General features: G+C 41.8%; 1 protein-coding gene across 3 annotated transcripts; it reads right to left on the bottom strand.

Moving 5' to 3' along the window:
* Nucleotides 1-3,255: 3,255 nt before the first annotated feature.
* On the bottom strand, nt 3,256-43,782 carry rnf165.S (ring finger protein 165 S homeolog). Of its 3 annotated transcripts, XM_018244613.2 has the most exons (9): nt 43,446-43,584; nt 25,998-26,172; nt 13,174-13,483; nt 12,349-12,468; nt 10,323-10,452; nt 9,789-9,893; nt 8,269-8,364; nt 7,330-7,436; nt 3,256-6,235 (listed from the first exon to the last, which is right to left on the bottom strand). In XM_018244613.2, exons 2-9 carry the CDS (start codon nt 25,999-26,001, stop codon nt 6,118-6,120), a joined length of 990 nt encoding a protein of 329 aa, XP_018100102.1. In that variant the 5' UTR covers nt 26,002-26,172; nt 43,446-43,584; the 3' UTR covers nt 3,256-6,117. The 3 variants fall into 3 exon arrangements, with proteins under 3 accessions (XP_018100102.1, XP_018100100.1, XP_018100101.1); XM_018244611.2 differs by lacking the exon at nt 25,998-26,172 and having other exon boundaries at nt 43,446-43,782; XM_018244612.2 differs by lacking the exons at nt 12,349-12,468; nt 25,998-26,172 and having other exon boundaries at nt 43,446-43,782.
* Between the last annotated feature and the right edge of the window lie 12,361 nt (nt 43,783-56,143).

Below are 56,143 nucleotides of genomic sequence, written 5' to 3' on the forward strand. Positions count from 1 at the left end.
CCAAAGGCACAGCACTAAAGTGCCCAAAACAACCCATCATATGAGGCCATTTACAACAAGAAAGCACAGAACAGCCATGGGCACTTTAAGTGCACCATTTTAAGTAGCCCATAAAAACAGGGTTAAAGGGGTTGTTCACCTTTGAGTCAGCTTTTAGTATGATGTAGAGAGGGATATTCTGAGACAATTTGCAATTGGTTTTCATTTTATTTGTTTATTTGTGGTTTTTTACTTATTTAGCTTTTTATTCAGCAGCTCTCAAGTTTGCAATGTCAGCCATCTGGTTGCTAGGATCCAAATTACCCTAGCAACCATGCACTGATTTTTTTTTTTTTTTTTAAAAAAAAGAGACTGGAATATGTATAGGAAAGGGCCCAAATAGATACACGAGTAATAAAAAGTAGCAATAACAAAGTATTTTTAAATAGGTCCCCATTTGAAAGCCGAGGAAAAATTAATAATTAAATAACCATAAAAAAAACCAATTGAGACCAATTGAAAAGTTGCTTGGTTTCTATAACATACTAAAAGTTTACTTGAAGGCGAAGCTGCCCTTTAAATCTTTCGAAAGAGCTCCGCCTACCAATGCCCCTCCCTGACTATATATTTTGTGTCTTTGCCAAAGGTTTCATAGGTAATACTTATTAATTCCATTTCCACATATGGAACCAAGTCTTTATAAATGCTTTAAATATGCCCCTCCCCTTTCCAAAAAATTTTTTTGTTTCCGGTGCTTCTCGTTTAATAGGCGTTGCACCAAATGAAAGGGTCACCTCGCTTTAAATATGAGTGCAAATAATATTTATATGTGCTAAACACATCCACTATTGCAGTTTTCCACTAGGTCACAGCATACAGAATCAAGAAGGTTTTGCATTTGTATGGAATGTATCCAAGATAACAGCACCACATTAATACACTTCCCAACCACACACCCTGATTCGATTATTATTATTATTATTTTTATTCATAGACAAGATAATAAGACTTTTTTTTTTTTTTGTTTCCCCCGACACATGCAGAGCATTCCATTCCGAGAGACAATGCAAAAATGAGGTAATAGGAGTTATTCCAAAGAAAAAAAAAAAAAAATTAGTATCGCTTCTAAATAAATAAATTATAATTAAAAAGGCCAAAAACAACTATTAAAAAAATAATTCAATTAAATATTCACCGAAAAAGATCCTACAAGTTAGTCATAAATTATGATTGTTAAATATACATATAGATAAGGCATTTCAACTCACGAACAAAAGAAAGAAACCCTGTAAACTTTGGGTGAGGATTTTAAGAAAGGACCCTGGAGCTAAAGGGGGTTCCCAGGTAAGGGGTCCCCAGCTTTCCTGCATTCACAGGGTCCCCTCAATCCTGGTCCCACCTTCACACACAAGATATTTAACACGCCATCGATACAAACGTTGTGATGTTGCACCATCATCACTGAAGGGTTTTTGTACACACAAAGCGAGAGTTTTTGTTTTTGGGTGGGGGTTTGTTTTTTTTTTGCATTTTAAATTTTTTTTTTTAAAAAAACATGGTGTTTCCCCCACCCCTTCACCATTGTAAGAAAAGAAATGTGCTTGTTCGTTAGGCAATAATTTAATTAATACTTTGCATTCCAACACTCTTAAAGGATTCCTTGCCGACTTGCACAAACGATGTGGCGCAAAGCTTTAAGGGTATAACGTAGAGAGAATAAATATGGCAGAGCCCGGGGCGAGATTTTTGAGAGGGGCTTTGCACTGGTTCTGTTGGCTGATGCTAGAAGATGCAGGTCGCCGATGGTCAACAACAAGCGTAGCAGGGGATAGGCCGATAAACCTGGCTGAAGGGTAGAGCTCCCCTTAAAATTCACTTTTAGAGGCACAATTAATAGAATTCAAATATTTTAACTTTTTTAGCAGTTCAGGGAAAAAAACTGGAAAGCAGCTTTTTGTTCTCAGCTGCCAGCATGTTAACAAAAACGTCAAATCAGAAAAACTTGGTTCTAAAAAGTTAATTTAAGATTAAACAAAAAAGGGAACTGCTATGGGCACCGTTTTAAAGTGGACCTGTCAGCCAGACACATAAATATATATAATAAAAGTCCTTTTCAAATTAAACATGAAATCCAATTTCTATTTTTTTTTAAAGCATTCATAGCTGTTGTAAGCTCTTTTAGAAATCTCAGCTGTCAATCAAATATTGTCTGCCCCTCCTCTATGCCTTAGGCAATTACTTTCACTTTCCATTCAGCACTTCCTACATGTCACTGCTCTCCCCACATTCCCCCGATCTCTTCACCATTTAATTGTGTAGCCAGGACATGGGGATGGACATCAGGTCCCCCATTCTGGTGCACAAACAAGATTCAAGATTGTCTTAATAACAGTGTCCACAAAATGGCTCCTGCCTGCTTGTTATAATTATTAATTCCCAGACTGATTGAAACAAGATTCAAGTAATTTATATTGTGTAATTAAAGTTCATTTTGCTTGACTAATGTGATAGAATAGGATTCTGAATAATATTTTTGGGCGACAGGTCCCCTTTAAGTAGCTCGAAAACACTAAAGCACCCGAAACAGCATAAAAGAAAGTTAAATTGTTAATTTACGTATTAGAGGCAGATTTAAAAAAATTGAAAGTTTTCAGATTGCAAAAATGCAAATACAGAATTTATCTCGATATCAGCAATTGTTTTTTTTTTTTTAAAATTGACTCAAACTTCATCATACTAAATCCGTATTCTACTGTTTATCTTCAATGAGTCAAGATATTTTTTTGGAAAAGTATAATTTAAAAAATAGCTTGAATTTTAAAAATGCACCTCCCAGTTTTTTTCCATTTGGTAAGTTTCAAAAATTTGAGTTCAGAAAACTCAAATATGACTAATTGAACTGAGTGAAGAAAATGCAATCTCAAATTTTAATAAACCAGCCTCTCAGTATAATTTAGCCAGTGATATGCTAAGAAAAAGTCTTTACTTTCTATTTTTTTTAGGGTGTTTAGTAGTGATGGGCGAATTTGTCATGTTTCGCTGAAAAATTAGAGAATTTCCTGTGAAACAATTTTTATACACGCGACTATTTTGTCTAAATGCATTAAAGTCAATGGGCGTCCAAATTATTTTGATGTGCGAAATTTTTATGCGCACGACTATTCTGACAGTTTCGCAAATTTGTTCGCCGTCTGCAAAACACAGAATTTGTGCCTGGCGAATTTATTTGCCCATCACTAAGGTTTAGTTCACTTTTGTCTGTAGCTCTTTTGTTTATTGTATGTAAAGTGGTTGCTAGGGTGCCATTTAACCTAGCAACCAGGCAGTGGTTTGGATAACAGACTGAATGAAATGAATAGGGCCTCAAGAGAAAGGTATATAATAATAATTAGTTATTTGATTACAGGGGTTAGTGAACCCCCATTAGACATAGCATTTGAAACTGGAAGTTGGTAAGAGGTAGAATTAAAAGGCAAATAATTCAAAATATATACAAAAATAAAAAATAAATACCAATGTAAAAGTTGCTAAGAATAGGCCATTCCATAACATACTAAAAGTTGACGTAAAGGTGAACTAACCCTTTAATCCATCCAAAATGGCTACCTAGATTTTTCTCAACCTGTTAAGGAACATTTCCAAGTTTTACTAGTCTTCATTTGACTCTTGGGGATCAACCAAAATCACCAAATTGACTTCATTGTACTTAAGCTGGCATTTATTTAAAGGGACACTACCACTTGTCTATTTTTTTTAAGTTAATATAGTATATATTAAAACCTTTACTACAACTCATAAATACTATTTCATTTATTCTTTTTAGAATTCATTTTATTGATTTACAGATATTTCCAACCCATATATTAGAAATATTTAATTTTTTATATATACTTTGCCACTAGGTGGCACATGCAATGAAAAGGAACAACAAAGGAACACATGCTTGGCAATGCCCACCTAGCCCTGTCACTCAAAATTAAGAGCTTTTTAAATATATATAATTTTTTATATTGTTTATTTTGACTTGTGAGATGCAACTTTACGCATTTAAATATATAATAAATAGTGTCCCTTTAAATCCGTGCCGTTCAGGGAGGTGCCATACCTGCAGCACGTGGGTGTTAACTATGTAATTGGTTGAAAATAGGTGGAACCTATTAGAAAGGGGTGGGGTTGAAGACTTCCTGGGATTATTTGGAAACACCCCTTTGATGCTCTGTGGGCTGGAAATTCTGCTCAGGGCCTAAGGGCTCATAATTTCAGATTTTCAAGGGGAAATTCACCTTTCAATTAATTTATAGTTATGATGTCAACATAAAGCAATTTTACAATACACAAATACATTTTTTTATTGTTCTTCAGCTTTCCAGTTTGGAATTTGGTTCCTGTGGCTGTTGGCCCTATTAACTGGGTATTTTTTGGAATGTCAGAGTGAAGGATAAATGGCAAAGGCCTGAATAGAAATTCAGAAATCCAGAAAAGAAATAATTAAAAATATAAAAAAAAAAAAATGAAGGCCAATTGCAAAAATGTTGAGGCCACCTATGAAATGTTCATTTAAAGAAAGTTTAGCCTTTTGTTGGTTAAGCAGAGCGCACAAGTGCATGTGGGAACTGGGTCCCAGGATAAATGGCGATAGATTAATGGCGTAGCTGAGGACTGTCGATAAATGGAGGGAGAAAATCAATATAAGAAATCAATTAGATAAAAAGTAATGGGAAATATTAATGAAATTACTTTGGTTCCCGTCACCCGTGCAGAGACTTTTAATTTTTGAATATAAGCACCATTTGGGACACCCCCCAAACCACACCCCTTCTAAAAGAGCCGCCCCTTGACTGCCACGATGTGCAAAGAATCACGTGACTAACCTTTTGCCCCTTCCCATTTTTTTGGCACATTGTGGTATAAAGCTCAATGTCTGTAACTGAACCCTAATGCGGTAATACTGGTGGGTCCAGTTCTAGAGGCAAGACCGAGAGCTCTGTTGTGCTATCAGATTACTGGGGCTGCACCGGATCCGGGATTCCGAACCCTTGAAGTCATGTGACTTTAGAGTTATGGACAAATAAGTCAAATATGAATATGAAAATTAGGGTTTGGGTTCTCTTGTTGAATCCAAAATGATGGACTTGGTGCAGCCCTAGAAATGACCTGTTGCTTTGCTGCCCTAGGGCAAGATGGCGGCACTCTGGTTCTGGATTGTGTGGGAATACCAAGAGGAATAGTTATGGCAGTAGTGAGACCCTCCCTTTTTAGGGAAGCTTGCGTTGACCAAGGACGATAGGTTCCTGCATGTGTTTGCGTCCACAGGGGGGCGCTCTCGTGAGATACAGCGGCCTGAGTCTTTGGAGGACAAATATGGCAGAATGTTTTGTGCTTATTTTAGTGAAATCCAACATCAGCGGACAGAACCCAGCGGCTCTATCATTATAGACTGAAAGGTTTGTTCGAGGCCCCCCACCTTAGTAATGCCCCCCACTGTAAACATAAACCAAAGCGAATAAATAAACATGGCCCCCAGCGAGGCTCCCAATCCGTTTTTTTTTTTGAACTGTAAACAGGATTGGTGCCTCCTTGTACGGTGGAAGATGGGGAGTTTCGATGTTTTTGCTCATTCAGGCACCGAAATCATAATTCAACATAACAAAAAATAACAGATCCAGAGGAAAATGATTATTTGGTGCAAAATGAGGACAAGAGCAAGAAGATGTCCACCACCACCAGCACCACCACAGGGCGACTAGTGCACCAAACACTGAACATTAGGCTTAAGAACATGCTCCAGTTGCCATCCACAGAAATAGCTAAGGACCCCTAGGGGGGCGCTAATGATTTGAGAGGTATATACACGCAATCCCTTCAAGGCTACCAACATTGGATTCCTTCACCATTACGACTACTTGTCCTCTTCACCACTCGGACCCTTTGGCTTGAGGAAGACCAGCTTCCAAACTCATCAACTGGGCTTTATGGCTGTTAAGATCCTCTAGAAATGACTACGGGCCCACAAGCTCATCCTCAGGATACGGTGCTCGCAGGCAATTCTCTATATCAAATGGCTCAGAAGGCAAATGTTTGCTGCAGGCGATGGCCACATGACCTGATAAGTAAAAAACATGGAGGAAAGAGGTGGTCTCAGCTGTCGGCGCCGAGTTGTGTCTCAATGTCCACTCTACAGATCGGGCACTTCTTGCTCGTCGCTAGCCATTGGTCTACGCACACTTGGTGGAACAGATGCATACAGGGTAACCTCCTGCGGGAAACAACAGCAATTAACATGGCGCCATTCCTACTCAACTCTCTCAAGCTCTACCCATAGTCCATTGGGACAGAGAGAAGACTTCATCTAACAAATCTGTTTAATCCAAAGTGATAATAACAATGAATTTATCTGCCCCCTGTGCCAAATGAATAACTAGAATAGTCAGGCAGAAGAGGGATCAATTTCCCATGATTATGTTCTAACAAACCCGCCATCGATCCTGCTCATTGTCTGGGAGGGCTTCCAATGTTTGGCTTTTGTGCTTCTAGATTGGAACCTGCCATTAAACGAGTGTGTTTTAGGGATGAACAGCAATGACCCTCCCACTGCTGTTTTGTGCTTAATGAATATATTCATTCAGGGGAACACGCTGCCTATTTCAGGGTCATTTCCACTCATCAAGTGTCGGGGTCTGTGGTTGAATTAATTCCTGTATTAGTCTAATGAACAGAGCTTTGCTTTCTCTAGCTTCTATGAAGGTGTCACAGTTTTGCAGTTTAGGCTCACAAAAGCTGTCATTGTCTTTGGTTGGCTGGTCACACTCTTCCTTATTTCCTTTTATATTCCCCTTGAATTTATAATGCCTTAACACTGAGTTTTCCATACTGTGGGTCTGGCCCTCTGGGGGCCCTAGAGTTGTCTGTGTATATCTGTAACCTTGTTATGAGCTAAGGGGGCCCAGTCTGAAGGTCAGTTAGGGGGGAGATTTGGGGTGAGTGCGTATTTGTACCCTGGGTACCCCTGGAACTATAGCAGGGTGACTGTTACCCCAATGTTTCTATATATCTGTAACCTTGTTATGAGCTAAGGGGGCCCAGCCTGAAGGTCAGTTAGGGGGAGATTTGGGGTGAGTGCTTATTTGTGCCCTGGGTACCCCTGGAACTATAGCAGGGTGACACCCCAATGTTTCTATATATCTGTAACCTTGTTATGAGCTAAGACTAAGGTCTCACACCTTTGGGTATAAATAGAAATATACAGAGAAAGAGAAGCACAGTACGAGAGTACCTCAGACTACACCCATACAAAGCAGTATACATGGAGTTTACAGAAGAAGGGCATTAGCACCAAAGGATTGAAATTACCTGACATCCTCCCCATCCTCCAGCATGGACAGACATATTGTGCATTTCTCATCTGTATCCGACTCTTCCTCGTCTTCTTTTGCATCTTTCCCATCATGTGGGATCCTCTGTGTTACCAATAATAGAAAATACCAGGTTTAATATGGCATTGAATGCAACAATCATGCAATGGTACTGAGCACCTCCAGCCAGCTGCAGGGCAAGATCCACTCAGAAAAACTTACAACTCCATTACCAACATGGTTACACAACTAAATGTTACTATGTCCTAGCAACCAGATGTTGCCTTTTATTAGCCGAAAGGGTCAAGATACAGTTGCATTTTTCCTACTCTTCTGAGGACAAGTGATTCCCTATATGTCTCTGTATAGGCTAATTAGGAGGCTGTCCCTGCTGAATTGTGCTTAGTACAGGGGAATACCTATGCTGCCATAGTTTTATGGGATCTCTCTGTACAGACTATGAGCAAACTTAGGGGCTGTTCCTGCTGAATTGTGCTTAGTACAGGGAATACCTATGCTGCCATAGTTTTATGGGATCTCTCTGTACAGACTATGAGCAAACTTAGGGACTGTTCCTGCTGAATTGTGCTTAGTACAGGGAATACCTATGCTGCCATAGTTTTATGGGATGTCTCTGTACAGACTATGAGCAAACTTAGGGGACTGTTCCTGCTGAATTGTGCTTAGTACAGGGAATACCTATGCTGCCATAGTTTTATGGGATCTCTCTGTACAGACTATGAGCAAACTTAGGGACTGTTCCTGCTGAATTGTACTTAGTACAGGGGAATACCTATGCTGCCATAGTTTTATGGGATCTCTCTGTACAAACTATGAGCAAACTTAGGGGCTGTTCCTTTGTATATAGTATTACTCAATCAGTAGGTGTGATGGAGAGAGGGCTCAATCATTTGTCTCTCTGGGTTAAGCTACTTACCTTCTTGTATTTGTGTGGAAAGGTACACCTCTCAATGATGTTCTGCACTGCTCCTCGACTCACGCTCCCCAGTCTGTCCTCCAACTGCAGCAGCTCCTTCAGTTACAAAGTGAGGTGATCATTAATTTCCCACCCAGGAACAGAGACTTATAAATAAAATAATTTTTATCAGAGACAGTAATGTAGTCCATCAGCCCATGGTGGAATGAAGAAAGTGTTTGCCTGGAAAACCCATAGAAATGGCTTGCCTACCCATTATTTATATGCTACATGTACTGCTACACATATATCTCATACACAGATAATGTCAGCCAAGTCAGCAGCTTACTGAGCCACGTATAGGTCCAAAACAACCAATATCTGGACGGGACTCTGCTGGTTGGAATATCCCTTGGAGCACTGAGGCTTATCCTCAAGACGAGAAAAGGATTGGGTGGTTTCTAATAAGAAATATGATTGGGTGATGAAATAGAGTGAGGTGCTTCTGCAGATTAAATTCTTCATGACCCACTTGAGGCTTCATATTGCAGGAGACCAACCCAAGGGAGCAGTTCAGAGGGACAAACACCCAGATCTGGATTTGGTGGGGATTCTGGCAGAAAACCCAAGGCAACCAGGGATTCAGTATTGACTCATGGTCATTAGGTTAGAGGCTCAAACCATTGTGAAGTTGTGGATCTTATTGTTCCCATAGAAGTTCCTTGGTCATCATCTTCTCTTCTCCTCCTACACTGATCTTTATCTCCATTCCAGACATACCCCCTCTGATTATTATGGCATATATATATATATATATATATATATATATATATATATATATATATATATATATATATATATATATATATATATATATATATGAATATTCTTTAGAAAAGGTATCAAATGCAGCAGGCAATTACACATGCCTATAATGTCCCCTACGCCAACAACTTTGTTCTTTTTTAATAATCATTGCAATACCATATCCAACCAGCTGATGGCAATGTATAGCTGTTCTTCTCTACACTGAATGGGGGCCAGAGTTAGAGGAAGAGACCCCTTGCTTTATTTTTATGCACCATAGAGTCCCCCTATGTCTGGGCAGACAAGGCAATATCTGGGCCCCTGCGGTGCTTATAAAGGGCCCACTATGTTGCTCACAGGTTGGGTGAGGGTTGCCCTGACTGTTTAGTTATCTGGCAGATTCATTCTGAGGCTACATTATATATATATATATATATATATATATATATATATATATATATATATATATATATATATATATCACTCATAAGTCTCCTAGTGATCTTTAAGTCTGTCATTTAAATCACTGCCTGTTGCTAGGGTCAGAGGGGCCATAGCAAGCAGCACACATTTTGAATTTCAAGTCGCCTCCATAACCAGCCTTTGAAAGTTTAGCATCCGGGGTCAGATTTGTGTTTGGGGGGGGGGCTATGATTTAATTCAGTTCCCGCCCCAAAAACAATGAAAGCCCAACATTTTCCTATTTATGAGCTTTGTAAATGAATGTTACTCACTTCATAGCTTTCCCTCACTGCAGACGTGTGCCGCGTCGGGCTGAGACCTTGGAGCGCCAGCAGGTGGAGCTGTGGGTAGGGGTAATTTCTGATCTCATGGACCACCTTTGAAAAAAACAAAGAAGAGAACCAGTAAATTGAAGGGTAAGTTTGTTTAATTTGTTTTTTTGTTATAGATAGAACTGGTCTAAGCAACTTTTCAGCTGGTCTTCATTTTTTCTTTTCTGCTGTAGAGAGCACCTGTCCTCACTGGCAACTCCCTAAAATTCTTTATTTATTTCCAGGTGTTTATATAGTGCCAAGACATTTCTGCAGCTCCTTATAGAGATTATACATCATTCCCATCAGTCCCTGTACCAGAGGAGCTTGCTATCTAATATTCCTATCACATTCACACACAATTGGGTCAGTTTTATCAGGAGCCAATTAACTTGGCCATATGTTTTTGGAAAATGGGGAAAGTGGAGTAGCCGGAGGTCTAGAGCTGTATGCTGTTATGGAATCATTCTGTAAAACCTGGTTTAAAGAGCTTACCATCTGAGTTGAGGAAGTGCCCCTAGGAAAGTGGTGCAATCGTGGAGTCGTCAGGTAATGCTGATAATTTTGTGGGACCGGCCTAACCTGGAACTGTGTGTGAGTCAAACCGGCATCAACACTGAGGTCCCTGCAGGCCAAGAAAGGAACCAGAGAAGAACAATGATGTGAGGAAGAACATCAGCACATATTCTGTTGTGTACAAGGCATTTCACCAGAAATATCTACACTTTTTCCCTATCGTTGGTTTCAGCTCCGTTTCCACCTTCCTAATTTGTCTTTCTCCTCACCTCTCCCCTTATGTCTTTCTGCCTGAGGGCCTCCTGATTGGCTCTCAAAACAGGTCAAGTAGACCTTGTAGTGTCCTGCAATACCAGTCTGACCCTGAATGTTGAGGCCTTACCTGTGCCATTAAAGTGATAACCCCATTGTACCCGACTAGTTATGGGCAAACATTGACCAAGGCATGCAGAAGGGGCTCTTAGCGTTCAGTTCATGAGAATTATGAATTTGCTGCTAATTATAATAAAGACTTTGAGGGAGTTGTCCAGAATTCCAGGGATGGATGGATTCCAAAGCCACTGGGATATATATATATGTACAGTATCTCCCATGCTTGGAATAGACCCAACCAACAGGGCATTTAGATCCAATGTGCCTGGCTGTACTGTCCAATCAGTGAGGTGACTAAGGTCCAATGAATCAGCAGGGGGTCCATGTCTTCAAAATCCCCCCAGTCTCCAATCTTAATCCACCACTGATGTTAACTGAGCTTTCCTTCTGCACATTATTCAGGACAGAGTTGTGTGTATAGTGTGAGGCTGGAATGCACATTGCTATGGATCATTTCCATTGATATAAATATACAAACAGGAGAAAGTATGTGGAATTGTTCCAGTGTCTGCAAATTGGATCATTGTTCTTCCATGGGGATGGGGGGGTGAATTATATGTTCTTTTATGCATTGCAATACTTTGGGAGGATCTCCGGAAGCCAACTGTCAGACAGAGAGACATGGGCTGCAAACATGGGAACCCTATTCCCAGTTTTATTTTGACAGTATTTCTGGGGACTGATAGAATCTGGATTAGATTTACTCCTTCCATGGCCTGTGTGTAGTTACAGAGCCTCATATCCTAATACTAGTGTTTGTACTGATAATGGCTATAAAAAGTACAAAAAATATGGGCAATTTGTGCCTGTTTTTGGCACATTGCACCCTGCCAGCCATTCAGAAATGTCCCTCTACATTTGGTGCTACTTATCAGTACAAGAACAATATGGCAGCTGCAACGTGGAAAAGGTTTTAAGGAAAAACTGCACCATCCCAGGGTTCTTTACTGATGATCCTCGAACTGCACATTGGATCCAATCATATTCCTTGTGCCAAGAAGGTGAAGGGAATAGTTGGGTAATTGGATCTAACCTGGTGGCCTTTAAGAAAGTTAAAACAATGGAAGTAGCAATTTGTTGGGCATCCCTCAATGAGTCCAATTGATGGCACAGCCTGGATTGCATCTTCCTTTAAAACTTTCATTTAACAAAAATAGTAAGAACTGACCCCATATAACCATGTAACTTAATAGAAACTTTGACTGTTACAACTAATAGTTCACAGGATATTTTTGTTAAATGAATATTGAATCCTGGAACTCTTTTGCCCTTTGTGGTCTGGCAAATTAGACTCTTCCCTCATTAAGAAAATTTTTTTACTTTTGTATTTTCCTTTAAAACTTAACCTCCCAAGCCAGAAAGTTAGCGATGTGATGCCCCCCACACTATCCTTTATCTCCTTTATGAAGCACAGTAAGTAGAAGAGAAGGTTAAGCCAACTTGTCCTCCTAGCTGCCCCAGAATTCTCAACAGAAATAAAGACGTTATGAAAAGTGGAAGAAGATAGGAGCAGATCTATGTGTGATTTGGTTAGTTTGAGATGTATTTGTGATTTACCAAAATGGTTCTGGGAACACAACTTTCTGAATGGTGAAGTTATGAGCATGAAGCCAAACGTGAGCCGCACACTTACCAGTCTGTGCCTTCAGCCAAGTATCTAGGCCCCAATGGTTGAGAAATTTGTAGTTGGTGGCTGAAGTCAAAGCCTGGGCGTAACCGGTGAGGATGGACAGACATGCGCTCTTGGGTACGCCTGCGGAAGAACACAAACTCACTGGTTAGGCGCACATGTCCTTTTCTCATACTGGTGTTGTATCGCTCATTACTAGTCTCACTGGTGCATCAGTAACTTGGATAAGGGAATAGTTGTGTAGGGTTGGCCATGACTATGATGTAGCCTGTTTGTAAGCACAGCAGTTGGGTTTCTCTTAGCATCTAAAATGATCTCTTCCATAGTCAATACGTGTCCCCATTCCAAATAGTTTGCAGAGGCAGGCTGATTAGTTTGGGGTTGGTCAGCTGTAGGCAAGTGGGCCTTTAAGAGGTTTGGATGGACTCCAGACTTTCCAAGATATGCTTAGACTTCTTGTCATGTTCTCTATAATGAATGCCCAGTGATGAGCCAACACTAGTATCAGAGCAATGGTGGGAAGCCTATGATGGGTCTAAGGACATGGGAGTTGGCTATCATAAGACGTTATCTCTTGCTTGTATGGCAACTGGCAAGTAACCAGCTGAGGTTGGCTTGAGAGGTAATGATTACACCATTGGGGAGGGGCATAAGTACCCAGCAAATCAGCAGTAGAAATAATTCCTGAGTGGATGGATTAATATGAACCAAGAGGTTGGTTGGTTAAATGGGTTAAAGGAGATTCGCCATATAATTGATTTAGTAGCAGTTATCTAACAATTTCATGTGAGCAATCCTTGTAGCAAGTGATTGGTGGGTGAGACCTACCTTGGGTGAGGGACGAATCTGCGGTGCTGGGCCTCTAGAAGCTGCTGCTGGAGGAGGTATTGCTGGTGCAGGGCCTGAGGTAGGAAGGAGGGTCCCGCCACCTCCTGGAATTGCAGGCCTGGAAGGGGTGGCAGGGGCTGGTGCAGTGGCCCATTATGCTGGTGGGCCGTGGCCATGTGCGTGGTCATTCCTTGTTGGGGCTGGACAGGGTGGTGATGCAGAGAGAAGTCTGGGAGCTGAGGCTGGGGGCCCAGGTGGAAGTGGCGACAGGAGGAAGCATGAGTATGCTGGGAGCGCTGAAATGGGGCACCTGCAACAACAACATATCATGGAATACACTGTTTATATTCTAGAATCAACGGACTGTACAATCCCATTCTACGGCCTCATCATTGCAGTACAATTAATTCTCTCATTTAAATCACACAAAATAAAGTAATTTAAAATCTAAAGATTTTTCAATTGGGTCACTTGGTTCTTGGATGATTGTCAGCTTACTCAAGGCCCAGTCCGACTGACGATATTGTAGGGACATGTGCATTATATGGGGTAACGATAGAGGTCATAAGGGTTCCGGGGAGAGGAGATCTCGTAAGAATGCTGGAATTCCTCCCAAACCCCCCATTTAACTGCACCCACAAACTCCAGCCACCCTGGGTGAAGTCAGGCCTTGTGACAACCAATAGAAAACCAGGAAACTGTGCTTTTATAAATAAGACAGCACCTCTAGGCCCAACATGCTCAGAGTCTGTACAGAGACATACATTTGACTAGGTGCACCCTCGGTATCCCTGTGACACATTCCACCCCCCCCCCCAGTATATTGAAGGGGGTGAGTGGGAAATGTCAAACACAGAGAGTAGTAGGGAATAGTAGGCCCTGCTCCTGTCCTGCAGCACGGCAGTTGGTGTATAAGGAATGTCTTAGCAACTGCCTGTTGGCCTGATCTCCACATACAGGCCCTGCTCTGACTCCCTGACAGGGGCTCGTTTTATCATGATTCTTAATATCCCCTAATTATTTGGTTTTTTAACTTAAAGGGGTGGTTCATCTTTATGTTAACTTTTATTATGTTGCAGAGTGGCCCATTCTAAGCAACTTTCCAAGTGGTCATTAATATTTATTTTTTATAGCTTTTAAATTATTTGCCTTCTTCTTCTGATTCTTTCCAGTTTTTAAATGGGGGTCATTGACCCATCTAAAAAACAAGATCATATTAAAAACATTTCCATAATCCCTTGCCCTACCTGGTGCCCCCATTCAAGCCTTTCCTCATCAGGGTGCAGCCATCATTCTTGACTAAGGGGGGGTTGCAAAGATCTGATTGGCTATAAACATTTGTGCTTCAGCCTGTTACTATAGGCACCATCTCTCCCTACTATACCTGCTATCCCACAGTCACACTCCCTTCCCAGAGACTATTATCCACTGTTACTATAGACCCTCTCCCTACTATACCTGCTATCCCACAGTCACACTCCCTTCCCAGAGACTATTATCCACTGTTACTATAGGCACCATCTCTCCCTACTATACCTGCTATCCCACAGTCACACTCCCTTCCAGAGACTATTATCCACTGTTACTATAGGCACCATCTCTCCCTTACTATACCTGCTATCCCACAGTCACACTCCCTTCCCAGAGACTATTATCCACTGTTACTATAGACACCATCTCTCCCTACTATACCTGCTATCCACAGTCACACTCCCTTCCCAGAGACTATTATCCCACTGTTACTATAGACACCATCTCTCCCTACTATACCTGCTATCCCCAGTCACACTCCCTTCCCAGAGACTATTATCCACTGTTACTATAGGCACCATCTCTCCCTACTATACCTGCTATCCCACAGTCACTGTTACTATAGGCACCATCTCTCCCTACTATACCTGCTATCCCACAGTCACACTCCCTTCCAGAGACATTATCCACTGTTACTATAGGCACCATCTCTCCCTACTATACCTGCTATCCCACAGTCACACTCCCTTCCCAGAGAACTATTATCCCCACTGTTACTATAGGCCACCCATCTCTCCCTACTATAACTGCTATTCCCACAGTCACACTCCCTTCCCAGAGACTATTATCCACTGTTACTATAGGCACCATCTCTCCACTACATACCTGCTATCCCACAGTCACACTCCCTTCCCAGAGACTATTATCCACTGTTACTATAGGCACCATCTCTCCCTACTATACCTGCTATCCCACAGTCACACTCCCTTCCCAGAGACTATTATCCACTGTTACTATAGGCACCATCTCTCCCTACTATACCTGCTATCCCACAGTCACACTCCCTTCCCAGAGACTATTATCCACTGTTACTATAGGCACCATCTCTCCCTACTATACCTGCATATTATTCCAATATGATACATTTCTCATATACATTAGTTCTGAGGTGAACTGGTTGTTAAGTAGAAATGTCACCTCCCCACTGTTCGAGAACCTTAATTAAATCTGCCTGACATGTGCTTAGCGCTGCTGGGTAATGTATGTTGATGGAGTGAATAAATTGCCGGCAGTAGAATAAAGACCCATAAAGAAGCTGCTGTAGCGGAGAGAAGAACGATTGACTGGTTTAGGACAATTGCTTCATCAACTCTGTTCATATGGGATTTAGCGGCAGGAGAAACGAATGAAACCATATGTTCTGCAGCTCAAGACAAGTATTTAATATTCATTGTGTTTCTGAAAACAATTGCCCCAGGCAGGAAAAGTCATTCTGTTACTTAATTGTGAGTGCGGCCTGTCCCATTGGTAATACTGGCAGCAATATCAGAAGAGCTGAAGCAACTGTACGAGCTACTGACTGCCAGTAACAGCTGCCAGCAAGATTTGATATACATGGTTTATTTTGAATTAGAGGCCAATACACCCCTCAGCTGCATTTTAGGGGATACAAATTGAGCTGAGCTCCCTGGGTGTAGACAGAAAGAGTGTTGAATGAATATATAGAAGGTAAAGCAGAGGACTATGGCAGCAGGAACTCTTGTGGCCCTTCAACTGCCAAAGGCTGGGGCCACACTGCAAACTGGCTATAGGTCAACAATTTAGACTGCACAGACTAGAGATGGGTTGGAAGAGGGGCTGCTAGTCTGTGGCCTATAGGGTTAAACCTTCTCTTGATAAGAACAAAGACAATGCTGGTGGTTCACAGGTAGTCCTAGGTGAGGTCCACCTCATCATCTGCATGTCAGTTAATACTACTAGTATCTGCTCTTTTGGCAACCTCTGGTCATGATTTGGCCACCCACACTCTGGGCCAAATCAGGCAAATCCAATTGTTAGCCTGGGAGCCAATGATCATATCAAACATGTGGTCCAACAGGATGAGGAACTCATCAACAAACTAATGCAGTCCTTGTTGGACAATCAAATCTATCCTATTGATTTCAGTCTGGCAGGTCTGTCAGTGAGCCCATTGCTGGGGGCCAACATGCTCTGGTAGGACCAAGCCAGTAGCTCTTCTTGGCCCTTGTATGGCCACCTTAAGGACACTTTGGACCATACCCCAGATTCCTGAAGAACATGGGCAGTTATAGTACAGCTGGTCATCCAAGTAAAGATTTTGATCTTTCCAACAATGAACAATGCCTTTTATTGCATTTCCATGAGAGATTGATAACGTTGGCCAACACAATGGCATTCTTTGGCCTTTTAAGGGGTTGCTCGCCTTTGAGATAAGTTTAAGTATGATGTAGAGAGGGATATTCTGGCATAAAAAGTAGAAATAACAATACATGTGTAGCCTTACAGAGCATGGAAAGAGTCAGGAGAAGAAGGCAAATACTTCAAAAATTTTAAAGAAATAAATAATGAAAACCAATTAAAAAGTTGGTCTGAATTAGCCATTCTATAACATACTAAAAGTTAACTTAAAGGTGAACCACCCCTTTAATGCCAATGCAGTTTAGTAAGAATCTTTAAAGGCCAAGTACAAGAGTGTTGTTGTCATTGTGAGGCTGCCTTCTTGATATTGATGTAAATGGTATCAGATCCACTTGGATAAAAAATGGGGGGTTATCCAGTTATTAAGAGAATGGTCCTACAGGCATTTCACGCCCCATTGCAATGGAAAATAAATAGGGATGCACCATATCCATTATTTTGGATTCGGACGAACCCCCAAATCCTTTGTGAAAGTTTCGGGCGAATACCGAATCAAATCCAAATTTGCATATCTTTTTACTTCCTTGTTTTGTGCCAAAAAGTCACGTGATTTCCCTCCCCGTCTCTAATTTGCATATGCAAATAAGGATTCAGATTCGGTTCGGCCGGGCAGAAGTATTCGCCCGAATCCTGCTGAAGAAGGCCGAATTTTGAACCGATACCTGGATTCGTTGCATCCATAAAAATAATTTTTATTAACAGGATTTAGCATTTCTTTCTATATGTTAAAGACTTAATAACATCCTGTATGATAAAAATAGAAAGAAGAGTGCCATGGGCACATTAGTTTGTACTGTACTGACTAAGGTGAACGACATGGCAGCTCCTACATTCAGTGAGTGAGTGTCTTTTGGACGGAAATTCACTAAAGGGCGAATTTTCGCCTGGGAAGGCTTTGCCACACTTCACGCCACTTCATCTGACGTTAAAGTAGAACTAAACCCTAAAAATTAATGTGGCTAAAAATGGCATATTTTATATAGTGAACTCATTGCACGAGGCTAAAGTTTGAGCTTGTCAATAGCAGCAATGATCCAGGACTTCAAACTTGTCACAGGGGGTCACCATCTTGGAAAGTGTCTGTGACACTCACATGCTCAGTGGGCTCTGATTGGCTGTTGAGAAGCTAAGCTTAGGGCTCGTCACTAATTATCCAGCAGAAAATGAGCTTCCCTGGCTGTAATATAAGCTGATGCTACAGGTTTGCTGATTATTCAATTCTGATGCTAATTGCACTGGTTTCTGTGCTGCCATGTAGTAATTATGTGTATTAATTACTAATCAGCCTTATATTGTGACATTTCTATTCTATGTGTACTGTATATTGTGAGTGGGTCCCTAAGCTCAGTAAGTGACAGCAGCACAGAGCATGTGCAGTGAATCAGCAGAAAAGAAGATGGGGAGCTACTGGGGCATCTTTGGAGACACAGATCTATACTGCTAAAGGGCTGTGGTTGCCTTGGGCTGGTACAGAAGCACAAAACCTCATGTACAACATTTCTAGCTACTTCTTTAGTTAGGATTTAGTTCTCATTTAATTTGCAGCACTTTCGCTAATTCATCAAAATGCGAAGTTACGCCTTAGCAGCGCGAGCGTTTCATAGTGAGCTTTCACTACCGTTCATTTCTGCCTAGTGAAACGTTATTAGTACTCTTACACTTAGGTCAATTTGAACAGGGCGGGTACATATAGGTCATATAAACGTCTTTATTAGAGATGTTGGTGCAAATACTTGAAGTGGCCACTTATTATTACAATTGTCTAAGGAAGCAAAATAAAGACAAAAGAGATCCTCTAATGTCCTAGACATGAGCCCACCCTAAAACAAACGGGACATGGCCCTCAAATGGTTAAAAAAATTACAGGTATAACCTGACGAAGCAGACTCGGGCGACATGGGTTACGTAATGGAAAATTCGTGGATTTGCTAAATAACGATCATTCGCCTCAGAGAAAATTTACTTGGCAAAATGGGGCGAAACTTTGTTATCAATGTACTCGTTCACTAGCGAATTGTCCTCTACGTCTGCTAGTAAATTGGCGATGTCCCTGCAGATTGGATTTTTGGTGGATTTACGCTAGCGACGGCCACTTTGCCCTTTAGTGAATCTGCCCCATAGACTTGAAAGGGAAAGACACAGCTGAGTGTTCTGAATTGCGAATTGTTTCATCATTACCTGTTTCACTGCAGCCTCACGTTTATTCATGTGGAAAATAAGGAGACGCAGGTAACAACAATAAAGCGTTTTTGTTCATCGGATTCGCTGGCGTCTGTGTTTTTTTTTTTGCATATCTGGGGGATAATGATTCTGATTTACAATGCAATTGGACGCTTCCCTTATTTACAGCTGTGTGGCTTCCATAATAGGAATCATTCTTTGGATTTCAATGGGGTTTAAACGGCAATTTGTCTCCCCGCAGCTGTTGCTCCAGCTCTCGTCTCGAGGGTTAACTCCAAGTCACTGATTAATAAAAAGCCCCTCCACCTGGACTGTCACATTAAAGGGGATGTTACACTGTTTTTTGGAAAATATCTTTGAAAGAACTTTGCCTCTGCAAATTAAAGGAGTCCATTCACCTTAAACTTTAATTTTAATGTTATAGAATGGCCAATTCTCAGCATCTTTTCAGCTGGTCTTCATTCTTTATTTTTTTTTTTGTTATAGTTTTTGAATTATTTGCCTTCTTCTCACTCTTCCCATCATTCAAATGGGGGTCGCTGACCCCATTTAAAAAACAAATGCTCTGTAAGGCTACAAATGTTTTGTTATTGATACCTTTTATTACTCCTCGTTCTGTTCAGGTCTTATCTTATTTTGATTCCAGTCTCTTATGTACATGCCAGATGGCTGAAACTGCAAACTGGAGAGCGGCTGAATAAAAAGCTAAATAACAAAAAAAAACACAATATTGAAAAATGGAAAACAATTGCAAGTTGTCTCCATTATTCTAAAAGGTAACTTTTATTATGTTAGAAAATGGTTAATTCTAAGAACTTTTTCAATTGGTCTTAGTTTTTTTTCTAGTTGTTGAAGTATTTGCCTTTTTCCTTCCAGCTCCTAAATGGGGGTCACTGACCCCATCTAAAAAACAAATGCTCTGTAAGGCTACGTGAGGCTCCTCCTGAGGCAACTGAAGGCGACTTCAGAAAACGAAGCGCTCCGAGTGCCATCCCATCAGCGATTTAGATTCTAGCCAGCGGGAAGACAATTTGGGCTGGAAGATTAGTAGCCTGAAGAAGAGGCGATTTGTCACCGGATGACTAAATCCCCCCTGAATCTCCACGTGTGTCTCTGCCCTAAGCCTAGTTTATTTCTGTGAGTGCTGCGAGCAGTGAAGACAGCACTCAGATCAGCCATAAATCCTCTACAGTCATGCAGCAACTGACTCAGTAACGTAATTAGAAGGGGACGGGCCCTGGCATGGGATGTGCAGCCGGGCCCCCGCCCCCTCTGTACACCCAGAATCAGCCCGGATCTCCGCCAGAGTCAGTGGCACGAGCTGCTGGGGGGCCCTGAGGGGGTGTGGGCCCTGGCCCAATAGCACCCCCTGCTCCCCCGGTAGTTACGCCACTGAACTGACTGTTTAAGAAGAAATCGGGTAAGGAAATGTGGAGCGCGCACGTAGGATAAAGCAGAGGGCATGTCGCCATATCGCCCTATTTCTGAGACACAGCACAACCGGAAGAAGATATTCATTAAGGTATTTTTTAATTAAGCATTAAAATAGTGAACATTGTGTTGGAAGGAGGATGTACTAGAGGGGCTATAATGTTTTTTTTAACTTAAAAAATTTTAGTGTTACTGGTCCCTTAAATAAAAATTCTGTACTTTTCAAGTTTATGTTCACTATCCCTCTCTCAGCATCTGTTTCTCTTCATTCTCTCTTCATGCAGGAGTTGGATGTCAGATATTCATTAACAGTTAGATCTAACATATCTTATAGGGGGGCTCCTTTCCTAGCAGATGTATTAGAGCTCACTCTATTAAACTCACCAGACATCATGTCTCTCTACATGCAGAATTTGTGCAAAAGGCAGTTATTTTGTTAGATTGTTTTTCTACTGGAATCAGTTATTTTCACTATAGTTCCCCTTTAAGACAAATGCATTACTGCTGGTGTATATCCAGATTCTCTGCCATAAAGAAAGGCAGGACTGCTGTGATGCTCTGTGCTGAGTAAGTACAACCCCTGGATCCACCAGAACTAATGCCTAATTATCTCTCTGTATGTCTGACCTTTGGCCTTGTGGTTTATGACAGTCAGGAGGGAGTCCAAGGAACACGTCTGCCCATCAACTACACAGGAATAATTACATTTCATCCAATGCCCACGTCAAGCAGTACACGACTCTGGTTTAATATTGAGACTCTGTGGTCAGATTCCCATCATGAAACACGATTTGTCTCCTTGTTTCTGTCCTTCAGTATCACCTCGTGTCTTTCCAGCCGACAGCAAGAGCCGGCCGCCCCACCGTGCCCAAGTGCTGTTATTTCTAAACAATTTGCAACAATCTCAATCTTACATTAACTGCCTGTCTGTGCTCTGAATACCTGCAATTCCCTGCCGCTGAAATCAAAGATAAATAAGGCCCTGGTGCCCTAAATGCCACTCTAGAAATTCTGTTTCCTACAATGATGCCACGGCTTTGCTGGAAATTTACTTCTTATAACCTTTGTCACTTCTGTAACTATAATATCACTAATACTGAATGACGTTATAGTAATATCACTACCACTGTATGATGTAATAGTAATAATATCACTATCACTGTATGATGTTATAGTAATACTAACCAGTACCACGTCAAAATTATTCAGACGGCCACTGACTTTAATGCAGTTGGACGAATGTGTTGCGCGTATAAAAATTGTCGCTTGTGTCAAAATTGTTGCGCGGCAAAATAATTTTGACGCCCATTGACTTCAATGTGTTGTGCAAATTTTCGGCACATTTGACCCATCGCTACTTCTATATATACTGCCAGCCCTCTCCCTCTCTAGACAATGCAGCCCTCACTCCAAACGGATTTTTCAACCTGCCCAATATATATCTGTCTGACAGTTGGGCAGATATCTATCCATTGGATAGGGCCCATACACAGGCAGATAAGATGCCAATTCAGTCTGAAGAGGCCAAGTCGGAGGCTAAAATCTACAGCTTGCTTTAGAATTGAGGCAAATCAGGGTTTAAATGGGCTGGTGAAATACTGGCCAGATGACAACCCTGTTTCTAGTTATGCCCTTTCATCTGGGCCACTGATAGGAATGCAACTGCCAGCCGTCAGGCTCAGTACCACTCAACCTTAGGGACCAGCTGCCAGTTAGTCATTTCCCTGGTGTAACAAACTGATTCCACTTTGACTTTGGAAGTTTGAGTGGAGGCCACTGTGCCGGCCCTTCGGTCTGGGTGATTATTATAGTTATGCTATTCCGTGTGTGTCAGTGATGTGAAGGTGCCGGCAGGGAGACACAATGATTAATAGTGGAAACACAGAGTGTGTTGGAGTCGGTTAAATAGTGACATGCTGCCCAGCGGCTCTGGGTGGAGGAGAAAGAAGCCAAGTAACCGACGGTGCTTTTGAGGACATTCCCGACAGAATTAATTCAGTGCAGCCGCTCGGCTGAATGTTAATGGGTTGGCACAGACAGGCCTGGAGAGCCCCTTCACTCTCACCACTCAATCCCTTCCATTAATGGACCTGTGCAGTCAGTCTCAGCCTGATTGTCTCATCTACATGTAAGTGGGGAGTCATTCTGTAAAGGTGGCAGCAAGAGCCCCACTTCTCTGATATAGTAAAGTACTTTGTGCCCTCGCCCCTCTCATCTCCCTCATTTAATGCTCCTTCTACAGAGAGAGATTATCCTCCTGTGCCAGCTCCTTCCCTATTTATATTGCCATTTATATCCGCCATATGCTCAATACTGACTGTGCTAAAGGGCAACTTTCTTATCTGTATCAATTCAAATGAATGAATTTTGTTACAACAGCGCCACCTGCTGGTCATTTTCCCACCAGTCTGACCACCAAGTAGTCAAGGAAGTTGTCAGGAGAAAGAAAGCGGCTGCTCTGATGTTCTTCTGCTTAGGAAAGATGTGAGAAAGGTTTCTAAGTTTATTACTAAGCAGAAGAACATCAGAGCAGCCTCTTTCTTTCTCCTGACAACTTCCTTGACTACTTGGTGGTCAGACTGGTGGGAAACTGACCAGCAGGTGGTGCTGTTGTAACAAAATTCATTCATATTAACAGTACATGTATCCCTTAATAATAAACATAAAATAAATAATGAATGTAAATGACAAAAGTGCTTAGAATAGCCCCCTCATCAATTTTACATTCACTTATTTTAAAGGTTTACTTATCATTTAAAGGGGATACAAAACCAAAAACATTAATTGATGGAAACATTAATTTAATATTCACTTATTTTAAAGTTTTACTTATCCTTTAAAGGGGATACAAAACCAAAAAAATCAATTGATGGAAACATAACCTGTAGCTTCTCTGAGCACTTCTGCAACTGACATTCAATTTTTGCATTTTTACCACCAGGGACCACATGATGGGGGGCATGAGACAAGTTGTGGGTCATAAAAAGGGTGGGGCTTTAGGTGTGGGTAGAAAATTGCATAATGAAGTGTAGACAGGGTGGATCAGGGCTTCTCCATTCTACTTTGCTTACTGCAACCGTATAATAAGATAACAGTGGTTTTAGGCTGCTAATAACAGGCTTTGGGCTCAGTTAGGGTACAGTGACTAAACAGACATATAAAATGCACAGGCATGTGGGTCACAGGCATTCCAACCTTCAAAGTAAGTATAAAATTGCATATATCCAGAGAAACCATTAAAAATATAAAATTTAACTGAAAAAGTGCACACTGAATACATTTATGTTCGTTAATTATTGGGGTTTAGCTCCCCTTTAAGGTGCCCTTATCCTGACTAACCCTCTCTAGTATCAAACTGATTCTCCCATTCCCTTCTATGAACACATTTTATTGCTCCATTAGTTTGGGCCGACCAGGCTGAATATATTTAGGAGACAGAATGTTTGTGAGTTTTCTACCATTTCCCTATCAATCTTCCCAGTTTCCCTTGTCCAGTTACTAGTGGGGGAGACTGGGGCTTGTTCAGACTCTGGGATGAGCTCTCAGGCCTCTGCTAAATGGAATAATTACACTACAAACAAGCAACAGATAAGGAACTGTTTGCACTGAGCTTACAGACTGCAGAACAAGCAGGAGGGAAATTAAAGGGTAAATATTGGGGGCACAAATGAATATCATTAGCCTGGGTTTGTGTTATCAGGGTTCTACATGGGATTTTCTGTGATCACTAAGGAAACTTTGTATAAATAATTCATTTTGCTTTCAAACAGCACCAAAATAAATAATTTAAAGGATATGTTCCGACTATCGCTTTCTGTGCTGTATTCAATATACAGAGCATTCTGTCCCAGTGGCTGCACAGGTCCTATCTGATCCCAACTGTAAGCAGCAGTCCTGTCCTGCTTTATGGCAGCTGAGATTCTAGCTATCTGTATAACAGAACATTCTGTCCCAGTGGCTGCACAGATCCTATCTGATCCCCATTGTAAGCAGCAGTCCTGTCCTGCTTTATGGCAGCTGAGATTCTAGCTATCTGTATAACAGAACATTCTGTCCCAGTGGCTGCACAGATCCTATCTGATCCCCATTGTAAGCAGCAGATCTGCCCTGCTTTATGGCAGCTGAGATTCTAGCTATCTGTATAACAGAACATTCTGTCCCAGTGGCTGCACAGATCCTATCTGATCCCCATTGTAAGCAGCAGTCCTGTCCTGCTTTATGGCAGCTGAGATTCTAGCTATCTGTATAACAGAACATTCTGTCCCAGTGGCTGCACAGATCCTATCTGATCCCCATTGTAAGCAGCAGTCCTGTCCTGCTTTATGGCAGCTGAGATTCTAGCTATCTGTATAACAGAACATTCTGTCCCAGTGGCTGCACAGATCCTATCTGATCCCCATTGCAAGCAGCAGTCCTGTCCTGCTTTATGGCAGCTGAGATTCTAGCTATCTGTATAACAGAGCATTCTGTCCCAGTGGCTGCACAGATCCTATGTGATCCCCACTGTAAGCAGCAATCCTGTCCTGCTTTATGGCAGCTGAGATTCTAGCTATCTGTATACAGATAGAGAAGTCTGTCACAATATTGATTAAAAGAGGCAAATAGGACAAGTGAACGCCCCTAACATTGTGGGCAGTAATGAATAATATATGGTGCTGGTTTGACTTTGGATGGGCATGTCCTATTGGTCCAGACCAGAAGCACAGAGAAGAGCCAGTGACAGCCCTCCAGTCACACAAACAAAGACAGGCTTCCGTTGCCATATCAGGTCGTGCTAGCTGCTGATTGGTTCCTATCCTAAAGTGCTGTGTGCCGAGTGCCACCGGTTCCCCTAAACAGCCTGGGAAAGGAGGCAGCAGCAAGTGGAACATGATACAATATGTTAACAATATGTTTAAAGTATTTTGACATTTGCAGCCCGTCTGAGAGTATATACATATGGCAGCTCCCATCCACATTTTTACCTACAAATATGTTCTAGGCACACTATAAGCTATACCCTCATACTGTACTGCCTAAGTTAACTAATATGGCAGCTTCCAGCCTTCTCTCTGATTTCCCAGTATTCTAGTTTTCTTAACCCCCTGGAGCTGATGATGCTCATTCCTCAGTTACTCACAGCTGCCCCACAATTGTACCCACAGGGACCCAGGGTTTAGCTTTCCCTTACACCAATTTATGACTGTTTAGCCACTGGCTGGGAGTTGCCCATGTGTTTCCAATTTCTTATGGAATTGTAGAATTCCTATGGCAGAGAATTCCGTACAGGAATGAGTGTGAGCTCTTCAGTGAAAGACAAGCTGAATTATATCTCAGAAGCACGTGGGTGGCCATACTGATAGCAAGCGGTCGTTTCACTACTACAGGGGTGACTCTATATATATATATATTTTATAGTGGCCCCCTGGGGAAGACTGAGTCTTGTGATATAATGTATATATGACATCACTGAGCCCCACCAATTCTAACCTCTGACGTCACATCACTTGCCACTTTAATATTAATGTATTTATTAAACTTACCCATTGATTGAACAGACAGAACTAACAATCTTTCTGGGGTGCTGAGGCTGAATCCCGAAGTCCTGTCCCAAACATTGGATGCGGCAGGGGGTACTGGGAGTTGTAAAGCTTGGACAGCAAGAACGCTGAAGGTTTCACGTGGCGCCTTGTTCGTCTTTGGATCCCTTTCATATGACTTTAGGTGTAGAAAAGCAAACTAGTTTGTATCCTACTGTAGGTTGTAACATGGTAATATAGTAACTATGGTGAAAAAGGACTTAAAGAATTCGTTAGGGTAAGGGCACACGGGCAGATTCGGGGGAGATCAGTCGCCCTGGAGGCAAATCACCTCTTCTTCGGGGCGTCAATCTCCCCAAACTGCCTTCCCCAGCCTTCCCGCCGGCCGTAATGAAAAATCGCCAGCGGGATGGCACTCATGGTGCTTCGTTTTCCGAAGTCGCCCAAAGTTTCCTCGTGAGGCAACTTCAGAAAATGGAGCGCTGCTGGCATGGAGTCTGGCATTGGGTATAGCACCATCCAGTGTCAGACTGGGGGGTTCAGGGCCCACTGGTGCTACCACCTCAAGGGTCTGCACACCCCACCCCTGGGACCCCTGCTCCAACCACAACACCCTCCGCCCTAATGGCTAATTCTAAGCAACTTTTAATTGGTCTTCATTACAGGCAGTCAAGCAAACCACAGTATGTTACTGTAACAGCCCCCGTTTGTAAATGTGAGTTGTATGTAAGTCGGGTGTATGAAACTCAAGGACTCCCTGTGTTTATTTTTTATAGTTTTTAAATTATTTGCCTTCTGCTGCTGACCATTTCCAGTTTTCAAATGGGGGTCACTGAGCCCATCTAAAAACAAATGGTCTGTAAGGCTACACATCTATTAGTTCAATTCAAAGGAATTGTTCAGTGTGAAAATAAAAACTAGGTCAATAGATGGACTGTGCAAAATAAAAAATGTTTCTAATATAGTTAGTTAGCCAAAAATGTAATGTATAAAGGCTGGAGTGACTGGATGTGTAACATAATAGCCAGAACACTACTTCCTGCTTTTCAGCTCTCTTGGTTTCTACTGATTGGTTACCAGGCAGTAACCAATCAGAGACTTGAAGGGGGGCCACATGGGTCATAACTGTTGCATTTGAATCTGAGCTGAATGCTGAGGATCAATTACAAACTCACTGAACAGTTATGTCCCATGTGGCCCCCCTTATAGTCACTGACTAACTCAGAGTTAGAGAGCTGAAAAGCAGGAAGTAGTGTTCTGGCTATTATGTTACACATCAACTCACTCCAGCCTTTATACATTACATTTGTGCCTAACTAACTATATTAGATACATTTTTTATTTTGCACAGCCTATTTACCCAGTTTTTATTTTCACACTGAACTGTTCCTTTAAGGCCTCCCCTATTTGTATTCCAGTCTCTCGTTCAAATCAATGCGTGGTAGCAACCAAATGGCTGACATAGCAAACTGGAGAGCTGCTGAATAAAGAGCTAAATAACTCAAAAACCACAAATAATAAAAAATGAAAACCAATTGCAAATTGTCTCAGAATATCACTCTCTACGTCATAGTAAAACTTCACTGAAAGGTGAACAACCCCTTTTAGAGCCATGAGATAGTGTGTATAATAAGGCAGGATAGTGAGTATAGTAAGGCAAGATAGTGAGTATAGTAAGGCAAGAGAGTGAGTATAGTAAGGCAAGATAGTGAGTATAGTAAGGCAAGAGAGTGAGTATAGTAAGGCAAGATAGTGAGTATAGTAAGGCAAGAGAGTGAGTATAGTAAGGCATGATAGTGAGTATAGTAAGGCAAGTGAGTGAGTATAGTAAGGCAAGAGAGTGATTATAGTAAGGCAAGAAAGTGAGTATAGTAAGGCAAGAGAGTGAGTATAGTAAGGCAAGATAGTGAGTATAGTAAGGCAAGAGATTGAGTATAGTAAGGCAAGAAAGTGAGTATAGTAAGGCAAAATAGTGAGTATAGTAAGGCAAGATAGTGAGTATAGTAAGGCAAGACAGTGAGTATAGTAAAACAAGATAGTGAGTATAGTAAGGCAACAGAGTGAGTATAGTAAGACAAGAGAGAGAGTATAGTAAGGCAAGATAGTGAGTATGGTAAGTCAAGAGAGTGAGTATAGTAAGGAAAGATAGTGAGTATAGTAAGGCAAGAGAGTGAGTATAGTAAGGCAAGAGAGTGAGTATAGTAAGGCAAGATAGTGAGTATAGTAAGGCAAGATAGTGAGTATAGTAAGGCAAGATAGTGAGTATAGTAAGTCAAGAGAGTGAGTATAGTAAGGCAAGAGAGTGAGTATAGTAAGGCAAGAGAGTGAGTATAGTAAGGCAAGAGAGTGAGTATAGTAAGGCAAGAGAGTGAGTATAGTAAGGCAAGATAGTGAGTATAGTAAGGCAAGATAGTGAGTATAGTAAGGCAAGATAGTGCGTATAGAAAGACAAGATAGTGAGTATAGTAAGGCAAGAGAGTGAGTATAGTAAGGCAAGATAGCGAGTATAGTAAGGCAAGATAGCGAGTATAGTAAGGCAAGATAGTGAGTATAGTAAGGCAAGATAGTGAGTATAGTAAGGCAAGATGGTAATTGTGGCAGTTGCATATAACTATAGAGGGGGCAGCGGTGGGATTGCAGTAACCTGCAGTTTCCAATGTGATCAGAAACATTTGCAGGGCTGGGGGACTTGGGCCGTTGAAGTCAAACCACTGAATTGTGGGACAGGAATGTATGAGCTATAACTCCCAGCATCCCATGACAAGCCAATAATAGTTCATTTATTATGGTTGAGTTCCAAATGACGGGCCCTACAGAGCCACAAACATTGCTGCTGCCCCTAAGGACAGTCCTGCTGCCTGGCTACAAGGAACTGCTTGGGGCAACTGCTGAATAAATGTATATATTTAGCTTCTCGGAACAATCATAGAATCCCTGCACCTTCCAATAGTCTAAGCAAATCCCAACTCCCGGAATGTCTAATCCTGGTCCTGACGTCAGCTGACAATTCCCAGGCCTGGCTGAATTCCATGCATTTCCAGCTTGTGGCCTCTTGGGCTTTGAGATTTAAGTGTTTGGCCCCGTTCTATATGTGTCTGCACTTGGGCTACACAACAGACTGAGAGCAGATTCGAGTGGAGGAAGCACAAGAAACAGTCCCACTATCCATATTGGTATATGCTTAGCATTTATGCAGCGTCGAACTACAACTCCCAGCAGTACAGAAACCACTGAGAATGTGTATATTGAGAAGCCTCTTAGAATGACCTTTTCTTTCATTTGGTTCAGTTCCCCTTTAAGCCTTTAGGCTTTATCTATGTGGCTGGCTTGAGTCTTATTTGGCAACAAGAAAAGAAGTGACCATCTGTCCTGTCTCCATAATGAACGTTAGGGATAAGACGTCAGACAAAGGGCCCCAGTGTTGTGAGTCGCAATTATCCATCTGCCCGAGTGTGAAACAGATACAAGGCCATTCAGTGCCCATTTAACAAATCAGGGGCCCGTCCCAGCTCCGGGCAGGACAATAGGGAGATAAAATGTGTTTATAGGGCCCCACGTTCCCCTCTGATTGGGCTGGAAGATTAGCCGGGGCCTCCCCACCACCATCTGCTCATCTGCAGGAGACTGAGACTCAATAGCAGAACAGCAGGAGGGAACTGACTAATGAATTCTACTACAATAGCTGCACCTACTACTCACCCAGTGAGCTCAGACAGCACTCATTAGTATAGGGGCCACACTTCCAATTCACTCCATATAAACTACTAACCATTTTTTTTGTTGGGGAAGGGACATTAGAATCCTCAGTTACCTGCACCCCAGATTTGACAAGGCCAGACACATCTAGATGGAGCAGTGTAACAGTTTCATTGGCTACAGTCAATAGGCCAGTCCATTAGGGGTTGTTTTTCGTCTCACTCACGGTTTTCCAATCAAATTGGGCTACTAATTTAAAGCCCAGGCAGGTTTTGAAAGTACAAACTAGCCAAGGTACGGATTTGTCTACTTTTATGCCTTTGGCTGGTTTATACTTTTACCTAATGTGCCAAGCCTACGTCTCCCAATGCATGTTGGGTAATGTAGTTTTTGTTTAACAATTTGCCGACTGCCCAGTTTAATGTAAGACTACAATACCCAGCATGCAATGGGACTGACTTGTGAAGAAGTCGGCTCTGTTCCCCAGTTTCCCGTTCCTCTTACGCATTCTCACATTTTCCGAGTTTTCTGAATTTTACACAATTTTTGGGCAAAAATCTTCAGGCCACCAAAATGCCTAGAGATTGACCTGTTTTACCAATATTTATTGAAATTGAATATGAATTAGGGGCCCCTATAGCTCCTGGGCTCCCCTCTGTAGTTATGCCCCGGTTAAGGGCGAATCTGTGCCATTTTGCTTCATGGAATAATTTGTGAAACAGTGAAAATTAATTGGCATATTTTAATTTATGTTTTAGACTTTTCTTTTCACTGCACATATTGTGCTATTTTTTGGCTACTTTTGAAGTGCCTCTTGGCTACTTTTGGGCTGGTTTTGTAGCTGACTTTGGATGGTTTTGAAAATTAAACTTGGCAACCCTCTGCCGTGTGTTTTACCATCTGTTGTTGTACTACAAGTTATCTACATGTTATGTCTTTCCATTTATCACAGTGGATAAAATGATGGTCTGTTCCATTCAAGCTGTGACTTTGCACTGGCCGGGGGTCTGTGCCCTTTCCCATAGCCGTCATTACTTGCCCATAAGATCCATTTACTGAGGTCACTGAGCCCAAGTCTGAGTCAAAATAGTAAACCAGGCAAGTGCCAGACTGCTGATATTGCCCAGGGCCAGCTGTACAGGGAAGGTCAATAAGGCTATAAGTGTACGAGCCTTGGGGCCACAATTGTGCAAATGGTGCTCATGGGACCATCCTCTCCCAGCCTCAGGCCTTTTAGTGCATTGTCCTTACTCTAGGGGCTGGGGGTGATTGTATGGACTAATGCACATTAATGGGATTCAGCCATATGTTCTCTTATGTATTCCCTTAACCCTGCACAGTGATCCTGGACAAATCATTCCAACTTAGTGTCACTGTAACTTCCCAGTGACTCCTAATATCCTTATCATTTACAGTAGGGGGTACATTATCCCTTATAATACATGAGTGATACTCAGAGTTCCCTGTATAACTCAGCCTGCAGCCTTGTGCCTTTATATGGTCACAGAACCCCTCAGTGACTTCTAATATCCTTATCATTTACAGTAGGGGGTACATTATCCCTTATAATACATGAGTGATACTCAGAGTTCCCTGTATAACTCAGCCTGCAGCCTTGTGCCTTTATATGGTCACAGAACAACCCCTCAGTGACTTCTAATATCCTTATCATTTACAGTAGGGGTACATTATCCCTTATAATAAATGAACTGAATATCAGGTTAATTTAAAGATAAAGAGAGAAAATATAAAGGTATACAGAGACTGGAGGCAATTTGGGGGAGATACACGTTGCTGCAATTTGCTCATTGATGTCAGTGCCATATATAACATATAATACAGTTCTTTACTATAGACCCAATGCTAAACAAGGCTGTGAGATAAAGTCAGGTGGGTGATTTATAGTTCTGCCGGATTCTGTCAGTGGAGAAGGAAAAGTGTGAGAGAATGTCAAGCCAAAATGATCAATGAGCTGCTCAATCCAGCTGAGACTTTCAGAGCGACCCCTGTTTGTTGGAGTTTATTTTGCCGACCTTTTCCTTTGCCATCGATCTCACTACTCAATCAGTTTGGCCTACAGATTAACCCCTTCCTCAATATGTTGCAACCAACATGAAAGTTAACATGAGTAGTCAGGGGCCACGTGTCAGGGGCCTGACATCTTGAATGTTGGTGTGAGACCAGTTGGTATGACAGAATGCGTGACATCACAGACATCACTGATGACATCACAGCTAATCAGTCAATTCTGTTGCTGTAGCTCTTCTACTCAGATATTAAAAAAGGGTCTGTTGGCCGAAGAAATTATATCAGCCGAGTGATTGACTTTTTGGAACTGACAAGGCAGCAGGTGATCTATTATGCCATATTTATTTGCAGCACTGTTTATCCTAAACCAAGATTTGTATTTTAGGAGCCACGTAGCTCATATAAAGCCATACAAGGGCCAGATTAACCCATGGGCCGAAAAAGTCAGACCTGGTGGACTTGGAAGTCTAACCAGTGTTTTAGGGTAAGGACACAAGCAGGTGCTTAGCAATCACAAAGGTGGTCCCTGTGACCAATCCTCATCCATAAAAAAGCTGATATCAGGCAGGCTCATTGGCGGGTCCCATACTCTGGTCAATAAGTTGCCCGATTGATTTAAAAGATTTGAATTGGCCTCTGTATGGCCACCTTTAGTGAAGGGTAGCTGACCAACCTTGCCTGCCCACCATATTTATACCCTATCAGATTGTAGCTTCCAGTCTAAAATTGTCATCTGATAATTATGCTCCCCGTGGGCGGGTGCTTCATCTGATTATGCTCCTCGTGGGCGGGTGCTTCATCTGATTATGCTCCTCGTGGGCGGATTCATCTGTATAGGAGGGAGTAGGACCGGAGGGATCAGCAGCAACCTGCTTCTGCCCTGCAGATCTCAAGTTTTTAATTTATACTTTTATCTGGTTGCTAGGGTTCCATTTTCCCCAGCAACCATGCATAAAAATTTAAAGTTAAATTTATAAACCTCCCTTATCATCAGCAAATCTTTGGGAACTGCCACAACTTGCATGCGACTAAAGGGTTAAATCCCTTGAATCTTAAAGGGATTCTGTCATGATTTTTATGATGTAGCTTTTATTTCTAAATGACACTGTTTACACTGCAAATAATTCACTGTACAATATAAAATGTCATTCCTGAACCAACAAGTGTATTTAGTTGTAATATTGGTGTGTAGGTGCATCTCAGGTCATTTTGCCTGGTCATGTGATTTCAGAAAGAGCCAGCACTTTAGGATGGAATTGCTTTCTGGCAGGCTGTTGTTTCTCCTACTCAATGTAACTGAATTCGTATCAGTGGGACCTGGATTTTATGATTGAGTGCTGTTCTTAGATCTACCAGGCAGCTGTTATCTTGTGTAAGGGTAGGGGCACACGGCGCGATTTCGCCGCGATTCTGCGCTAAGCGAGTTGTCGCTGCGTTTTTTAAGCCGAAATAGCTTTGCTAACTTTGGCGCTGGCGTCAATGCAAATCGCGGCAAAATCGCTGCGCTAATTCACACGCGGCGATTCGTTTTCTATTGTCGTCCGAAGTTGCCTCGCTGGGCGTTTCCGGGCGACAGTAGAAAAAGAATCGCCGCGTGTGAATTAGCGCAGCGATTTCGCCGCGATTTGCATTGACGCCAGCGCCAAAGTTAGCAAAGCTATTTCGGCTTAAAAAACGCAGCGACAACTCGCCCAGTGCAGAATCGTGGCGAAATCGCGCCGTGTGCCCCTAGCCTTAGGGAGCTGCTATCTGGTTACCTTCCCATTGTTCTGTTGTTAGGCTGCAGGGGGGAAAGGGAGGGGGTGATATCACTCCAACTTGCAGTACAGCAGTAAAGAGTGATTGAAGTTTATCAGAGCACAAGTCAGATGACTGGGGGCAACTTGGAAACTGACAATATGACTAGCCCCATGTCAGATTTTAAAATTACAGTAAATATAAAAAAATCAGTTTCCTCTTTTGATAAAGTGATTTCAATGCAGAATTCTGCTGGAGCAGCACTATTAACTATTTTTTGAAAAAAAAATTTTTTCCCCATGACAGTATCCCTTTAACCTTATGCTTGTAATTGCCTTGCTCTCCAGCCTCTGAGATGTATATATGGGGGTGGGGTGTTACTGGATTAGCTCAGATTTAAAGGCCAAGAAAAACCTGTCTATTGTGTGTGTTCACATGGCGTGTGTTTAAATGCAACGTCTCAGGAACAAAAACCACAGAAAGCTCCAATCGTTTCTGGAAACGTGCATTTGCACTCAGCTCTGATGTCTTCGTGTATTGGGCATCGCAGCACAAAGAAATCGTTTTCCCGTGCCCTGATTGGTCGGCTGGCAGGTGGCCGGCTGAACAAAGGCTGAATGAAAGGGAGAGACAGACATAGCAGTGCTGCTCCTGATACAAACGAAAATGGATCGTTCCTCAATGGTAACCCTTTGTTTTAGTAAATATTCCCTCCAAACTGCTGGGCTCTCCATCTGTCACTGAACTACAACTACCAACATCCAGGGAACAGAGGGCGTCTGGCAAAGCAAGAAAAATCTATGTGAGGGGGGAGGGAAAAATTACAAATCAGGTACAGCCAACCCAACAGCCAACAGTTATGTGTCTCTTTATTTTACCAGACGCAGGGGTGCTGGGAGTTGACGTGCAGCAACAGAAAGAGACCTTAAGGTTGGACATATATATCCCTGGATAGATGTATTATGGGCAGATGCCCTTTATGAAGAACATTAAAGGGGAAATTAAACCAATCATTTAGTAGGATGAAAACAAAGGCGCATCAAATGGTTCTCCACCAAGGACCAGGACAAATTAGGCTGATCCAATTGTTGGCCCTAGGGCCAATGATTTGCTTTTACAGGGGCCTACAGAGTGTCGCTGAATGATGACATCAGTGCGCCGATGCGACAGTTTGGAGGGACTCGCGTGGCAGATTGATGTATATATTTTTTAAGAAGACCGATCAGGAGAGGGTTAAGTAACCAGGGAACATAAAGGCACATGGGCCAGTGATTTGTTGCTCAAACCTTTACTTGCCTTTTTCTTTATGTGCCGGTCCCTAAAGGGATTAACCCCATTCCCTTCACCCCAAACACAGTGAACAGTTTTCAAAGGAATGTACAATATAAAAGATTAAACTGGATAAACCTGTAACTCAGATCAGAATCCCTTTCATATTGATAATGGAATCCCCCAACGTAACCTGCAATATCTGCCCTTAGAAACCGTGCGTTGTGATGTCATCAGTGTGACCCAATAGTCATTGCCCCTGGTGTATATCGGAAATAATAGAAGAATATGTAGAAGTCACCTTGGAATCCCAGGAGCTGTACAAAGGCACTCGGAGTTGCAGGCTTCTTACTGATGTTTCTTTGTTAGAGGAAAGAGCAGAATCCCTGCCCCCACCCCCCTTACCCCAAACGCAATAGGATTCGAATGGGAAACTCAATGATATCGAATTGAATCCATTTTGGGCTGATGAAAGGCTGGACACCCCTTTTTGGGGGCAGAGGGAAAATGAAACCATTTGAAGGCTGCAAATATATGTTTGAAAAATATCTACAATTTATTTCTATTAGGGATGCACCAGGATTCGGCTCGGGAATTGGCCTCTTTCAGCAGAATAGGGATTTGGCCGAACCGAATCTGAATTCTAATTTGCATATGCAAATTAGGGGCTGGCGGGAAATCACATGACTTTTTGTCACAAAACAAGGAAGTAAAAACTGTTTCCTCCTTCCCACCCCTAATTTGCATATGCAAATTAGGATACAGGTTAGGTATTCGGCCAAATCTTTCGCAAAGTATCCAGGGGTTCCAAAATAGTGGATTTGGTGCATCCCTAAATTCTCTATTTGTTTTGTCCCCCACCAAGTCCTCGGATCCCATGCCTTCCCTTGGAACCCTAAAACCAGCCCTAAAGGGCACCCTAAAAGCAATAGTGCAAGAAGGACACTGAGTCTGGTATTGTGATTAGAGCTACGTGAGACAGGGCCCCTAATATATCCAGCGTGACCTTCACTGTCCTTCAGACGGTCACTAGATATTCACAAAGGGAGGTTTAACCCTAACCGACTGCCATTTACTGCTTCTCTGGGATCTTTCCATTTTGAACATGTTTCGGGTGTTTTTGGGTGCGATGGAAGAATATGTTGACAAATCAAACCACATTCTGAAATGAGCAGCCCGGCATGCATGCGGCGTTTCATGCGAGTGGAAGCGCATCCGTCCTGCCTGTGCAACCTGCGGGCCCCCCACTCTCACAGACAAGAGCTTTGTTTCCCAATCCAGATTAGATCAGAAGGAGCTTGCGGGGGGGGGCTGATGGTTAATACCATGGGGGGAAAAAAGGGGGTGAAGGGTGTTGATGATAGAAGAGGTCACATGGTGGGTCGGTGGCATCTAAACCACAAGCCCGGCTGGATGTGTCTGTTGTGTGTTTTTTTTTGTATCATTCACAGATCTAAAGAGAACGGTTCACATGCCAGGACATAGGTACAGTCAGTGTATGGATAGTATTGCTTTCTATGTATGGGTAGGAGCTGCCATAGTGTTTCCCTAAAGCTGAGCTACATACAGAGATCCGCTTGTTTTGCGAGGTCACCAGATGAGTGGATCTCTTCCAGATATGATGACCTTGAGGTGGGCGATATCAGGCTGATCCGATCCTGGGCCCTAGGGCAGAGCAGAATACGGATGGTCGGATAGAGGACTGCATCAACAAACTGTTGCGGCTCTTAATCCGAGGGAAGGTCCCCATACACTGCCCAATAAACTAGCGACTCAATCTGTCGGCAACTTATATCTGCTTTATTAGAGCAGTGATCTCCAACCATTGCCTCATGAGTAGGGATAGGTGAATAAATTCGCCTGGCACGAATTTGTGGCGAATTTCCTCGCTTCACTGCTGGCGAATAAATTTGCGAATCCCCCGTGAAACTTTGCCAACGTCAATTTCCGATTTTCACAATTTTTTTCGTGAAAACGTTCGAATTGCTCAATTTTTTTGTGAAAACGTTTGAACAGCTCAATTTTTCCATGAAAATGTTGGAATTGCTCGATTTTAGTGAAGACATTCGAATTGCTCGATTTTAGTGAAGACATTGAAATTGTTCGATTTTTAAGTGAAACCGTTCGAATTTCTCGATTTTTAAGTAAAAATTTTGATTTTTCGTGAAAACATAAGAATTTCAAGATTTTTTCCGTGAAAATGGTAGAATTTAAAAATTTTTTCGTGAACTTTCCGCTTTCACAATATTTGGCAAATTTTCGCTGTTTCGCGAATTTTGCGGTAAATTCTCAAATTTTTTGTGAAACAGGAGAAATTCGCCCATCAATACCCATGAGCAACATGTTATTTTTGAATTCCAGGCATGGGGGCAACATAAAAAAACATAAACATGTACTGCCAAACAGAGCCTCCTATAGGCTGCCTGTACACATAGGGGCTACCAAATAGCCAATCACAGCCCTTATTTGACAACTGCAGGGACTTTTTTTCACACTTCTGTGGATCCCCAACTCTTTTTTTATATTTGAATGTGTCTCCGGGTAAAAAAAAGTTTGTGGACCCCTTATACAGTACAGTGCCAGTATAGAGGTGCACAAGATATTCCTTCCTATATATATTATAAGGGGTTGTTTACTGCATAGGCGCAGTATGCAATGTTTTGGCACTTTGTCTCTTGGTAGAAATGCAGCAGGTCTCTGTACTGAAAAATGGAGTGAAGGGAGCTATGATCCCCCCTCCAGTGTATAAGTTAGGGAACTGCTTTTTAACAAGCAATAAGTGGCACTTTTGAGCCTGCGACTGGCGACAGTGGGAGCCCTATTAGAGACCAGTTGTTATAACAGACTACATGACATCACAGACATAACTGATGACATCACAGCAGTTCTGCTCCTTCTCAGAGGGTTTGTTGGCCAAGGAAATCATATTAGGCTTGTGATGGACCTGACCAGGCGGCAGTTGATCTCTGTCCTCATGGAAACTGCCATATGCATTTGCAGCACTGTTTATACTCAGCTATGATTTGATCTCATGTTTGCGGTTTATACTAGGAATGCACCGAATCCACTATTTTGGATTCAGTCGAACCCCTGAATCCTACGCGAAAGATTCAGTCGAAAACCAAACCGAATTTGCAGGTGCAAATTAGGGGTGGGAAGGGAAAAACATTTTTTACTTCCTTGTTTTGTAACAAAAAGTCACACGATTTCCCTCCCGGCCCTAATTTGCATATGCAAATTAGGATTTGGATTCGGAATCCAAATCCTGCTAAAGAAAGGCCGAATCCTGGCCAAATCCCGAACCGAATCATGGATTCAGGGCATCCCTAGTTTTTACTTTGGTCGTTAGGGTCCCACGTTCCCTTGTCATCGGCAAATGAGCTAAAATCTCTGGGAACTCTTGAAACTGGTCAGTTAGGAAAGTGCTTTAAGGGGCGCGAGTTTGATCACTTTAGTGCCCTTGTGTGTCTGTCTGGGGCCCATGAAGCTCCCTGTGATGAGATATAGAGACCACTGCCCCCCTTAGGCTCACAGTGTAATGCAACTCCTCCCTCACCTTGTACCATAGTGAAGTGATGGATCCTGGGACTTGAAGTCCTCTTCTATTGTCAGCCAGTGTTTATGCACCTTTTCTACATATCCCAACTGAATGGATTAATATATGGATTATTTAACTGCGGCCGAATGCTCAGCAACCTTTCCATCATTGGCTGTGACTTGCCCTTTAAGGGAAGGCATGGAACAATTTCAAGAGAGACGAGTAATTGATACAATTTATCCATTTTCCATTGTTACATGTTTAATCTCCAATGTTAGACATTGTTACCCTACACTGTTTTGTTACCGCAGCATTGGACTGGCGGTTTTCCCTGCTGAGCTTTCTCTCCCCTCCATTATCTACAATACGGTCGAGACAGGCCGATATCTGAGCTCTAAATATTCAACGTCCCCTTTTAATTGGGGAGCCAAGCGTTATCCTCCGCGGACGTTTCAAGGAAAGCAGATGCTAAAATACCAGTTGAATGTGTAACCCAGCAGGCCGGGCAATTAAAGTCAATGTGTTGGATGCACAATAGAATTAAAGATTTTATTTGATTTTAATGCATTCGTTTTGCACTCCTTCATCCTAAACAGGAAGATACCATTCCTGGGAGTCAACATTGGGAATTGATTCCACGTTACCCCTACACCTCCGTATCACAATAAATGATATTTTAGCACCTGTTTTCATTGAAGTGAATAGGATACACCTCTAAAGGTTGAGCATAAAAGGACCCTCACTGTCACTTTACTTATTCTTCTTGGGAACATCAATGGGTACAACATTGGCTTTGAGATATTGGGCCTGAACCCCCTAATCTCAGGTGCCATGTTATTGGCTCCTTTCAACCTATTGCTTAGGTACATTAGGATATTCCGCTGTATATACCTGTAGTCCCCAAAAAATGTCTATAGGGATTTATATTTACACTGTATGTGTATGGAACAGAATGCATGTGCTGTGTTTCTGTGGGGGAGTAGAACCGGCACCCAAAGTGATGGGGGGCAGGTTAATAGTAGGACAGGAAGACCCTCCAGCTGTAGTTGAAGTCAAACTCCCAGCACCCATTCATAGTCTAACGCCGTACAGTGAGGAGGATGAGGGTTCTGGGAGTTGCAACTTCAACAAGAGTTAATGCAATATAGATTGGACAGTCCTACTCTATAATAATGTCTCTGCATCATTTACTCCCTGGTTAGAGAACTGTCATATCAATGGTAAGAATTAGCAGGAAGTGAGGTGCAAAGAAAAAGACTTCCCCAGTGGGCAATGCATTTCCAGTTATAACATTACAACCATCATTTTAGGATGAACATGCCTTACAGAGGTCACCGCACCTCATATAAATATTGGCTGCAATTTTGGGGAAAATAACATCCTATTTGCCTAAAGGTTCCTGAATTTCACTTCCTGCTGTACAGTTTCTAAACCAGGATGTAAGCAGTGCAACAACGAATGGCTTCCCCCACCCCGACACCATCTATTCCTTTGCATTGTATATAAACAGTGGTGTGGCGGTTTTAATTGAGTACGAACCCTTTGGGGAGGCTATTTTTTTTTAAAAATGTTTAAAACAATCCCTACAATAAGAGAAATATGAACAGACAGGAAGATGGGAGCCTCGATGTTTATGAACTGGTCGGAAATGGACTGACAGCATAAAGCCGTCACAGCTAAAGGTTGCCATGAAATCATTCACTCCGAACCCACAAAATAAAGAAGAAAAAAGAAAAAGGAAGTGGAGGACGGGGAGGAAAGATCTAAAATAAGAGCAGGAATACGACAAGATAATGGGGGAAACAGCAATAGAAAAGGCACACTAGGTTAATATAGGAAAACTAGTTTCTTTATTGAAAAAGATTGTTGAATTAGTAATAGCGGAGTCGAGTGTAACAATGTCATGCACACGATACATAGGCCAAGAGCCACCATGCCGGAGAGGGAGAAACGTTACAGAAAGCAGCATACAATGAGAAGATGTAAAGGCTACAGCACAATATATAGATATATATTCCAGCAGGGTGCGTCTCTACAGAGACATTAACATCAGAAAAACTAGGTCATGTAGAAATAAAAAAATACACAACATGCCATCAGTCTCAGGTGGTGGAAAATCCACGGAAAATAAAGAAAAGAATTCAGATACAGAGAATTTAGCCAAAAAATAATAATAAAAGAACAGGAAGGTCGTTTTGGCACAGCAGAATAAGTGTTTGATCCCTGTTTAATGGAAACGCATTTTGTTGCCCAATATATATAGATATTTATATACCTGGCCCAATCTGTAGACTTCAAGGATGGAAATAAAATTAAAATCTACATGAAATTTAATTTGTGAAGCTTTAAAAAAATGTCTCAGGCTGTCGTCCAATAGGAATGAAGCAGCACAGGAGCCAGCAAGACCCAATAATCCTCTTTTATTTAATTGCCTTTGTCAACGAGGCAGCGGCCGTGCACCCACGTGTCATTTTTAAAAAATATTTTTTTTTTTTTTTTTTAATTTTTGAATGAAAAATAAATGTCCGTCTCCAGGCAAGCAGAATGAATCCATTAAACAGGAATTTACAGTGTGCAATGTATTTAGCTGAACAAGATGAAGAAAATAAATGGTTGTTAACTCTCTCTCTACGGCTCTACAGAAAGAAGGAGCTACATCGTGTTACTACAATGAGAATAAAGGGTTACAGTTTTTTTTGTTTTTTTAACAAGAAAATTATGATTGTCGTATTTTTAAGCATTCGTATCCCCTGTCGCAAGGCTATTTCATCCATGGAAGGGAACTGCCATGGGGATCAATAGGACCCCATCATATTATTATTTTTTTATTTTTTGCTTTTTTTTTAATGACATCACTGGGGGGTGGAGCATTTGTTATCATCAGACGTGCCATGTGATCATGTGCAATTATGGAATCATGAATCAGATGGTATAATAGAAGCATTCTAACAACAAAAATGGTTTTAATTGCATTTCCATGCATAAGGTTTAAATTAAAAATTAAAACTCCCCCCATTCACCAAAATCATAATAAAAGAAAAGAGAATGCGACAAAGCAGCCATGAGATAAGGGGATACGGTTGCCTAAATAAATAACAAAGCCTTCTCCAGATGGGAAACAGGAAAATGGTTAAGAAGGGGGTCACAAAACAGCTAAATGCAGAGGCAGAGGCACCACATCACACAGCAGCATGTTGAGCTACACAATGAAGAGAAACAAAAAAAAAAGTTGATAAATGTAAAATGTCATCTTCTCATAGGCAAAATAGAGACACAGAATAAGCTGGGTACCCTGTGCTTGTCATGTCCTGCCACTAGGGGTCGCTCTCATACACAGCTGGGCACATTAGAAATAAAGGGGAGCTCCCCCTAGTGGCAGGTTGAGGCAAACATACAAATACCTGTTTTTTTTTTATGTTTTTTTTAAATATCTATTGTCTTGTGTCAGGGGGGAGAATCTCACACACTGTATGACAATGTCTGACTGCTAATTCTCTTTACCCGGCCAAACCAAAAGAGGATTTGGATCAACCAATCAGTGACCTCGGCAGTTAATAAGGTGAAAAGCTTTTGCAGGAGACCAGGGAATAAAAGAGCTGCTTTCAGCATTTCTTGCACTATATCCCCCTGATAACCCCCCTCACCTCTCCCCAACCTTATTTGCAGGTGAATGGGGCCAGAACACGGAATTCTGTCTGAGATCCCTGTTATCTGCAATAAACCTTCCAGCAGTATATAGTATAGTAGTAGTATATGGCTACAATATATACAAATAAATAGACATATTGTGCGTAGGGTTGAAAAATAAAATACCGGCCTTCCTATATATTTATCTTTATTCCCTATTAATAACATTGGGATCACTGACCTTCCTATATATTTATCTTTATTCCCTATTAATAACATTGGGATCACTGACCTTCCTATATATTTATCTTTATTCCCTATTAATAACTTTGGGATCACTGACCTTCCTATATATTTATCTTTTTTCCCTATTAATAACATTGGGATCACTGACCTTCCTATATATTTATCTTTATTCCCTATTAATAACATTGGGATCACTGACCTTCCTATATATTTATCTTTTTTCCCTATTAATAACATTGGGATCACTGACCTTCCTATATATTTATCTTTATCCCTATTAATAACATTGGGATCACTGACCTTCCTATATATTTATCTTTATTCCATATTAATAACATTGGGATCACTTACCTTCCTATATATTTATCTTTATTCCCCATTAATAGCATTGGGATCACTGACCTTCCTATATATTTATCTCTATTCCCTATTAATAACATTGGGATCACTGGCCTTCCTATATATTTATCTTTATTCCCTATTAATAACATTGGGATCACTGACCTTCCTATATATTTATCTTTATTCCATATTAATAACATTGGGATCACTGGCCTTCCTATATATTTATCTTTATTCCCCATTAATAGCATTGGGATCACTGACCTTCCTATATATTTATCTTTATTCCCTATTAATAACATTGGGATCATATCACTGACCTTCCTATATATTTATCTTTATTCCCTATTAATAACATTGGGATCAGCCATAATTTTTACCGGCCAGTCCAGTTAAATACCGGCCAGGTGGCAACCCTAATTGTGCAGTGGGTCAGACCATGGAGGGGAGGAGGGGGGGCTCAATGTGATTATTGGGCCACTAAAACGGTATTATCCTGGAGGAGGGGAGGCAGAACCATCTGCTAAATCTCCCAGCAGCCCTGGAAATAGGGGAAAGCCTCTGAATTAGCCCCCCAAACCAAGGAAGAGTGCAGGGAGAAGGAATAGTGTTGGATTTAAAGAATTAATCATCAATATATCCCCCCAGCCTCCTCCCCTAGAGGCAAATTGAATATAAATGCAGGAGAGACAATAATAGAAAATGGGACTGATCTATTAGGAAAAGGCACAAACCCTGACATAAGGCTCAGCACAGTCAAAACAAAGGAGCCCTTAACCCTTTAAATGCTGCAGGCAAAGCTTTGCACACCCAGACCTCCCCCCACTATAAAGAGCAGAACCAGGATCAGACCCCCCCCCCATCAATCAGCTGCACCCAATGGTGAATAATAGTGATTAATAGTGAATAATATTGATTAATAGAGAATAATAGTGAGTAATAGAGACTAGTAGTAAATAATAAAATACCTCGGTTCCGCACGGAGCCAAAGACTGGAAGAACTAAATATCCAACGTGCACCAGAACCATCCTGGGTCGCTGGAGTCGGGCCGGTGCTACTGCTCGTTGTTGCCAGACAGTCGCTCCATGGAAACGCTCCGCTGCTGCTGCTTCTCCCTCCTCAGATCCCTCACTCACTGTACACGGAATTGCGCTCCAGCTGCCCTGACACAAAGGGAGGAGCAACCCGAAGTCTGAGCGCAGCCAATGAGAGGAGGCCTGGGATGGGGGAGGGGCAGCTCTCTGCAGCTCAAAGCTCTTCCCTCCGCTTTCTTTATGGATTTGCACCATGAGAGGGGGCAGGGCACATGCTACAGGGGCCCCATCAGGACACAAGGATAGTTATTCAATATCAATATCCCAAGGGATCCTCAGCTGTTACTGTACTGCAACTCCCACAATCCCCTGGGGATCCTTCTTATCTTATCTGTCACCTGTAGTTCAACCACAACAGAAGGGCTGCAGGTTGGCTGTGTAAGTACATCACACAGGCATCTACACCAGTTCTCAGCTTGTTCTTGAACTACAGCCCCCAGCATGCCTTGCTAGCCTTGTTCTGTTAGGGAGATCTGCTTTAGTAACGCTTGAGGGTTGTTCACCTTTAAATTAACTGTTAGTATGATATAGAAAGGGATATTCTGAGACAATTTGCAATTGGTTTTCATTTTTTATTATCTGTGGTTTTTGACATATTTAGGGATTTAGGGATCCTGTCATTGGAAAACATGTTTTTTTCAAAATGCATCAGTTAATAGTGCTGCTCCAGCACAATTCTGCACTGAAATCCATTTCTCAAAAGAGCAAACAGATTTTTTTATATTCAGTTTTGAAATCTGACATGGGGCTAGACATATTGTCAATTTCCCAGCTGCCCCCAGTCATGTGACTTGTGCTCTGCTAAACTTCAGTCACTCTTTACTGCTGTACTGCAAGTTATTCCCCCCAGCAGCCTAACAAAAGAACAATGGGAAGGTAACCAGATAGCAGCTCCCTAACACAAGATAACAGCTGCCTGGTAGATCTAAGAACAACACTCAATAGTAAAAACCCATGTCCCACTGAGACACATTCAGTTACATTGAGAAGGAAAAACAGCAGCCTGCCAGAAAGCATTTCTCTCCTAAAGTGCAGACACAAGTCACATGACTGGGGGCAGTTGGGAAATTGACAAAATGTCTAGCCCCATGTCAGATTTCAAAATTGAATATAAAAAAATCTGTTTGCTGGTTTGAGAAATGGATTTCAGTGCAGAATTCTGCTGGAATAGCATTATTAACTGATGCATTTTGAAAAAAAAACATGTTTTCCGGTGACAGGATCCCTAAATCCCTAAATATGTCAAAAACCACAAATAATAAAAAAGTGTCACCAGCTACTGTTGAACTATAACTGCCAGCAGCCGACAACCAAAGGGCCACACACCGAGGGGCATATTTATCAAGGGTCGAATTCTGAATTGAAAAATTGTCGAAATTCGAATTCAAAAAGACCAACCGACATTAAGTCGAAGTTTTTTTGGTCGAATAGGTCAGTTTTCGATCGAATAGTTCCGTATTCTGCTGAATTTCGAATCGAAGTAATAGTGCATTCGATCTAATTCGCTTCGAAGTTTTCCCCCAAAAAAACTTTGATTTTTCAAAGTCAGCAGGTTTTAGATGGCGAATGGTCGAAGTCAAATAAATACATGATAAATTTCGATGTTTGAATTTTTCAATTTTTTTTCAAATTTGGAATTTGGACTATTCCCTAGTGGAAGTACACAAAAAATAGCTTGAAATTCAATTTTTTTTTCATTCAAAAATTCACCTTGACCTTTGATAAATCTCCCCCTACTGTCATTGTGCACTATAGCCCTGCCCCCCACACACAGCCCTGGAGGTAGAGGCCTAGCTGGCAGGCTGGGATGTCAGTTAAGCTTCCACGAGGCTGTATCGTTTTACTGTTGAGTGTCGTTCTAGTCTTAAAACAGAAAAATCAAAAACTCCAATTTATATAAGAAAATCATATACAGTGATCTCATCCCATTAACCCCCCAGTCCAAGGACTTATCCATCGTTTAAGACTAGAGTAAATGAAAATGCCTGCTGTAATCTGAGCCCAGAGCTGTTAGTGAGCAGGGAGAGACTCAGGCAGGAAGTGATGTCACCCCAAACTAATATGGCAGCTGCTATCCTAAACAAACAGAGACAGTGTCTAGAGCTGTTTACTCTGGTATGGTAAAGCATTCTGCAGAATAAATGTAGCGTTCTATCTTGCACTATTGTGGCTAATCTGTTGGGAATAAACTGTCTTGGAGCGCTCCTTCTCCATTAAGCAGCAGTCCTGTCCTGCTTTATGGCAGCTGAGATTCTAGCTATCTGTATTACAGAACATTCTGTCCCAGTGGCTGCACAGATCCTATCTGATCCCCATTGTAAGCAGCAGTCCTGTCCTGCTTTATGGCAGCTGAGATTCTAGCTATCTGTATAACAGAACATTCTGTCCCAGTGTCACAGATATCTAATATCCCAAATAACAAGCATTGACCCTTGTTGTTACACCCTCCTAGAGACAGTCCCACCTGCAGACCTGACCAATTTAACCTTTGCTTTTCCCTGTCTTGACCTTTGACCAGTCTATTGTGTCTTAATGTGATTTGCCTCCAACTGACTCCAGTCTGTTCCCTGTGACCTTGGCCCACTCAGTGCTCCGTGTCCATTCTGGGGGAGGGCAAGTGGTTTTGGCTATTTAGTTGCAGCCTATCAGCCATCCCATAGTTTGGGGTCGCTCAGGATCACTGGCAAATAACATCTGTACTTTGTTCTTTGTTAATAGAGTGAGCAGTGAAAAGAACTGTGACATTCATATGGGAATGAGACTTTTCTGTGTCTAGTGTTGGAGCTGCCATAGTGCTGACCTGATGCTCATACAAAGCAGTAGGGAGAGATGTGACACAAAATGTCCTGGCACTGATGGAACAGAAGCCCAGCGGAATCAAGGCCCTGGTGTAATTATAAAGGGGATTGCTTGTAAAGAAACCCTGTCCCATTTGTCACTTTCTTATTGATCGGCTGTTATTATGGTACAAGACATATTCGCTATGGCACCTCCAGGCATTGTTGCCTTTAATTAATTCTTTTCTTTTGCTAGGAAGGCATTTCTAAAGCAGGGTTTTTGATGTTCAGCGCTAACAATCAATCAGGGGCTGCAGAGAAGAGGGGGCAAGTGATTCTGCTTTGTGATTGGTCCTGGTAGGCTACCGTTCTTATTAAGGGGTTCTGGCTCTGTTCTATTGCAGCCCCAATGGAATTAACTGCTGCTGGTGAGAAGTGTTACTACAATGAATCATTGTAAATTGTTTAAATTAAAAAATACTGGTTCTGCACTTAATTAATTAATATTGTAACACCCACTTTACTCAATGTAAATGTCATGAACCTTCCTCGTCGGGCTTGGGCCCCGTCTCAGTCTTTCTATAACAAGTCTATGTCCTCATGGGGGCAGTTTTATTATTCTCATGGGCAAAAGCTTAATGTCACTCACTGAGGATTGCACCGAATTAGCACAGATGCACCTGGTCGTGCAATTAATGTCTTAAAAGGATTTTCAGGGGGTTTGGGTGGAGCCAATGTGCAAGCGATGATCGTTTGCTTATTAAGCAAGTGGCCGGCTTTAAACGAAGATTAAGTATGGGATCTGTTATCCGGAAGTTCCTAATTATGGAATGATGTCTCCAATAGACATAATAATCAAATAATCAAAATTCCGAATATTTTCCTTTTTCTTTGTAATAATAAAACAACTAAGATATAATTATCTTTACTGGAAGCAGAACCAGCCTATTGGGTTTATTTAATGTTTACATGATTTTCTAGTAGCCTTAAGGTATGATACAGAAAGATCCGTTATACGAAAAACCCCAGGTCCCGAGCATTCTGGATAACAGGTCCCATACCTGTGCAAACACTTGGGAACTGTAGCACCACCTCCTGTTTCTTCTGTGCCATTTTCCTTCAGATGAGGCAACACACGGGAGGGGGGGAGGGTTTTTGCGCCGACTAGGTTTCCTTCTCCTTTAAGGGGGAACATCAACCAAGAGCAGTAGTGATGGGTGAATTTCTCTTGTTTCGCTTCGCTGAAAAATTCATGAAATTAGCAAAACGGCAGAGAATTTGCGGAAAATACTTGAAAACTTGAAATTTGGACATTTTCACGAAAAATCGTGAAAATCGGAAATTGACGCCAATAAATTTTCACCTGCGAATTTTCACGGGAGATTCGCAAATTTTTTCACTGGCGGCGGCACGCGGAGATTCGTAGTGAATTAGTGTCACTAAAAAGCAGTTTTTTTTGCCTAATAAAGGTTTATCCCACTGTGAATGGGCAGGTCTCCTGTAGGGGTTTGGTTTGCCTTTCTCTGAATCACCAAATGGACTTTTCTCCAACCACCATTATTATGGCGCTATTTATATTTCTCTAATAATGGATTTAGTTGGCCTTTACCATTCCACACCACTTTCATCAATGAAGGCTAAGGGGCAGATTTACTAAGCACGAGTGAATGGTTCGAATGTCAAAAGTAAATTTTTGGGTACTTCGACCATCGAATAGGCTATATTCGACCATTCGACTTCGATTCGAACGATTTGAAGTAAAAATCATTAAACTATTCGACCATTCGATAATCTAAGTACTAAAAAAACTTCGACTTCATACTTCGCCAAATTAAAGCTATCGAAGTGCAATGTTAGCCTATGGGGACCTTCCACAGCACTTTTCTAAGTTTTTTTTGGTCGAAAAGAAATCCTTAGATCGATCGCTAAAAATAGTTCGATCGTTCGATCTAAACGTTCGATCTAATCGTTCGATCGGACGATTTCTATTCGATCGAGTACACTAAAAATCAATATTGTTGCATGTCAAATTAATTTTGACGCCCATTGACTTGAAAAATTCGATGCAACAAAAAAATCTCTTCTGTTAAAATTATCGCATGTCAAATTAAATTTAACTTTAATTTGAACAAAAAGTAAAAATTGTCAAACGCATCAAAATTGCCGCGCTTCAAAATTATTTTGACGCCCATTTTTCAGCGAAACAGGACAGATAAGCCCATCACTAATTATGTGTGCAGGTCGTTACTGATCCCCTCTACCCTAATCAACAAGGTCTGCAGTCTCTATTGTTACATCATAGTTTTCAGCCAAGGCTCCACATCTAATTGTCTGGGAAAGGGTTTACAGGGTGTGATTACATAAAGGCTCAGGCATAACATGCGCTGAGATCAAATAATGTCCCCTCCCCATGCTCAGGGCAGCAGGGCCCAGGTATTATCTCCATGGAGATTCTCATTCATCCAGGTCATGATATATAGTATCTGGTAGAGTTAAGTCTAAAGCAACTGGACTATCTTGAGTTTTCTTGAAAATGTTTCACCACTCATTCGATCTTCTTCAGTTGAACCGAAGAAGCCGCTCGGATGAGTGTTGAAATGTTTTCAAGAAACTCAGAACGTCCAGTTGCTTTAGACTTAACTGTACTAGATATTCCAGATATTGTTTTTTTTGTCTACCAGTGGGAGAACCCAGATATCGTTTTATAAAAAGGATACGCCCAAGCCTTAACATTTCCTTGGGCCTCCAAGTGGTTCCCCTTATGATGTTGGTCCCGAGTGACCTTTGTACAGTCTTACTGGCCGAAAATATCCATCCAGAAAAGAGGATAAGAGATGTAGCTCTTCAGTCAGGGCTCATGACTCTCTATCTCCCATCTTGTTTTATGGTGCAGAGGACAAACATGAGATTAGTTTTTGCTGTTGAGGAGATGATGCATGGGTTGAGATGTTGGGTAGAATTATGGTGGCATGGATTGGCAGAACTGGGGATATTCCAGGGGTGTATAAGTGGATCCGGACATTATGAGTTTGGAAGTGAAACTGATATTGACTGGAGGACATAAGTTTGCCAAGAATGGCTGGAACTAGAGGTCGGCAGCAGAGACACCTGCCTAGTACACAACCATTACGGGATTCCAGAAAAAGGTATTTTTATATTGTATTTTCGTTCCATAAAAGGTGTCCTATGGTCACTATGGCATTTGTGCTGCACCCATGGATTTATCACCTCATAATAATACTCTACCTGGCCAACCAGTTGCCAGTTTACTGATAGCACAAAGTGACCCGACAGTGTGTGGCTGGGATAAGAACCGAAAAGTGATGGAGTGCAGCCAACTGTTCACAGCAGCAAACTGGATTCTTGGCTGGCCTATGTCTCTATTAATGCTATGTCTAGAAGGTAATGGTGAGTGTGAGGGTGGGACAGATTGCCACCCATGCCAAAGTTCCTTGGCCCAACTCAGTGGCCAAAGAAAATGGATAGAGATCAATAATAGAATGGAAATGGAGAGTATTAGTAGCAAATATTTTGAGCTGCCCTGTAGGATGACTCAGCGCAATAGATGGGGTAGGTAGCCTAAAGGACATCAGGGTTGAATGCTTATGAACTACTTATGGAACTGTATCACAAAGTTCTCCTTTATATAAACCAGCACATAAGGAAGATGAAGACAATGCTAAAACTAGAGGGTTGGAGATGTAAGATGAAGACCATGAGAGAGCTCCATCCCAGGGGTCATGGAGTGTAGACTTTGAAATGGAATGCTAGGGTATGGTTGTGTGAAGAAACTCACTGATTAGTTTTTAAAGCGATCAAACAATTCTGCTCTTCATTGTTCATTCATATTAAGCAGAATACGTTTTTGATAGAACCTAACCAAACTGAAGTGGAGAACCATCTTCAACTGGGTGGAGACAATTTACTGGAAGGAGTTTGAAGCCACTGGGAGGAGCTTTCATTCATTAAGAGACCCCAGGCTGGCTTGTATGGTTACCCAATCTACAATGAGGAAATAACTAACAAATAGCAGAAATGTGAAATTCCCACCTCAACATATAGATTATAGAGGACATCCTGTGATGAAAGATCCAGCCTACTGGCACAAATAGGTTTATTTTCATACATTGTATTTAAAAGGAACATCAGCATGTCTTGAGCAAATGTGTATTCATGTGTGTATTACACTTTAATCTTAATTCATTGCCTTTCTACAGTCTTAATTCTTCTCTTATTTACTCAGTCATCTCCTAATCCAGCCACAGACCTTCTAACAATACCACCCCTAATTAATCCCTCAACTATCCTTAAGAGGGGCATAGGCACGGCTAAATCCTCCACGCTATTAGTAGGAGATTGTAATATCTACAAGACACTCCCCTCCACTCCAGTGATCTTTGAGCAATTTCACACTCGGCTGCTGTTTAATCAGAACGTGACAAGAGGAACAAGTCTCTGATGGGGGTCCTGTAAAAATCACTCGGGAGCCTTTGATGCTAAACATTGTGACCTTTGCTGCACTGGAATCATATAGAAATGTATCACTTTACACCGTCCAATATTCTGGCCAGTTCAGTCATCACATTCACACAAACAGAGGAAACATAAACTTCCCAAAGGAATTGTACTTGGAAGAGTTGATTCTTGTGTATAATGTCCATGTCCAATTCATGTGATTGGCAGCAATGGTGCTTCCTTGGAAACATGAATCAATAATCTTAACAGAATAGAGGTGGAGGGATTGTCCAAATTCTCAGAGAGAAAACATTTTCATACACTTATACTGTACATGGAGGCCAAATGAAAGATGAAGTTGAAGTCAGAAGAAGGATGATGGCAGAAGGCAATATCGACATAGATGAAAGGATGATGGCATGTGTAATTATGGTGCAAACGTACAGCTTAGAATATTTGTAGTTGGCCTCTGATAATATGCACCAAACTCCAGCATCTCCTCAAGGTACTCCTCAAGTATCTCTTCAATGTACTCCTCAAGTTACACTTATTCTCATGGTACTCTTCAAGATCCTTCTCAATGTACTTCTCAAGGTACTGCTCAAGCTCATTCTCAAGGTACTCATCAAGCTCCTCCTCAATGAACATCACAGGTTAATGCCTTCTTAAGATACTGCACAAGCTCCTCCTCAATGTACTCCTCAAGGTACTGCTCAAGCTCATTCTCCAGGTACTCCTCAAGCTCCTCCTCAATGTACATCACAGGTTAATGCCTTCTCAAGGTACCGCTCAAGCTCCTCGTCAATGTACTCCTCAAGGTACTGCTAAAGCTTATTCACACGGTACTCCTCCAGGTACTAGTCAAGCTCATTCTCAAGATACTCCACAAGCTTCTCATCAATGTACTCCTCAAACTCCTCTTCAAAGTACTCTCAAGCACCTTCTCAAGGTACCACTCAAGCTCCTCCTCAATGTACTCCTCAAGGTGCTACTCAAGCTCATTCGTAAGATACTCCTCAAGCTTTTCCTTAATTTACTCCTCAAACTCCTTCTCAAGGTACCTCTCAAGCTCTTTCTCATGGTACTGCTCAAGCTCCTTCTCAAAGTACTCCTCCAGTGCCTTCTCAAGGTACCGTTCAAGCTCCTCTTCAATGTACTACTCAAGGTACTACCAAAGCTTATTCTCAAGGTGCTCCTCAAGCTCCTCCTCAACACACTCCTCAAACTACTACTGAAAGTCCTCCTCAAGGCACCACTCAAGCCCCACCACAAGCTTCTCATATTTAATATAGTATGTGATAATCAGAGCCAGTTGCATCAAGTCATAAGAATAATATATTGCACAACACCAATTAATTCTCTAAGTGCATGTTTCTGATAATGCCGGCCTATGTTTGCAATGGTGCTATTTTGGCTGCATGCAAATGGCATTCTCTGCTACTATGAAGGCAGGATTGAAACAAGGGGATCCAGCACATAAACCCAACACTGAAAATATTAAAACTATATTTCAGTGATCACTTACACATCACAAGTGGCTAGCATGGACCTCTAGGCCAACGCGTTTCAATCTTCACTGACACTTTCTCAAGGATTGGTTTGAAAGAGCGACCCCTATTGTTGTAAACATTTTTCTTACTGACCATTCATGTCACTTATACATATACAAAGTTCATTTAAACAAAATTATTCACTGGTTAAAACTCTTTAATATATAAGTCTACCCATAGGTGTAAGAACCTGCCCCTTGGTTCCTACCTGAGCAGAAACATCTTATACGGGCCCACCAAAAAAGCAATGTATAATTAATGAAATAATGTAGTTTCCTATCATTTAATGATTTAGGAAAATCCTAAATCCATTTTTAAAGAATGCAAGCTTTGGCTGCTAATTTGCCTGAAGAGGCGCCATGTTCTTCTGCTTTATACCTCCAGCGATAAGAAGGCTGTTTCCTTGTGTTTAAATTGAAGTTCTCTTTGCCTTCCCCTCCCGAGGTCTGAAGGTTCAAGATAAATATGTGAATTCATATGAAAGAGAAATCCGTGTTGGCCATACATAATGAGTGTCTTACACTGCCCCAGGATAATCACATGTAACATGGAAATGAGCCTCTGCTTCCGGCAAGGCATCGACTAGGTTGACAAGGCTGTTCTTCATGATGATGTGGCCCCAGAAAAAACCCCAGTGTTGGGATGGTAAACAAATAAACAAAGTTTCATGATTAAATTGTTCCTAATTTCTCTTCCCAGGATGTAAAACAATCACTGGTAATTATTTATTTATAGCCAGGCATGGTATAATTGCAATAAACATGGCAGCCATGCAGCATGAGAGGTGAGAGCATAACCCTAACACTATGGGACTAGCACCCCATGTCTGTGGTTGGCTAGACAAGTGCACACCCCAGTGCTTTTAGAGCATGCCGCAGACTGCACTGATTCTTAAATGGCCATGAAAGTCAATTACTGCCATTTAGCTATTCAGCGTAGGGATTTTGTGCCTGGGCAATTTTATTTGGATGAGCTGGTAACTCTAGATATATTTTTCTATTACCTCTGCAGCAGTCTCGGCTGTTTGTACCCCCCACAGTCATCTCAGACTACTGATATTTGGTTACTGAGCATTGGCACGTTCTTGTCTCATCAAGTGAATGAGCACAGCCAGGCCCCTGTGGCTACTTAGTGATCAGCCTGCAACTGGCTGGAGGGAATGGATTCCAAATACAAATTTAATGGCTTGTACAGACAAACAGGGGCAGCTGCGGTGTATAATGGCTCTGTGTAATGTATAGCTGTACTGAGAACCCATAAACACCTACCTAATAGCTGCATGAGAGGAATGCAACCTTACATATATATATATATATACAGTATGATAGATAGTTGGAAGGAATATAATCATAATCACAAATAAATAACCATCAGAGTCTAGATTTAGAATCAGTCCATGTTCTGGTAGACAGGGTCAGTTACCATAGCAACCCTGCAGCAGTAAGGGCAGAACAGATAAGCAAATTGTTTAAAATGCCATGCAGCATGCGGCTTTTATGTGTCTCCAATATTAGATTCACACATTCACCCACCAGCAATTCCTTTTCTTCGTATTGTTTGATCTTGTTTTTTACAGTTATGTGGAGGGTGATATGGATATGCACAGGGTCAGGGTCAGTTGTAATGTGTAGAGGAGGTAGAGGGGGTACAGAAAGGGTTTAGGGGGGATTAGCCAGATAGCAGTGTGAAACCTCCCAAAAGTCCATTTGAAAAGGGCTATGGCTTTTCCTTGTGGGTGCTAAAGAGGGTGCAGACTAGAGGGTGCAGAAAGACCACCCTGCGTGTAGGGTCATACTCTGTGTATGGGCAGTGGGCTCTGTGGATGATCAAGGACAAATGTGGAAGAACCTTCTCATTGAGTCACAGAAGATACCAGATGAGGTCACCTTGAGTGAATAAGAGGAGGCACCACAAGGGCTGAAGAAAACAAGATTCAAATAATTTATATAGTGTAATTAAAGTTCATTTTGCTTGACTAATGTGATAAAATGGGATTTTGAATATTTTTTTGGGTGACGGGTCCCCTTAACCAATGGTAGCTCTGCCCCTTAACTAGACCAATAAAAGCCTTGTCGTTGAACTAATGGTAACCCTTTAATTGAGGGTTGTTCTGCAGACTGAACTAATCATTGTGGCATCCCGGTTAAACCACTGGTAGCCTTATCCCTGGACTGGACTAGGAGTAACTTGATCCCCAGACTGCCAGTAGAACTGGAGCTCTGTCCTTGCTCATAACTAGTGGTTGCAGTGACTCTGGATGAAGCTGTGGAATTGACTAAACTATAGTTACTTGGGTGTTTCCCTCACAGTGTGCAACTTGGTCCTACTTCAATAATGTTGGATTAGGCTGAAACACTTTGTTGCTGGACTAAACTCACTAACACAGCAGTAGCTTTGTCAATGCCCCTAACTACCATTAACTTCCACCCTAGAGTAGACTAGTAGTAGTTCTCCCTTTAGCATAACTTGAATTTCCTGAGCCTCCGTATAAAGTTTTTCGTGGGTCCCCTTCGCCTTATATTATCATCCCCCCCTTCCTCTGCAAATATATGACTTGGACAACAAGAGGATGGTTGGCAAGGAGATGCAGGACCTTATTGAGACCCCCTGCAGTTGCAGGGTCTACTGATTAGTAATTCCCCAGTGTTCTCTCAGAACTAGCAGTTTTGAGACTGGACTGAACTACTGGACGTTTTGCCCTTGGAGTAAACTGGGGAGTACAAACAATCGCACTGTCCCCAGGAGTGACCTAGTCATAGTTTTGCCAACCATGTTAGGTCTCCTCTGTACTGAACCATTGTTAACTGTACCACGGACTGAACCAGACCTTATACCCTTATTATGGGTCTTAGTGTTGGACTGGCCCACTGGGATTCCAGGAAAACTCCCGGTGGGCCCATGTGTTAGTGGGCCCTCTTGATTCTAACCATTTGGCCTATTTCATGGTCATTCCCTATTTCTTTAAATAGGCTTTTAATGGAAGAATAGAGTATAGTATGTAGAGATAAAAGACTAGAAAAATAAAGAGGTTGAGTGAGGAGAGGAGGAATAACAGTTTGGAAAGTGGGTCCACGGTGTAAAGTTTTCTTTAGTAGGATGTAGAAGACTGGATAACAGGAGAGGCGAATAACAAAATGATCAGTGACCTCTATATAATGTGATATACACAACCACAGCCTCCGGCAAAAGGAGACACTATACACAGGGAATGTTTAACAAACTGCAGCTGCTGACACTTTCTATTCTCACTTATCAACCCCCAATCTGTGTGGGCAAAGCCCTGGCCCAATATTAACACTTGTTAACCCTCTGTGTGCAGCTCCAGCACTTAACTGTAGGGGCCAGGGAAAAGAATATTGCCAGGACTTATTATTTATATAAATAGCATAGGCCAACCCATGGGCATGTTGGATGGTACTGGGAGATGGCTACCAGGACTGCCAGTTGGCTAACATCAATAAAAAGTATAACTAATGCCACTGGTACCATTTTTTGTTGTTTCCATGTTCAATTACTGTCTTCTTTACTCACTCCATCTTGTCTTACTGTTGCCATCTTGACCTGCTGTTTCAATCTATGGTCATCTTGTCCCACTGTATGTATCTAGTCATACTATTGCTATCTTGTCCTTTTGTCTCAATCTTGACTTACTGCTGCCATGTTCTACTGCTTCATCTTGCCCTACTGTCTCCATCACCGCTTACTGTTGCCATCTTTACGTACTGTCTCCATATTGTCCTACAATCTTAATGTTGTCCTACTGTCACCATCTTGTTTTACTGTCTCCAT

The sequence above is a fragment of the Xenopus laevis genome, chromosome 1S (genome assembly GCF_017654675.1).
Source record: "Xenopus laevis strain J_2021 chromosome 1S, Xenopus_laevis_v10.1, whole genome shotgun sequence".
NCBI classification, from domain to species: domain Eukaryota; kingdom Metazoa; phylum Chordata; class Amphibia; order Anura; family Pipidae; genus Xenopus; species Xenopus laevis.

Coding starts and splice junctions, on each gene's coding strand:
- rnf165.S (XM_018244611.2), bottom strand. CDS start 43,767: ATGGTGCAAATCCATAAAGAAAGCGGAGGGAAGAGCTTTGAGCTGCAG. Junction 7,437..8,268: donor TTCCACACAAATACAAGAAG/GTAAGTAGCTTA, acceptor TTGGTAACACAG/AGGATCCCACATGATGGGAA. Junction 6,236..7,329: donor GAGGATGGGGAGGATGTCAG/GTAATTTCAATC, acceptor TGTTTCCCGCAG/GAGGTTACCCTGTATGCATC.